Consider the following 72,089-nt stretch of genomic DNA (forward strand, 5'->3'; position numbering starts at 1 on the left):
GGATAGAATTGTATAAATAGACTACCACGACAACTCAGTAAATAGACTTCAGATTTGCCATCTCACAAACAATTCTTTGGCCAACGCTGGTGTCTTGTATTATGTGTGCATGCTCTGTTCTCCCTTCTTCTTCTAACTCCAGCCATAGTGTGTGGGACGGACAACACTTGTTCGTGGTCGGCACGGCTAGTGGGTGCTCGGCAACACTAGCGGGTGCTCGGCAAGACTGGTGAGTGATTCACTCACCTGAGCCGGTGATCCTGTGGGCCAACACTAGTGTTGGAAAACTGTCAGATACAGATATGGTCAAAACCACCATCCGGAGCATTCAAGATCAACTCGGACGAGGTCTTTGACAGCAAAAATGACCAGGGCGGATGGGGTTACATTATCTGGGATGGTGTGATGGTGAAAGCGGGTGCGGCGGATAAGAAGTTTCTTCTGAACCCTTTTCATGCGGAGTTGCTTGCTTGCTTGGAGGGCGTAAGAATGGCTGTATCGATGGGATTGTCTCGAGTGGTCCTAGAAACTGATGCTACTCTTGTCAAGACGGTGCTAGAAGGAGAGGAATATCTGCTCTCAGCCTGTGGCGGAATTATCACGGAGATCCGGTTCTTGCTTATGTCGGAGTTCAGTTCTTTCAGTATTCGTGTGTCCTAGAATGTGTAATAAGGTTGCTGACGCTCTTGCAGCTTATGGGTGTCGTGTTCTCAGTGACGAGCAAGTCACTTGGGATGATGTACCCCTGATTGTAGAGGGTCTGGTGACCAGCGATTGCGCTGCGGCCAATGAGTAATAAAGCTTTGCTCTTCAAAAAAAACTTCTTTATAGCAGACAAATATCATAATTCAGGACCCAGACATCAACCCCTATGTAAAGCCAAGTGACAAGCTACCCAAGCCAAGCCTCATCTCCAGAAAATACTTTGTGGGCATTATGCTTATGCTTCTTCACCTTGCAATGAGTTTTCAGAGCGATGTAAGAGTAGAAACCCGGGATATGAGAAATTAAAGCCCGTGTGTTAAAGAATTCAAGGGTGTTTGTGGTGGACTACGTTTTCCCTTAGCATTCTACATATATGTCAAAAAAATGTTAAAGACGCAGTTTTGGGGATACCATAAAAATAACGAGCAATCACAACATGTCAACATTAAAGGTCAGCATGAATAATGTTGCACCTTTGGAGAGTCGTCATGATCACCATCTGAATTTGCATTATCTGAATTTGCACTATCATTCTCATCACTGAAATCCTGAACGTCATGTCACACACACAAAAAAAATGATCAAAAGAAAGATAACATCCAGTGTCAGGAAAATATAATCACTGCATACGGAATGGGCTTAGATCCATGGACTCATCACTCGGTGCCAATTTTAATCATGAACAAGGTATAGTTTCCAAGATCAGCCGTTAGACATGCACTTCAATAATACTATAAACTGGCTGGCACTCGGTTGTTCGTTGAGTACTTTTACCGATGTCAACAGGTATTCTAGAAGAACAAGAGAAAGAACTAAAATATTCAGAAAATAGCAGTTGTATCACAGTTCAACACTTCTACAAACCTCATTATCACTAGATTCACCATCTTCTGAATCAACGTAGTCTTCACCACTGTCATTGTCATCAGAGACACCAACATCAGTTTGAAGTTTCCTTGGATCCGTTGTCTCCTCCATGGTAGAAGGCTGAGTAGCAGCAAGCTTCTCTGCACCACTTTCAGTCTCTTTGCTCTTATCATCTGAATTGTCAACAATGTTAATTAAGTGTCTGGTTGGAGAGTTCATTGGTGGCTCAGATAGTATTTTAGTAGTTTCACAAAGAATGATCACAGCGTAAACCAGGAACATATCTATGAATCATGGAAATTTAATATGTCATCATATATGGAAATATCGAGACTTCTTTAAAAATTTAGTGAAAGTTAAGATAGTTTAACTTACTAGTCCTTTCTTGTATAGGAAAAGCCTAATCTAGACTTCCCAAAGTAGACCTTGACTTAATGGGCCGTAGAACGGAAGTCCTTTTCACTTTTTCAGCCCAGTATATGCAGGCATATGTTTTTTTCCCAAGCAAACCGAGTTGTTCCCTTCAAAAAAAAAACCGAGTTGTTTGCTGAATCTGTAACCTCTATATACGTTTCGAAAAAAATTGTTACATTACGTCTGTGGTGACAACGTACCGTGTTTAACATATGATGTGGATTACGCAGCTATGATCTTGTTTACATACAAGAAGATTTTTTCCCCCTGAATTCTTTGAAATTGGAACAAAAAGAAGCCTCGATCTTACAATGACCCAAAAAAAGAAAGAAAGAAAAACTGATTACATCAACGGAAGGTTTCTTCAGCTCCATACGTACGAACAACTAACGGAGAGCATGGCACACGCATGCATCTACACCACTCACACGTCACAGTTACACGAGGTTCAGTTCTTCATCTACATTTCTTTGTTTTGTTTCGATCGACGCTGTGCATGCCGTGCGATGGATGCATGCTACTTTGGGCTAGCCCCTAGCAGTCCGTTTCCAAGTGTCTGTGTGTATGCAGGCAGGCACGCAGGCCCGCATCATCATCAGAGGAACTGATCGTTGCTGGGGAAGAAGAGTTTCCAGTAGAGCAGCTCGTTCCACGTGTCCGGCACGCCGGGGAGGCACCAGTGCGTGCAGTCGGCGTAGCTCCTGGGATCGGCGCGCTGCTCGGCCGTCGGCTCCACCCACTGCTTCTTGTAGGTCTGCGTGTGCGCATCCCGGCGGTACTCCGACAGCCGCGTGATGTTGACCAGCCCGACGGGCACCCGCGACGTGGCCAGCACCTCCTCCGTCACCCGCATCATCTCCCGGCTCGTGCTGCCCCGGTACAAGGCGTCGCTGATCGGCGACGTCTGGCCGTAGCAGTTGGCGCCCTCCGCCTTGTCGCCCCACGCCTTGCCCTCTGTGTGCGTTGGCGACGCGGTGACGAAGAACACCCGCGACTTCTTGGCGTCCACGTTGCGCTCCAGCCACCGGACCACCTGGTACAGCACCAGCCGGTAGGCCTCCTCCGATTTCATCTCCACGATGTCCTTGCTCGGGTCATTGACGGCGCCCCTCCTGCACGACTCATCGATCGTCCAGACCAGCTCATCAGTTCATCACATAAACAAATGGATTACAAGCAGCAGCAGCAGCGAGCAGCGACAGGTTCAGGCGTTCGATCAGGCATGCAGCATGTACTCACAGGATCTGGATCTTGTCCCCGGCGACCCACCAGAGGTAGGAGTTGAAGACGAGGACGTCGGCGCCCTTCCAGAAGCTGTAGTGCCTGTCCATGGGCGCGCCGCGGATGAGGCGGTCGTCGGCGGAGTGCACCACGGCGTCGTCGGAGTTGGACTCGGCCAGCATGGGCGCCCAGTAGAACTCGATGGTGGCGTCGTAGTCCCTGGCCCTGAAGATGCTCAGCGAGTCCACCGTCTCGAACGACTTGGCGCCGTCGGGGATGGCACGGTGCAGGAGGCACAGCAGGGAGACGTACTGGCCCCGGTTCAGCGAATCGCCCACGAACAGCATCCGCTTCCCCCGCAGCATCTCCAGCATCAGCGTCGCGTTGAAGCTGCTTAGTTGATCAATTAATTCCAAGGTTCAAACAGTTTCCCCGGACGGATGGAATTTAAATCATACATAATTAACCCCAGTTATTCACGGCCCAAGTCAAACGGATTCAGAACACGGTTAGTGATCGCTGTCAGGCATCATGCAATCCGGCCACGGCCAGCACCAAAGAATGTTAAAGCTTGTCGGTGCAGCCAGCACCAAAGAAGGCAACGACGACCCGAGTCCACTACACGATTCGTGACGTCGCACCCGATCGGTCATTGCCGCTTAGAGGAGTCGTCGGGACTCAGGACCATGGCGAGACGCCTTGCCCTGCCCTGTGCTCTGCTCTCTGCACTTACACGTCCACTAGCATCCTGGGGAGTGAATGGAGTGGAGTGGACAGTTGACCAAATCAGGCACCGGATCTTGGGCCCCCAGCCGAGTCGTAGGTTAGTGGCCTCGCCGGTTCGGTCTGCGTCGCCGCATGCCGTTGCCCTGTGTTGCTGGTGGTGGTCAGGCAGGCCAGAGGTTACGTTACGTCGCCGGAATGCGACGGCTCGCAAGGGCACAAAACGTGCATGGGCCTCGCTGTCTGCTGACCAAGATCGCGTTACGACGTGTCCCGAGCGCCGATGGATGGACCACGTTTAGTCTGTTGCGGTTGGGAATTTGAACCGGAAACCAAATTAGGCCCGTTCTGCTGAAATCAAGCGTAACTATAAGTAACTGATGAACACTACAGGTTGTTCATGTCATATCTGTGGTTGGTGTGTGTCGCTATAAAATAGCACTCCTATATAGGATCAGTTAGTTATATATCAGAATCTTTGCTGATCCTAATGATATGGATTTTCTTTTGTCTCGCAAACAAACCTAGCGCCCTGTTTGTATGATGAACACTACAGGTTGTTCATGTCATATCTGTGGTTGGTGTGTGTCGCTATAAAATAGCACTCCTATATAGGATCAGTTAGTTATATATCAGAATCTTTGCTGATCCTAATGATATGGATTTTCTTTTGTCTCGCAAACAAACCTAGCGCCCTGTTTGTGTTTGTTTGGGCTTGGTTGACTGATAAGCCATGACTGAAAGTACGGTTGACTGATTTGGTGTGAGAAAAAATATTATTCGTTGACTGAAAAAGTACGGCTTATAAGTCAAGCCTAGTTCGATCGCTAAGCTCTGACGAGGAGTTCATGGTTCAAGAAGCTAATTTTACTAGCCCTCTTAGTTTCGTTGAAATTTGGCTTATATTGATACTTATGCTAATCTGTTGTGAATTAAAAATATTATTTATTTGCTGAAAAATACGGTGGGCGGTTCTTTCTTTGAAACTTGCCATTGATGGTTGTACTACCTCTAGACATGAACATGGTTCACCAACTGCAAACTGCTGCCCTGCGCACTGTAGCCCTGTGTGCTATCGGACGTACCACGGCCCCGGCCCTGCCGCGCATTATTGGCGTCCTACACAAGTCACAGGTGAGCGCAGCTCTCGAGGATCGAGATGCTCCAAGATGACGCGTAACAATAACCTCTTTGTTACCGTGTGGTGTGTGTCCTTTTAACCTTTGTAAAAAAGAAAAGACAGAAAGCAAGCAGTAGCAGTAACTCCTCGCTAGCTTTCTTCACGGTTTCTTGCAAGTTCCTACTGCAGGCAGAGCACAGCGGGGGCACGGTTCCTGCGTTTCTCTCGCCAAAAAGGAGCAGGAGCATTGGATTCTTGCAACCGGCGCACGCAATGTTCACCGTGCTACTGCTGGCCACACGACGCAGAAAAGAGCGAGACGGATGCCGGCAGGCGGCCGGTGCCGGCGACGGCGAGGAGAGGAGGGAGGACGGAGGGTTGCGACTGCGAACCGTCGTACCTGGGCAGGGAGCAGCCGCGCGGCTGCCAGCGCCAGCTCTGGTACGCCTTGTCGGGGCGGCCGTGCGCCTGGCACGTCAGCTGCGGCTGGATGTAGGGGCACTCCCACTCCTGGTACAACGGGCGGGCGTCGTCGTCGCGCACCCACTCGCCCTGGGCGACGTCGCAGCCCGCCGGCGCCGCGCCCACCGCGAACGGCAGCGGCCCTGCCCCCTCCTCGCCCTGCACGCACGGTCATAAACACAGGCAATGCATGGCATAGCGCCCGTCAGAGCAGAGACCAAGAGGACACACGCCTCTGGCGCACGCAGATAGCCACGCGCGCGCGCGGACGTACCTGGCCGGCGGCGCGGAGGAACGGCGCGGCGGCGGCGACGAGCGCCAGCACGGCGAGGACCTTCATGGCTGATGATGGCTGCACGGCGCACCCGTACGTCCGCGCGCGACGGCAACCACGACCGTCCCCGGCGTGTCACGCAGCTAACTTCCGCGGCCTAGAGCGACGCGGCGGGGCGCATTGGGATCTGGGGCGCGCGGCGGCTGGCGAGGCGAGCTATCCGCTACTGACCGGCCGAGCTGGACTCGACTCTCTCTCTGTGGTCTGTGCAGCGCAGCAGATATAACGCGGGGCAGGGGTAGCCCGGGTAGGGGTCCAGCTCGTCCCTCGACCGACCGGGGTCCGCTCCCGCTCTCGCTGTAACAACCGCGCGCGTCGTGGGCAGGACGACACCGGCAAGCTTTCGTCAATGGAGTTTTTATTGGCGAAATCCGAGCGGCGGCTGGTACCGCACGGCCGGTGAGATTTGCCTTTACCACCGGGCGGGTTAGGTGAGGTGGAGGGGGGCGGGGGCCGCTGCTCCCTGCTCCTCAGATTCTTGCGGTTGGGTTAGGAGGATCTCCCCCATCCGACGGAATTCCGGCAGATGAACTCGATCGCGCGGAAATTTGTGTGCTTCGGTTTGGGGTTGGTTGCCGAAATTATATTTTATTCGGACGGACTGTTTCGCGGTGCAGGAGGACATATCTGGGTCAAATCAAATAAATTTAAATCCCGACGAACTTTTGTGTGCTCTCGTTGTTCTGATATGCAGCCTGTTCGCTCGTTGGTTTCAGCCAGCCCAAACCAGTCAGCCAACAGTATTTTCCTCTCACAACAAACCAGCACCAGCCAGCCCAAACCAGTCCAGAAACCAACCAGCGAACAGGCCGATGGAATTCGTTGAGGTTCGAACAAGTTGACATTTGTTTGCACTTTACAGTTGCTGTCACGTAGGGGTGCTCCTTCAAAATTTTAACACCCCAAGCTCCTTCAATTCAAACCTCGCCATCAATATTCAGTACTGTTCCTTAGTTAATTGACGACACGCTATGAATCGTGCTTTCTGATAAATAAAGGAAAACAAAAAAGGGCGCATGTTTTAATTTAGGACTAAAAATTGCGCCACCACACAACCAGCACGCAAATTAGGTTCATTTTGTGAAAAGGAAATGGTGAAGGAGTTGTATATGTAGTAAAAACACCTTTTAACAGTTCTCCTAAATTAATCACTTCCTATAAGTGAATACGAGCATCTCCAAAAGCCTATCTATAACTCACTCTCCAAATCATCATTATGAGAGTCATTTGCATAAAAATCGTTTTCTATATTTTTTCATTATCCAACAATTTTTCTATATCTTGTTGGCATTTTAAAGAGTCGGTATCATTTTCTATCTTTAGATAGCGAAAAATTAGAAATAAAATATGAATATATTTAGATAACCAATTAAAAATGTTGTTTGGAGGATTTTTTTTCCACCAAAATCTCTATTCTGGCCATTATATACAACTAGCCACTGCTGCCCGCGCTTTGCTACGGATGATGTGCTTGGTATAGGAAAAATCTTAGGAAATATAGCTCATATGTCTAATATATTTTTTCATCGCTGGTACGAAAGGTTGGTCTATTTGGTATATTAAATGATAAAATATGGGAAGGAAAGATAACATGGCTTTTTCATTACAATGTTGTAAATGAACATAGAGGTTGATTGTCATTACATGGTGCCTATTCTAGGCCAGCAAATCAATGACATGTTAGTGGAAAAAAGTATTTAATGGAGTTGGCTCAAGCAACTAACACACTTAGATTCAAAGCACAATATTGGCTAGAATTATATTATAGGTGAAAAGAGCAAAAACTACAACACAAATACTTCTCCTAACGTGACTGTTTACAAAAGAGTGAATTAGGATCCACTCCCCTTAGACAAAACTACAACGCATTTCGTAAATCTGAAATTACACGAAAGATTACACGGCGTCGAACACTAAATTACACTGAGATTTAAAGTTATATGGTTAAGAGCAACCTAGTACAACCAAGGCTTACTCTAGAAGTCGGGATAGACGAGGACAATAAAGAAACAATAAGATAATGATTATCCAAAACATGACGTATGACCAACAGATCAAGAAACAGAAGACTGAGAAGTCAAACATCGTGAGCCCTAAGACCAAACTAACCAACGGTAGACTTGAACTTCTTCGAAAACCAGATCCCTTATTCTCAGATTACACCATCACCTCTGTCAGACGAACCTAGTTCCACAATGACAACTGGATCTCGTAGCTCTGCTTCGGATTCGAGAGGGATGGGGATGAAGAAGAAGAGCAAGGACCAAGGGCATCTTATAGTGGCGAACAGAGATGGGGCGTAGCGCACCGGAAGTAGAGACGACATGGATGAGATACACTATCGGTTCACGCTGTGGGGATACAGCCGACCATGGCGCGCTCCCTGCTCAAGCGAGCGGAGGGGGGAATAAAGGAGAGGAGAGAGGGTTCGCTCGACGAGGGAGACGTGCGAGTGGTCGTGCCCCCAAAAGAAGAAAGAAGGGAGGGGGTCCGGTATGGGGACGATGGCGAGGATCAAGAGTGGACCGGAGGCCGAGAAAAGGAGAAGCGCACAGTGCACGCGGACAGCGAGTGTGGCATGATGTCACGGCCATGCGAGGATAGGGTGCTAATGGGTCCGACACTGACGGCGTCCGTGGGGCACGCGGTGACAGCGACTCGGCGTGCGTAGCATGGTCGAGCTGGGCACAGTGCTTGGAACTTGACATCCGCTCAAGCTTTTCTAAGCACTCCCTACTACACAAGGCTAACTTTTCTCAGGTGTTCTTCTTTCCTTCCCTTCCTTGTCCATAATATACGCCAACCTTTGTATGAAGTGAGATCACAACATACATGCTTCCTCTGAAACCACCTCCTCTTATTTACTTTGAGAGAACACTATTTCATCAACCCGTTGTGGATTTCTCGTTCAAACACACGAATATTTGTATCAAAAGTGGTATGGCAGTGTAACTTGGTAAATGTACTTGGTTAACAACCTCGATACCAGCGCGTGCCGAGTAGCGTCACCATGTGGCAGCTGTTCCACAGGGGCCCTCGGTTTCGTTGCGGCACCATAAGCTATTAACCAGGCAACTACTACCAACTTACACGTAATGAAGACGGTGGGGTCATAGACCACAGAATCAGAGGAGTATTGCAAGGAAAGATTCAAACAACAAGGGTTCCTTTCGCAACAAGGGACAAGGACTTCAAATCCAACAACGGATCTGATTTAAAGAGATTCAAGTGTTCTACCGGGACATCCACAATTAGCTGATACAGTATCCTATGTTATCCAATCACGGCTGGTTTGCTCGCATCCGAATGGTAATTTCTCTTGTAACCCACTTAATATCACCCTCAAAAACCCTAAGCATGTCTAACGAGACTTAAGGTCGATGGCCACAATAACACAGCGAACTAAATAAACTGCATATTCCGAGCGTCCTTATACTGGTACAACATACAGGCACTTACTCTCCATTCTCGACACATCGTTCACCTTTCCTATGATCGGACTACCTCAACAACTACGGACAAAATACAACGGAAAGATTACAATATCGGTGGACAGCGACGAAAGACACTACTAACTATGGGTACATCATCCAAAGATAACTAATCTACTTTGGAGCACGCATCTTCATTCCCGGGCTCGACAGATTCTTCTACCGCCCTGGCTATGGATCTGCCTCCTCTCTTAGCAATGGCTAAGTGAGAGGAATCAAGGGTTCTACTTCTGACACTTCCGAGGGTGGAGGTGCTGGCGGTACTTCAACACCGGTTCTCCTTCTTTCTAGCGGGTGGATAGAGATTCCCTCCACGATCAAGGGATCTTGCCGTTCAGCAGCCAGTGTCCTTCGCTTGGCCCTAGTGACAAGGTAGGCCTCTCCCAACTGATGGGCATGTCGATCTGCAGACTCCTTCAGAGCTTCCGACATGGTAGTCTCCCGACTCTCAGCAGCTGCCGCACTGGCATGCACTTCAGCAAGCTGCACCTGGAGCATCCTGGAGAAGATCTCGGCTTCCTTGGCTCACCGAAGGCACTTCCTCAGCTCCAAGGCTTGCCGGTCATATTGCTCATCCAGAGCAAGCAGGTACATGGTCAAGTGCACTGCGGTAGGACTATTTTCTTATCCATCCCGCCCTTATAAAGCCTCTATGCGAGCCCTCCATGCCCATTGATTCTTTTGGAAAGGTGGAAAGAACCTCATGGGGGTATGATCAATTGGCTCTTCATAGATCTAGCAAAGGTACCACAAGGATTTGATAACCATAACCTAGTAGGTGTCGATGAAGCAAAACCCAGTTGTGGTCATATTCCAGGCTTTAGTGATGTCGGGGAACTCTTCACTCTTCCTAATATAGACGGTAACTTCACACCGCTCAGTGGCATGCTTTTCAAACTCACGGCCCTCATACTGGGGACAATCTTTGACTCTGAACTTTTATAGGGTAGCATACAGGATCTTAGGAAAACCCTCAATGTTTAGGCAGTAACTACTAACCCCGGCTCCTACCATCGCTGGCGGTGGTTGCAAGAAAGGACTGAGCGAAAAGCTAGCTGCAAAGGAAAAGCTAGGCAAGCTAAAGTGCACCAAGTGGTGGTACCAACGGCTAAGCTAGACCCTGCTTATAAAGGAAGAGCGGTCAGTGGTTGTGGCGCGGTCCACCAAGGTTCCAGCACGAGATCACTATAAATGAATCGACCGAATTTTTCGCACATTCGAGATGAGCGATGTCCGAGGCCATTAATGACTAATATGGCTACAAGACAAGGTTTCGACAAGAGCCTAGAAAAGAGTACGGAGAGACGCGGGTCACGGCAGGCGTGAACCATAGGCGACACGAAGCACAAAGGCATAAGGAATGGACGCCTCTGCATGCATGGGTGCAGATGCAAGTATGGTAGCCATAGTAATGGCAACCAACCCCAACCATTGACCACCTCGGGTGCAATGTGCACACAACCCAAGCCATGTCTTAGATGCATAGATGCATGTGTAAGTACAAATATTCCTGCATGGTCGGTGAATCGTTCTTACCTAATGGTAAGGAGGAGAGGCATTAAATGTGTCCACCTGCCCGGCTTGTTTTTATCTGATGGTAGCATGGAGGGGAGGCATTAAATGTGTCCACCTGCTTTCGACCCACCCTACGTAGGTGAAGATGTCCAGTGCTTTCAAATTTACTTAGTGAATTTTTGGATAGCTTAGGGAATGGCCTCAAACACTGCTCGTCTCGTGCGCGTAAAAATCTTGCCGCTTTCCTTTTATTGGTCTCCGCGCCAGACTAAATGGTGGCCTACACCAGGACAAATGACTGCTCCGCCATTACAAAAGGCCTAGCCTAGCCACTTGGTACCATCGCTCGGTAAGTCTCAGCTCACATAGCCTTTCTCCCGAGCAAGCTTCTCGCTTGATCCTTCCTTGTAATCATCATCCACCAAGGATGGCAGGAGCCTAGGTTAGCAGCTATTGCCTAAACACTGAGGATTTTCCCAAAATCCTATATGCCACCTTGCAAAAACTCAGAGTCAAGGATCACCCCGAGTACGAGGGTCATGAGTATGAGAAACATGGCATTGAGCGATGTGAGGTCACCATCTACATTGGGAAGAGTGAGGAGTTCCTCGATATCACTGAAGCCTGGAATGTGACCGCAACCGGGTTTTGCTTCATCAACACCTACCAAGTTGTGGCCCGCAAAGCCTTGTGGCATCTTTGTCAGATCTATGAAGACCTAATTGCTCATACCCCCATGAAGTTCTTTCCACCTTTGGAAAAGAATCAACGGGTATGGAGGGCTTGCATGGAGGCTTTGCAAGGGCAGGATGCGCAAGAAGACAGCCCAACTGTGGTACATCTGGCCACGTATTTGATTGCTCTAGATGAGCAGTATGACCGGCAGGCCTCAGAGCTAAAGAAGTGCCTCCGCCGAGCCGAAGAAGCCAAGATCTTCTCTAGGATGCTCGAAGTGCAACTCGCTTAGGCGCACGCCAATGTGGCAGCCACAGAAAGTCATGAGACTGCCATGGCGGAAGCCCTGAAGGAGGCTAAAGGTCGGCACACCCAGCAGCTGGAGGATGCTTATCTGGTCACAAGGGCCAAGCATAGGACGCTTGACACAGAAAGGCAGGAACCCTTGGTCTTGGAGGGAATCCCTGTCCACCCACCGAAAAGGAGAACCGGTGTTGCAGTAGCACTAGCACCTCCACTCTCGGAGGTATCAGAAGTAGAGTCCTTGCTTCCCCTCACTTAGCCACCACCACGAGAGGAGGCAGATCCTTAGCCAGTGCAGAAGAAGAACCAACCGAGGCTGAGAATGAAGCCGTTTGGTCTGATGAAGTAGATGAGTTGTCCTAGGGACATGTACCTATAGTTAGCAGTGCTTTTCATCGCCATCCTCTAGTGTTGTAATCTTTCCATTGTATTTCATTCGTAGATGTTAAGAATCGTCGGGTCGTAGGAGGCAAACGATGTGTCGAGAATGGGAGAGTGAGTGCCTATATGTTGTACCTGTATAAGGGTGTTTGGGACGTGCACTTTGCTTTATCTGTTGTGTTTGTTATGTCGATTTACCCTTAGACCTTGTTAGACTTACTTAGGGTTCTTGAGGCAAAAATCAAACGGGTTATAAGAAAAGCAACCATTCAGATGCAAGTAGACCATCTATGATTGGATGACAGAGAACACTATATCAGCTAATTGTGGGTGTCCCAACAGAACCCTTGAATTTCCTTAAAAATTAAATCCATTGTGGGATTTGATTTCCTGGCCCCTTGCTGTGAAAGGAACCCTTGTCTGAATCTTCCCTTACAATCCATTGTTGGTTCCATGGTCAGTGACCCTACTGCTTTCATTGCATGTAAGTTGGTAAAGTTTCCTGGTTAAATACTTATGGTGTCGTGACGAAACCGAGGGCCCCTGTGGAACATCTACCACACGGCGACGCTGCTCGGCACGCGCTGGTATAGAGGTGGTTAACCAAGCACCTTTGCCAATTTACACCACCGTATCGCTCTCGCTAGTATAAAGGTGGTTAACCAAGCACCTTTGCCAAGTTACACCACCGAATCGTTCTCGCAACAAAATATTCTCCTTTAGAAAATATCCATGTGTTCTAACAGGAAATCCACAACGGGTTGACGAAGCAGTGCTTTTTTGAAGTAACTGAGTTAATACGGTTTCTGAAGAGAGAGAAGAGCAACAAGGAAAAGTTAGTATATGAGTAGTCTGGAGTGATTGAAATGCTTAAATTGACGCCATGTCCTAATCCCAGTGTCCGGTTTGACCGCGCTACGCACGCATTGACACCTGCGGACGCTGTCAAGACCAGGACCCACTTCATTTAGCTCTCGTTTAGCTATGCCGCACTCGCCTTGTTCACTCGCATAGTTCGCTTCTCTCCTTTTCCCATACCTTGTCGGCTCTTGACTCTCGCTCTCGCCCCTGTACCAGACCCCTCCTTTTTCTTCTTTTTGGGCACGGCCGCTCGCACGCCTCCTCGTCGAGCGAACCCCTCTCCCCTCCTTTTTCCTCCCTCCACTCAAGCTCGCGCAGGGAGCGCACCATGGCTGACACTCTCCCCACCTCATGACCCGCCAATGTTTCCCTTCCACGTCGCCTCCACTTCCTAGTTGCTTGGGTGCGCCAGAGTTAGCTACCTTTACTCTACACCCATGCAACCAGCAAAGCGCATAGCAGACCACGTGCAAATTAAAGCCACGTGCACCACCAGTGGCCACTCACCCGTGCTCCCTTTCCCGCACACTGGTGTCGTCCTCTCAGTGTCACGCCGTTGTCTCTTCTGCATCGCCACCCACCATAGGTCACACCACCGCCCCACGACACCATTCGTGATGTCACCTCCATTGGCCCGATGCTGCCGCTGCTATCCCCACAAACCTAATTCCCTCAGCCCCCGATCCTGCTCAGTGCCGCAAATAATGGCACGCACCCACCCTCTAAACCCACTGGCAATCGCCTATAACCCCCCCCCCGGTTCCCCCTTCATAACAAGACACTCCACAATCAACACTAATCACCCGCATAAGCCCCCTATTCAAATGCCAACCTATTTCAACATTTTAAGAAAAAACCAGAGATAAGTGCTGCAAGCTAGAGACTATCAAAGAAAACATCAAGCAGGAGCCGGAGTACATTGGTAGAAGCAAGAAGCTGATAGTCTCAAAATGTGCTTAGATGAAGATGAGCTCACCATGAACAAGAATAATTTACTATAGTATCTGAGCCAAAAAAATAGTAATAATTTGAGCAGAATTATCTGAACCACGAGGATGCTAGTGACCTTTGTTCAGACATGGCTCCCTTTGCTTTGCTCTGTTGTCTATCTATACCACACCCTGATACCCACATCTTTTTCTACCTTTTTTCTCCTTTAAGCAGTTAAGTTTAGTTTATCTATGGATCCTTTTCCATGGCACTAAGCACTACTATGGTAGCATCATGAAGAAGCAAAAGCAGCAAGGCTTAAACAATAAGCACCTTGTAAAGTTACTGGACATTGCTAGCTAGCTAGCCTTCAAGGACAATTGAATGCATACTTGGTGGTGGACAGTCGGGCCAGGGAACACACCGCAGTGGTGGCGCGGGTCCTCATGATGCTGCGAACATGGGCATGGATTTCCTCTTGGCGGTCTTGTCGACGAGGACATTGCCGCCGCCCCTGACGTCGACCTTGTAGTACTGTATGAACTAGCCAACGAAATGGCGGAGGCCAACCTCGAGCGAGGTGGCAGGGCGGTAGCCGAAGTCGCGCGCGGCGTGGCTAACATTGGCGTGCATGAATGACATGTCTCCGTTGGTCGACATTGTGACGACGCGCTTGTGCGCCTTCTTACCGAGGAGCTTCTTGAGGATGGCGACCATGAGGGTGACGGCCACCGCGCGAGGTGTTGCCGAGGTTGTACACGCGGAGCGGCGCGGACCCACGCTTCTTGCCAGACTTGGAGCCCATGCTCTTGCCGTCCGTGTCGAGTGCGCTGAGAAAGTATGACTTGAGTCAGTGGACTAAGTACAAAACTTTTTTTTGGAAAAAAGGCAGGAGCCCTGCCATTGAATTAAGAAAGTAAAAGAGCGTTCAAAACATATATTAAATGTTGATTCCTAAGACCAGAGGATACAGTAACTAACCCCCCAAGAAAACCATCTGGGGACCAAAACCATCCAGTGCAAAGTTGTGTTGTTGGATAATCCCTAGTCTGATCAGTATTTTAGGTTGTGCTGGGGATGGCCATGAATTCATATACTATATTGTTGAACCAATAAAAAGATTAAGCAACCACTGTGAAGCCAGGTTGTTAAATTTTCTGGTCCCCAGTGTATTATCAGGTTCGTCCAGAGCACTAACAGCAGCAGCATCAATCAGTGTGTTTATATTATATAAGTTGTAGGGCCCTCTTACTAGGTGCCTAAATTCTTGCCACCTGGTTGTAATCATCCTGATTTAGGCCATATCTCTAAATGTAGGTATGACACAGCCTGCGATTATGTAGCATAAGGTAACGACTCACAGGAATGGCACAAAAGTAGAGAGTTTGATTATTAATCCATGCCACAATGCGAAATATTCACATGTTACATGTAGAATACAACAACAACAACAACAAACCCTTTAAGTCCCAAACAAATTAGGGTAGGCTAGAGTTGGAACCCAGGAGAAGCAATCAAGGTTCAGGCATGTGAATAGCTATTTTTTAAGCACTCCTATCTAAGGCTAAGTCTTTGGGTATATTCCATAGGCTTTGTTGTTGTTACATGTAGAATATTTGCTAAAATTGATAGAAGTTGTAGAATTTCATGTAAGGAGGGGTAGATCATGTAAGAACAACATGAAAATTGAAAATAATATTTAGAAAGAATGCAGCACACATGTCATAGCTGTACCATTATTATAGCATGGCAACAATGAACACATTGGCATCAGTGTCCCACCTGGAGACGACAACAGAAAAAATCGAATTCAATCAAATCAGGCTTTGTACCACAAAAATCACTGACCATGCAAAAAAACAAAGAATTAGATGAATCCCGCACCAAAACAGTCCCATGGATACCACACCAGAACTATCAAGTAAACCAATCCGAATTATAAGGATCCACACACTGAGGTGAAGTGCATCACATATATATCCAATTTAAATTTTGAGAGAAAATATACAGACACAAAAAAATCAGCAGACATCAGCACATGTAGCACCAACCCTCAAGATGGATATTCACAGACTTAATTCTATAAGGAAATATACAATCACTGCAAAACAGCAAACCACATGAGCCTATGGCAATGATCCTCACCACGGATCTATGGTGGCCCAAACATATATGTTTTGTTGCATGTAATGTTTCGCAGCTAGATTAGGACTACAAAGAAGCACATAATGTTAGCCTCATCTACATATGCAGTAGAGATAAAATCTGTAGACCTAATCTAGGATTCTCTGCCTAGCAGGAAGCAGCAAACCAAATATTCAGGGATCTCTGGTGTGAAGGAAACAAAAAAAAATGGAGCCTGTAGACATAACAACCCTATCCATAGGCAGAAGTAGAAAACTACCATCCTTTGCAAGAATCCAAGCTACCAACAGGCAGCGAAACATATATATTATCTTTTCTCTCGTAGCATAGCGAATCCATCTTCATCACAAGCTATGGAGCAAAAAATATTTCCATCACTAGAACTGACCATTAGGGGGGGAAATAGTAGTTTGGATAGGCAGGAAGTACTCAAATCTGCAAGGGTTCTAAAGAATAAAGCAGTGTGTGGGAATGAAATTTGTAAAATAAATGCATGCATCACACTGTATGCAGTTGTGTCCCAAATTAGCATGGGGAAACAATTCAGTAAGACTGGAGTGATTTAAATCCTTGAATACACAGTAATTGTGCTTCACTGCATTAACAGGAAGGAAGTCCTGGAGATACAACAGACAACAAACTCTCAAAGGTACAGACATGGTACTGAAAGAGAACACAACGATAAGTTGAACCTGCAATCCACTACAATGAATCCACCACAATACGAAAATAGAGAGAATGTAGTGAATAAGAGTAGCCTCAGGGACGAACAAAATGGCATCATTTGATCTATTGTAGGTAGGCACAACGACATGCACCGAGAAATAGCATCCTTTGCTAGTGGAGTAATTAACCATGTAAGGTTTAGTTGGATTACTAAAAGATGATCATCATTTTAGGACATCTTAACTCAAACCCCGCAAGTCTAGGTCCACCTCATGTTCCTAAAAATCAAGTGTCCACCATTCTGCTTTCCATAAGTTTTTTTACGGGGAAGAGTTGAATCGCACAGAACCATAGAGAGCACAACACCACCTTATGAATCCATGTTTGGATAGAGGATGAGGGAGCGAATGTACTGATGTAGCACAGTAGGATCAATAGTGGGTGCACCAGTGCGGGCAGCAGGCGCAGGGGAGGAGGTGACATCGAAGCCAACAATAGCACATACAAGAATAGAAAAATAAGTATCAGCTGTGGAGGCTGCCGAGATCACAACTTGAATAGGCATTTAATCGAACACTTAAACTATAGGCAACAGAAAGCTAGCATATAGAGCAACAAACCATAACACGGGTTTCTTACCCAAAGGTGAGGAAGGCAGATGGAGTTGTCCCCCCAGATCAACAAGAATCCCCAGCAAAGCAATCTTGCTTATCCTCTGTGTCCCCTTTCTGAAACCAACACAATTTGACATTCCAATTTCGTACGTCTGCTGGAGAGGGGATGGGCTACAACGCCTAATGAGGAGCAAGAGAAGAGGAGGATGTGGGAACTCACCTGGGCTTCAGAGCCAAGGAGCATCAGCACCGGCATAGCTACCGTTGCGAGTATAGCATGGAGGAGAGACAAAACCATAAGCTGAGGAAGCCCAAGTACTGTGCAAATCCTAGGCATGTCCATTTATGAAACCATGAACAATGACACAGGTAAGGCACAAGCCGGATGAAGAAAGGAGAAGGAAGGAAAACACAGGATGCAGGCCCACAGACGCGAATCTAGGTCAAGCGTACTACCGGCGATGGCCCTATCGCATGGGTGGCGCACGCCTACCTAGGTGTGGCATAGGGGGCAACCGTGCTGGGGGCCGTCGCTCCAGGGGCCACCCACGGCGGTGCGCCGCCTGCATAGGGGCTTGACGTGGCCGACTCGCCCGTCACCGCTCCGGAGCCACCAGCGTCGGGGGAGGAGAAGAAGAGGACGCCCGCCGCCACTTCAGGGGTGACCCGCATCAGGGTAGGAGAAGAAGAGGGTGAGGTATTGCCAAATCCAGGCATCGAGTTTCGTTGCCACCACCATCGATGGCGAGGAAGAGGTAGCTAGGGTTTCGTCGAGCACACGCAGACCGGCGGGACGAGGTAGCGCCGGGGGAGAGCAGGGGCTCAGACGCGGCCACGGCCACCGATGTTGGACGGCGCACCATGGTGTCGTGCCGGGGGATGCCGCTGCACCGCGCATAGTGTGCGGGGAGCCTCGGCGGTCTCAACGAGGAGCGAGGGAGAGAGCGAGAGCGTGGAAAGGAGAGAGAGGAGGGGAGGAGCGGTGCTGCTGCCGCCTGCCATTTACACGAGAGAGAGAAGGAGGAAGGAGCACCATTTTACATGAGAGGACCATGGTGGAGCCTAGCTCTGCAAAGCAAGCAAGGACCCAGCAGCATGCATGCACGTGTACTTGCATGCGTGCCGACCATCATGCTAATTAGGCACCGGCCATGCATGCTGAGAATCCACCGTCCCCGCTACACGCCACCATCCATTTACGTGCCGCGTACAATCACCAGAGAAGCCCTACTTCATTGAATGCATCCACTTGCTTCATCTACCCACTGCCGAATGCACGGAGGAAGGCTAGCTGTGACGCGCTTCATCTGAGCCATGGAATTTCTATCTAACGCACCAACTAAATAGATAGTACATAGACACTCTGGGAGGCCGCCGATTCGGCGCGCCATATATCTTTAACTAGCCATTATTGCCCGTGCTTCGCTGCGGGTGATGGGCTTGGTGTAGGAAAAATCTTGGAAAATATGGCTCATATTTCTAATATGTTTTCTCATCGCGTTGCTACGAAAGGTTGGTCTATTTGGTACATTAAATGGGAATAATATGGGAAGAAAAGGTAACATGGCTTTTTTCATTACAATGTTGTAAACCAACATAGAGGTTGGTTGTCATTACATGGTGCCTATTCTAGGCTAGTAAATCAATGACATATTAGTGGAAAGAACTATTTGATGGAGTTGGGCTCAGGCAACTAACACACTTAGATTCAAAGTACAACATTGGCTAGGATTATATTATAGGTGGAAAGAGCAAAAACTATAATACAAGTACGTCTCCTAACGCGAGGGTTTACAAAAGAGTACATTAGGATCCACTCCCCTTAGGCAAAACTACAACACATTTCATAAATCTAGAATTACACCAAAGATTACACGATGTCGAACACTAAATTACAACAGGATTTAAAGTTACATAGTTAAGAGCAACCTAGTACAACCAAGGCTTACTCCAGAAGTCAGAATAGATGAGGGCAATGGAGAAACAACAAGATAATGATTATCCAAAACATGGCGTATGACCAACAGATCTAGAAATAGGAGACTAAGAAGTCAAACATTATGAACCCTAAGACCAAACTAATCAATGGTAGAGTTGAACTTCTTCGAAAACCAGATCCCTTCTTCTCAGATTACACCATCACCTCTGTGAGACGAACATAGTTTCACAATGATGACTGGATCTCGTAGCTCTTCTTAGGATTTGAGAGAGATGGGGATGAAGAAGAAGAGCAAGGACCAAGGGCATCTTATAGTGGCGAACGGAGATGGGGCGCAGCGCACCAGAAGTGGAGACGGCATGGATGGGATACACTATTGGTTCACGCTGTGGGGATAAAGTTGGCCATGGTGCTCTCCCTACATAAGCGAGCGGAGGAGGGGAATAAAAGAGAGGAGAGAGGGTTCGCTTGACGAGGAAGGCGTGTGGGCGACCGTGTCCCCAAAAGAAGAAAGAAGGGAGGGGGTCTGGTACAGGGACAAGGGCAAGGATCAAGAGCAGACCAGAGGCCGAGAAAAGGAGAAGCGCACAGTGCACGAGGACGATGAGTGCGGCATGATGTCATGGCCATGCGAGGATAGGGTGCTAATGGGCCCGACACTGACGGCGTCTGTGGGGCACGCGGTGATAGCGACCCGACAAGCGTAGCGTGGTCGAGCTAGCCATAGTGCTTGGGACTTAACATCCACTCAGGCTTTTCTAAGCACTCCCTACTACCCAAGGCTAACTTTTCCCAGGTGTTCTTCTTTCGTTCCCTTCCTTGTCCACAATATGTGCCAACCTTTGTATGAAGTGAGATCGCAACATACATGCTTTCTCTGAAACCACCTCCTCTTGTTTACTTTGAGAGACACTATTTCATCAACCCGTCGCGGATTTCCCGTTCAAACACCCGAATATTTGTATCAAAAGTGGTATGGCGGTATAATTTGGTAAAGGTACTTGGTCAACAACCTCGATACCAGTGTGTGCCGAGTAGCGTCACCATGTGGCAGCTATTCCACAGGGGCCCTCGGTTTTGTCGTGGCTCCATAAGCTATTAACTAGGCAACTACTACCAACTTACACGCAATGAAGATGGTGGGGTCATAGACCATAGAATCAAAGGAGTATTGCAAGGGAATATTGAAACAACAAGGGTTCCTTTCGCAACAAGGGACACGGACTTCAAATCCAACAATGGATCTGATTAAAGAGATTCAAGTGTTCTGCTGAGACAATCACAATTAGTCGATATAGTGTCCTATGTTATCCAATCATGTCTGGTCTGCTGGCATCTGAATGATAATTTCTCTTGTAACCCAGTTAACATCGGCCTCGAAAAACGTAAGCACCTCTAACAAGACTTAAGGTAGATGGACACAATAACACAGTGAAATAAATAAAATGCATATTCTGAATGTCCTTGTGCTGGTACAACATACGGGCACTTACTCTCCCATTCTCGACACATCGTTCACTTTTCCTAAGATTGGACTACCTCAACAACTATGGATGAAATACAACGGAAAGATTACAATATCGGTGGACAGCGACGAAAGACACTACTAACTATGGGTACATCATTCCAAGGCAACTAATCTACTTTGGACCACACATCTTCATTCCCGGGCTCGGTGGATTCTTCTACCGCCCTGGCTATGGATCTGCCTCCTCTCTTGATAATGGCTGAGTGAGAGGAATCAAGGGTTCTACTTCTGACACTTCCGAGGGTGGAGGTGCTGGCGGTACTGCAACACCGGTTCTTCTTCTTTCTGGTGGGTGGATAGGGATCCCCTCCACGATCAAGGGATCCTACTGTTCAGTAGCTAGCGTCCTTCGCTTGGCCCTGGTGACAAGGTAGGCCTCTCCCAACTGATAGGTATGTCGATCTTCAGCCTCCTTCAGAGCTTTTGACATGGCAGTCTCCCGACTCTCAGTGGCTACCACACTGGCATGCGCTTCGGCAAGCCGCACCTGGGCATCCTGGAGAAGATCTCGGCTTCCTCGGCTCGCTAAAGGCACTTCCTCAGCTCCAAGGCTTGCCGGTCATACTGCTCATCTAGAGCAAGCAGGTATGTGGTCAAGTGCACCGTGGTAGGACTATCTTCTTGCGCATCCTGCCCTTGCAAAGCCTCCATGCGTGCCCTCCATTTCCATCGATTCTTTTCCAAAGGTGGAAAGAACCTCATGGGGGTATAGACAATGGGCTCTTCATAGATCTAGCAAATGTAACATAAGGCTTTGCGGGCCACAACCTGGTAGGTGTCGACGAAGCAAAACCCGGTTGCGGCCACATTCCAGGCTTCAGTGATGTCAGAGAACTCTTCACTCTTCCCAATGTAGATGGTAACTTCATAACGCTCAGTGCCATGCTTTTCATACTCATGGCCCTCATACTCGGGACGATCTTTGACTTTGAGCTTTTGTAGGGTGGCATACAGGATCTTAGGAAAACCCTCAGTGTTCAGGTAGTAACTACTAACCCAGGCTCCTACCATAACTGGCGATGGTTGTAAGGAAGGACTAAGCGAAAAGCTAGCTCAAAAGGAAAAGCTAGGTGAGCTAAAGTGCACCGAGTGGTGGTACCAACAGCTAAGCCAGACCCTGCTTATAAAGGCAGAGCGGTCAGTGGTCCTAGCACGGTCCACCAAGGTTCCAGCATGAGATCACTATAAAAGAATCGACCGATTTTTTTGTGCGTTCGAGGCGAGTGATGTCTGAGGCCATTAATGACTAATACGGCTACAGGACAAGGTTCCGACAAGAGCGTAGAAAAGAGTACGGGGAGACGCGGGTCATGGCAGGCATGAACCACAGGCGACGCGAAGCACAAAGCCACAGTTTAGCATTAACTCTAGAATAGGAACGAGTCAGTCATGCACCATACGACACACGTGACACGTATGGATGGAGTATCCGCAAGCAATACATGCAATACAATGCACAAACATGATCTATCAAAATACTATCGAACGACTTTTATTTACCAAAACAAAAGTTGCTTTTTCATCTATTAAACTTGTGCTCCAAATTTTATTCAAGTACTAAGTACAAGTTATATTTTATTTTGTTTATAAAAATTGCTTCCGTGCCAATGTTTAGAACTACTTATTCTACTCTTCACGTTAGGATTTTTTTTCATTAACACATATAGGCATTTACATAACTAACTCACTATATTAATAGATCTATCTCTTAGGTCATAATCTCAGTGCTTAGTGAGCTCGTAACACCAGAGGTGTTACACCTTCACTCCTGACGCAAGGGTACTTCTATTATTTATTTGACATATTACATTAGCTTTGTTATATGTCAAATATTATGATCCTTTACCATCACTAAATATTTTTTTGTTTCACAATTTATGAATTATATATTATGAAATCATTTCTCATAGTGAATTTAAAAATATATTGCCTCCGCTGTATAATAATAAAATTAATTTCTAGAGTCACCAAATAAATAGCGGCATGAATCTATATAATTTTGATGGAGATCAATGGTTTAAAATATACAAATGTTTGACTAACAAAGCTAGGGGTGCATATACATACAGCTACGATTGGGTACTCTCGACCATATCCAATATCTTTAGAAAAAAATTAGCACGTATACACATATATGGTATTTTAGAGCAAAATTCTTTTTTTTTATCTAAAAAGACTCTAGACGTAAGATTCTACACGGGTGCCATCGTACTCATCAAAATAGCCCAAAACCACCTGAATTGTAACTGCTCCCGTAGATTGCTTCTTAAATCTGAACTCCTTTCATGCTGCCATTGCTCGCAATGCAATTTGCACTACAAGAACAGAAGCATAGTGGAGCTTGTAGGATCTTCTTGCCTGATGCCTATGTTGGTTTTTCTGAACTTTGATGGCAGCTGCTTCCCTTCTCTGGGTTGTCCTCTGGAGCATCAGTAGTAACATCCGAATTGTTGTTGTAGATCTCGTATAACCCACAAAGCCAAGCTGGGAACCGAAGCCTCTCTGATATGGGAATAAATATACTCATTAATGCATGTCTTACATCTTTTCTGGTCCTGTGCTCAGCTTTGCTTAGGGTATCATGGGACTGTCAGAGGCCACCAAGGTGCAGATGTAAGTATGGTAGCCGTATTAATGACGACCAACCTCAACCACCGACCACCTCGGTAGCAACGTGCACACAATCCAAGCCGTCTTTTAGATGCATGGATGCATGTGTAAGTACAAATTGTCCTGCATGACCGGTGAATTGTTTTTATCTGATGGTAAGGATGGGAGGCATTAAATGTGCCCACCTGTCCAACTTATTTTTTAACTGATGGTAGCATGGATGTGAGGCATTAAATGTGTTCACCTGCTTTCAACGCACCCTGTGTAGGTGAAGATATCCAGTGCTTTCAAATTTATTGAGTGAATTTCTGGATAGCTTAGGAAGGCACCTGTGCAAGCATGGAAATTTACTGCCTAGTATCTATTGATAGTAAATTCATTAATGTAAAGGGAGAAGGCACATGTGATGTAAATTCCTCCTGTCAAAGTAACTTTTTTATGTAAAGGACATGTGAAAGCACAGTGATGTAAAGCCCTCTACTATACTAACTTTTTGTATGCAAAGTACACCTACAATTTATATTGTCCTTGCATGTATGGTCATTCAATTTTTTATCTACTTCATTGAACGCGTCCACTTACTTCATCTATCCACTGCCGAATGCATGGAGGTTGCTGGTTGTGACGCGCTTCATCTGAGTCGTAAAATTTCTATCTAACGCACCAACTAAATAGAACATACGTGGACACCTTGGGAGGTCGCCTAGACAGCATGCCTTCGTATCTCTAATTTTCTACTCTAATAACCTTCCTCCTATTTAATTTTGCGTATCATGTGAGTTCATTATTTTAATTTTTTGTGGGTGGGTCCATCATTTTGACTTTTTGTGGTGCCACTCTGGTTGTCCTCTCTTTGAGCTACGATTCATTCGTATTCATAACTGCAACTGCATACACTTCCTAGATTAAACTGGTTTCCAGCCAGTAGCGGCAAGAATAATTTAGCGCTAAATGTGGATTACCTTAGCATCAGGTTTTTCAGAGGCAAAATCTAGCTATAGCGGTGCCTGTATCCGGCTATTTCAAACATCAGACGGGGACTCTGTCTTTTGTGTGGTGTGATGACTTCTATGCAGTCTTTTTCCAAACAATTCACGTGTCAAGGAAGAACAACTAGCATCACTAGCCTGTCATGACTCAGGACTATTCTTCTCGCCTCCTGAGCCGTACCAACAGCCCTCCTTTCATCTTCATCATCGTCGTCATCTCGTACGCCAGCGGTGCCTCCATGCTAGCCATCGGCGCCACCACGTCAACCCTAAACCTCTGGAGTACGACCGCGGTGACCATCTTCATCTGCACATACGCCATCTTCTTGTCGAGGCACAACAGCGGCCCAGCATGGAACATCGGGTACCGCGCGACGTCGACCGGCATGAACTCGCCGCGCTCGCTGAGCCACCGCTCCGGCATGAACTCCAAACAGTCCTCACCCCATAGCTTCTACATCCGCCCCATCGCGTACATCGAGTAGTTGGCGTACCAGTCCGCTCGCAGCGCCGCGCCGCTCGGCAGCACGTCATCGCGCACTACGACCCGACCGTTGAATAGCACAGGCGCGTACAGCGCATCGCCTCGGTGATGGCAGCGTGCAGGTAGTGCATCCCCTTCACCTCGCCATCGTCATCGCACGATAATGACGCGGCCTCCTCTTGCGCACGCCGCTCGCACCACGGGTTCGCGACGAGCAACCAGAAGAACCAGGTCAGCGCCGACGACGTCGTATCCTTCCCGACGAGCACGAAGGTGACGGCCACGTCCCGCAAGAACCGAAGCTTGGCCGCTAGCGTGGGGAACATGGCGCCGAGCTCGCTACAGCCGCCGCCGCCATCGTCGTCCATGGCCGCCATGAACCACGACAGCAGGTCCACGCTCCCGTCGTCGACGCCGTTCCTATGACACGCCGCCGCCTTCGATTCAACGACGGACATGGCGTAGGCGTCGATGACATGGACGGCCTCCCGGAGCCGGTGCGACTTGCCAACGTCGAGGAGCTTGGTGAGCCGTCGCACGAACGTGGCCGGCGTGAGCGCGCGCCGGAAGGAGATCGCGACGGCCGTGTCAAATGTCGCGAAGAGCGCCTCCTACGTCGCGGGGTCATCGTCGCCGTCGTCCACGCTCTCTACACCGAACGTGATGTGGCAGATGGCGCGGAACCCGAACCAGCGCAGCACATCCTGTAGGTCGACGACCCTGCCGTCCCTCACGGCGGCGTCGTCCAGGAGCGACAGGAAGAGGCGGCGTAGGTGCACGTCGAGGACGCCGTCAGTTAACTGGTGGAGCGAGCGGGACAAGAAGGCGTGCGACACTAGCTTCCGCTGGGGGGTACGGGCAGTGGGCCGTCGTTGTTGCTGGCCGCTTGGTTGGAGGAGGCCCGCGGCGCCGGAGACGGAGGAGGAAGACGACGGGCAAGAGGAAGACGAGCACATAGGCAAGGTGGATGGCTTCCATTGTTCTTGCACGGAGGTCGCATTCGTCTAGAACAGCTGCTCGTCGCGCGCCGCAGCAGCAACGCTGCCTCCGCCTCCGCGTGGGAGCCCGCCACTGCTGAGGCCATGATGCCGGGACGCCGGGACGCCACGCCGCGCGCTCAGGCTATGCCACTGCGCCACCACACCCGCTGCGCGCTCCCCCCGCGCCGCCACGCCACCTTTGCGTGGGGCCCGCCCTAGGTGAGTACGCACGCCGGCAGCGTGAGCGAGGCCTCGCCCGCGCTGGGGGCCTCCTGTGCCGATGGCCGCTGCGCCGGACCCGCCTGCCGGCGCCAGAGCTCCTGTGCCGCTGCTGAGAGTGAGGGAGGGAGTAGAGGAGCAAGCAGCTGCTGCCGCCTGCCATTTACACGAGAGAGAGAAAGAGGATAAGTGTGATGTCCGCTAAATAGTGCGCATGCTCCCAGTTCATTGAATGCATGCCGAGAAGTCATTGAATGGACGGTGCCGACCACCCACGCTTTCCTGGGCCCCAGCACGCCCGCATGCGTGCCGACCACCATACTAATTAGGCACCGGCCATGCATGCTGAGAATCCATCGTCCCCTGCTACGCGCCACCGTCCATTTGCGTGCCAGGTACGATCACCAGGGAAGCCATACTTCATTGAATGCGTACGGAGGAAGGCCGGTTGTGACGCGCTTCATCCGAGTCATGGAATTTCAATCTAACACACCAAATAAATAGAATGTACGTGGACATCCTAGGAGGCCATCGATTCGGCGTGCCTTCATATCTTTAATGCCCTCTCGCACAAGATGTGTTGTAGCCACACATCCCTCCGATGTTAATGCCAAGTGTCGCCTGGACCCACGCCTAGACACGAGCATTTGTGAGCCAAGTCCACTAGGCTTTGTTTTCCTTTTATCTACCCACAGTTCGTCTTATATCGTGTACAATAAGAGTAAAACTATCCCATCAAAAGGGTCGATGGATGATTAGAAAGAAGACCATTACTTACATGCCATGTTTAAAATTTAGATATTAAGATATTGGGGAGTTGCTTGTGGAGAGAAAGATTTAGGAGGATATATGTTCGCAGTGGCACTTGTATACATCTATATCTATATATCTAATATTAAAGAACAAAAAATCTTACTCTAAATTTTGGTCCATTATACTCTTATTCTTTTTCATGTGTTCCTCCGCACTCTGGAAAGTAAGAGCTTCTTCATCGAACTAAGAAAACTCAATCCCTTTTCTAATCCTCTTTCCATGAATGTTATTTTCAATTGAGAAAAAAGTTTTTTTTTAATTTTTTTCTAAAACAAATTCCAAATATAACACCGTTGCTTTTTTATTTTTAAATCTAACACTTTTGGCCGCACCAAAATCCGTGGCGCGACCAAAATACGCTGCCGCATCGCATGCATCGGCGCGGCACGATCTGCCACGTCGGACAGTGATTTCCACGTGGAAATCCTTGCTGCGCCAGTGCCGGTTGGCGTGGCAGCACTGTAGCGCCGCGCCATCTAGACTGACGCGGCATGGCACGAAAAAATGTATCTTTTCATACGATTTTGGATGAAGATGATCTTTATATGAAAATTATAGCTCTCGACGAGATCTACAACTTTATAGTTTTGAGTTTTTTCATTTAAGGTCGTTAAGATGCTCAAAAAAATTAAACAAAGTTTCAGCAGTATATTAATCGCGTACAAGCGCTATCGTCTTGAAAAAATCATATCATTCTTACATGGTGTCAGATGGAGATACTTTCTATATGAAAGTTGTAGCCCTAGATGAGATCTACAAATTTGTAGTTTTGAGTTTTTGCATTTAAGATCATTAAGATGCTCAAGAAAAATAATATAAAGTTCCAACATCATATTAATCGCGTACACGCACTTGTCGTTTTGGAAGAATCATATCTTTCTTATATGGTGTCAAATGAAGATATCTTCTATACGAAAGTTATAGCTCTCGGTGGGATCTATAAATTTATAGTTTTAGATTTTTGCATTTGAGATCATTAAGATGCTTAAAAAATAATAATATAAAGTTTCAGTATCATATTAATCCCGTACAAGCCCTTGCCGTTTTGAAAAAATCATATCTTTCTTATATGACATCAAATTGAGATACTTCTTGCCGTTTTGAAAAAATCATATCTTTCTTATATGACATCAAATTGAGATACTTTTTATATAAAAATTATAGCTCACAGGAACTTCACCTTTGTCTTCTTCCATGGTGGATGTCTATTTGGTAGGTGCGGTGCAGTGAGAGGCCACAATGGTGGAGAGGGGGTGGGGTGGGGGGTGTGAGTGTGAGTGTGGGTGTGGTGGCTTACAGTTGGAAATGGTCGGAAACGGTCGAAAAACTCCTAAATTGTTTTCTACTTTTACATTTGAAATACGAAAACGAAAGCGAAAACGGTAAAGCCGGACACGAAAACGAACGCGAACTTACGAATTATCGAGAATTTCGAAAATGAACCAATTCGAGCGGATTTATGTCGAACACGGTCGATATACGAAAACTCAATACGGAATACCAACCCGTAGACCAAGTGCATGACTAAGAGCATACATGATCAAGTTCAAGTGCATATAATAATTAACAAGTGCATATTATAGAAACATGAACTCGAACTGAGTCAAAATAATTTTATTAATCTTTTTAGAATAGATGTAGTATTTTATTTTAAAGATTTATTCATATTTTTCTTTTGAGTAACAAAGATTTATTCGGTTGATGCAAAAACTATCAAATGATTGACTTTGCAGGTTGGGGTTAAACCGATGAGCTTGATGGGCTATGGACTAGGTGGGCTTTCGTGTAGATGTTGCTGGTTTCCTGACATTTAGCACCATCTCGTGAGGTGAAGAGAGATGAGGTTGGGCGCCGCCTATAAGAGAGGACAGCTGGCCACCAGTAGAAAGAACGCAGCTGCGTGGTGACCACCTGTAATTGGGCGGATGACCTGTGCAGTTTGCCAAATTCGGTTTAAACCGAATTTTCAATTCGGAATATTTCAAATTAAAAGTAGAAAAGTAGAAAACGGTCGAAAAATGTCTAAACCGTTTTCTACTTTTACATTTGAAATACGAAACATCTGAAATGCGAAAGCGAAAACGGTAAAGTCGGACAAGAAAATGCGGATTCGATCGGATTAAATATAGAAAACGATGCGGTTTGGTTCAGGATATTTTCGTTCCGTTTTCATCCTTACTTACATTAGTGGAAACAACATCGACAACATCTATAGGAGAAAAGAGAGAAGGATAAGAGCCAAGTGTTAGGAGAGATTAAAGCCTAAAGAGAGGTGATTTTCTCAATCTTCTGCAGCACATCTCTCTTAAAACCTCAAAACTTGTTTTCTCAATCGTCTATAGCAATTTTTAAAGAAAAGGGGACACAGAGGGTTTGGTGGAGACAGTGCATGATGAATTAGGTATTAGACATTAGAGTTCTAATTAGTTTATTGTCCCGGCCGTGATCTAAACTCATAAGTTATGCTCATATGAGTTATAATATTGCACATCCAACCATAATACATGGTCTAATTCCAGATATATATATTTGAAGAGGTTACGCAAGATGTGTAATTCTATCGTAACCTACGGCCATATTAGCTAGTATACATATGAAAATAATAACAATTTGGGCCTCGTGGACATGCTACCAAATCTGGAGTATTCAATCCGTTTCAAAATATTTTCTCCCCGATGAAACACTAGGACACACGTACAGGAGTCGTGGTATGGAGACCTAACTCAGCGGTACAGTTGAAGGTAATGCAGCACGTTGCTTCGTTTAAACGAAAACTTTTAGGTGAGCGTCTCCTGGTCGTCAACTTCAGGCTTTTGGCTTGCTCACACACCATACCATTTGGTGTACCTAAATTTCTGCGTTATCCGGTGAGACACAACCGTGGATGGACGTTGCTAGAGTGACAAACCAACACTACGAGCACGGGACGGAATGCTTACTGAATATTCCTGCCCAGACGAGCAACACGAATGAAAAGCTGAAAGCAACACGATCGACCGAGTAAAGCAAGAACTTGTACGAGAAAAAAGGCACGATTTTTTCCGTGTGTCTTGCAAGCAAAGTTTATATATATATATATATATATATATATATATATATATATAGCACAACAAGAGGCCAATTGCAGAATAAGTTATTTTATAGCCAGTTGCAGAACAGTAGTTATATATATATATATATATATATATATATATATATATATATATATATATATATATATATATATATATATATATATATATATATATATATATATAGTTATGTGTGTGTATATATATATATATTATATATACACATAACTATATATATATATTTGGCACAAAAAGAGGGTTTAAAAGGTACGGCACCGGGGCAGTTGGCCAATGAATAGCGTTATTATGTTTTGCGTTTGGTGAGGGTTTTTGTGAAGCCTGACAGCACAACAGACCCTAAACAAGGCCTTGTTTAGATGCCATCTAAATTTCAAGTTTTTTCACTCTCTCTCCATCACATCAATTTTTAGCCGCTTGCATGGAGTATTAAATGTAGGTAAAAAAAATAACTAATTACATAGTTTAGTTGGAAATCATGAGATGAATCTTTTGAGCCTAGTTGGTCCATGATAGGATAATATTTGCCAAATAAGACGAAAGTGGTACTATTTATCAGGTTCAAAAAAAAAAAAAATTGCAAAGTGAACAAGGCCCAAGCAAGCGGCGAGCGGCCGAGAAAAGCAACGAGCAACGAGCAACGTGCGCTGCTGCGTTCAGTGCTTTAGTTGTTGCCCGCTCCATAGTGATTAGCACAAACGATTAAGCCAAGCTTCACTAAGCATCACATGCTTCGTTAGAAAATATAATAAAAGATAGAAAAGGAACGGAACCGACGATTTCATGAAATCGCCGTCGCATTACGCGAAAGAAGCCTCATGTAGTCATGTTTGAGTCCTTCCATTACGCGAAATCTTTATCGCTGTTGCATTACTGAATAACTCTGAACGTTTGTTGTCTGCAGGCCAGATCGCGGCCACACGAGCATCGCATTGGCGATCCGGCTCGTCGCTCTCGCGTTTCCCGTGGCGGCTGCGTGCAGGCGTGCGTCGACGCCGATGCGCATAGCGACCGTGCCTCCTAACCGACCCGGCCACTCCACTCTGCGCAGTTCAAGAGGCCAGGCGGCCCGTTAATTAAACAACACAGCTGCGCGCCCGCCCGCCGCGCGGTCTCCGGTGAGTGCCGGCCGTTGCGGTGTCGCCGAGACGCCGACGGGCGACGGCCGGCGGGTCCGGCTCCGATCGGCCCCAGAAGCTCCCTTTTGACGATCGTGCGCACGCACTGCGTCTAGTACTACTGCCTAGAGCAGCGGTAGGTCTTGAAGGGAGGACGCCTGCGCGTGGGCCCGAGGCATCGCGGGATTTAACTGGTCTGGGCACGACAATGCTGTCGCTGGGCCCGCGCCAGCTCGGCCTTTGCCTCCAGCCGGCAGCCGCAGCGTGAAATGAACGGTGGGTAGTGGGCAACTGGGCAAGTACTAGCAGATGAGATCGACCGACCACCCCCGGAAGGCTAGAACCGCCCTCTTGGTGGCCAGCCCTTTCCATTTTTTTTACTCCCTCTCCCTCCCTCTTGGTGGCCAGCATGAAAATGTCAAATCTCGGTTGTTTAGGGCACGTTTAGTTGCCCGCAAAGTTGGCGCCGCCGGAAATCCTATGGCACTGTAGCATTTCGTTTGTATTTGTTAATAATTGTCCAATCGTTGACTAATTAGGCTTAAAACGTTCGTCTCGCAAAGTACAACCAAACTGTGTAATTAGTTTTTGATTTCGTCAACATTTAGTACTCCATGTATATACCGCAAGTTTGATGTGACGGGAAATCTTTTTTTTGCATAGTGTCAAAGTTTAGATTTTAGGGTAACTAAACAAGGGCTTAGACTAGACCGGAAGGCACTGTGTGAGGGTGAGAGAAAGAGGGGGTAGGCGCACGCACCAAATAAAGGTGGCGAGCCCGCGCTAATGCTTCCGATGCAATCAATCGGCAATCATGCGAGCACCTGCAGGTTAAGCTACCAGACCAGCTGCTCCTAGCATTGCCCTGCGTGCGCTAGCGATCTGCGTGCGACTCCTCGATGCTGCAGGCAACGGACGGCCGGACGACGAGGCGAGCACGCACACGGCTTGGTGGCCAGCGCCCCGCGCCCGGCAGGCCAGGCCGTCATGCAGCACGCACGCACGCGTGCGCGTCCGGCAACAGCGTCTGCTGGCGTTATAAAAGCTGCCCGCAGACGACGGGGGTCGGAGGGGCCTCGCGGTCACGCGGTGTATGGGTCTCTGCTGAGAATGCCGACGATCGGGATCAAGCTGCGTCCGTCATGGATCAACGCCTTGCCCTTCAGAACATGACATCAGCTAGTTTTTTTTTTAAGAAATAGTTAAACCTTTGGATGTTTCGTCGCTCCTTCAACCCCCCCCCCCCCCCCCCCCCACCCAACCCCACAGGACGTCTGCTCGTGCCCAGCACTACTAGGACGACCGAGTACTGTAGCGCAGGGCCACCGTTGCTGTGCTGGTTGGAAATGTGTCGTGAAGGACGGGAGGGGTTGGTGCCGTGTACGCGTCACGGGGAAAAAAAAGGCTAGGACTGAGGTCGTAACCCTGACAACGAAACAGAGGTTAGGGATGCTGTCTATTACTGTACTACTACTAGCTACCTCCGTCCAATTTTATCTTTTGCCAATATTGCCAATTTTAACGAAACAGAGGGTGGCAGCGTGTAATGTTGTCATTTGCAGTGTGGCGCCAAATTATTCTGTCATCCTCTGATGGTCTCAACTCAATGCCCTGTAGTCTTTCCCATAAGGCCACAAATTCTATTATTATGTTCACAGTCATGCTATGATCCACATCTCGAACCCATTTGTGGTCAGTAATGGCATCCTTCACCGACCTATTCTTTCTTTTGCTGTGTTTGAATAAGGCAGGGAAGAGTGTTGCAGGCGCCTCTCCTTGAAACCAGCGAGAGGTCCAGAAGATAGCCTTCTCACCGTTTCCAATTGTCACACTAGTTGCCGCATTGAAGAGAGCTATATCCTGCTTGTCCACTGGCAGCTCCAACCACGATCTGCCTCTTTCATCCCAAGAAAACCAAAGCCAGCGCAATCTTAAAGCTCTACTGAATTTTTTCCAGTTCGATGATACCTGCACCACCGTCTGGAGTTGGCATACAGACCTTGGTCCACGCTATCTTGCAATTTTCCCCAGTCAACTCTTTGTCACCTGCCCAGAGGAACCTTCTTCGCAGCTTGTCAAGCTCCTTCATAAATTTTTTTGGGGCTTTGACCACCGTCAGTAAATATACAGTGAGGGAGCTGACGACTAAGCGGATCAGCTCCCTCCGTCCAGCCACATTCAGCAGGCGCCCTTGCCACCCTTCCACTTTGGCCTTAGCTCTGTCTTGGATGTATTGGATGTGAACCATCTTCAGCCTGCCAAGTGTGAGTGGACAGATTCAGGAAACATTGTTTGTGGAGAGGGGCAGATGAAAATAACAGAATTAATGCTAAAGCAGTATGGCCTCTTGTTACAAGATCAAAGGATGAAGGTGGCCTAGGTGTTCTAGATCTCAAAAGTCAAAATGAAGCACTCTTGTTGAAAAATCTTCACAAGTTCTTCAACAGGTCTGATATTCCATGGGTTCATCTTGTTTGAGAGAAGCATTATAAAAATGGAAGACTTCCAAATCACATTAAACGAGGCTCTTTTTGGTGGAGGGATATACTGAAGTTATTGGATAAATTCAAGGGTATGGCTTCAGTTGCAGATGGCTCCACCTGTCTACTTTGGGAGGACTGTTGACAGGGGCAGCCTTTAAAGTTAGCCTTTCCTGAGCTCCATTCCTTAGTCAAGAAGCCTGCTATCTCCCTCAAGACTGCAATTTCAGTTGATCCAACTTCAGACCTTTTCCATCTTCCCCTGTCTGAGGAAGCCTTTGGGTAGTTTCAGCAGCTGGAAGACCTCTTCCAAAATCTTCATTTGACCATGACAAATGCTGGTGATGTGTGGAGATACATCTTGGGGAACTCTCTATTTTCAACAAAGAAAGCTTATTGCCGGTTGAGGGGATCAAGCTGGTCACATCCAGTATTCAAATGGTTGTGGAAATCTTCATGCCAACATAAGCATAAAGCTTTCTTCTGGTTGCTCTGTCAGGATAGGCTCAACACTAGAAACATTATAAGAAGGAAAAATTTTCATCTGCCTTCTTATAATTGTGTGCTGTGTTCTCATAATCTGGACGAGACAGTAGAGCACCTTTTTATTTACTGTGATCTAGCTAGAGAATGCTGGGGCCTGATTGGTTTGACAGTTGGTGTCTACCCCAACCCATATCAGATCTTTGAAGACTTCAGAGTTCAGTTAAATGTGCCCTTCTTCATGGAAATTGTCATAATCATGTGCTGTAGTATCTGGGCTGTGAGGAATGATGTGATCTTCAGAGGAATTCCTGCGAGTAGCCAGAGATGTTTGACAATTTTCAAGCTTAATTTTGGCCTGCTTCTGTGGAGAGCCAAAAAGAAATACTTCCCCCTGATTGAATCATGGCTAGAGCAAACTGTGTAATCAGCCTGATTTTCTTTGTTACATTTTTTTGTCTCCTGAACCTCCTCCTCCCTTTCTTTGCTCCTGTTGTAGTCTGCTACTTTTTGTTTTGTTTTCTTTTTGTTTGGCTGTATTCCTCTTGGTTATTTTAATAAAATTTCAGTAGAGGCTCCTGAGCCTCTCCTGTTCTCCTCAAAAAAAAAAAAAAAAAACTCTAGGACCAGGGAAATCTTGGAGCACAGAGTCCATGTCAATACCAGCACATCTAATCATTGCCACGGTGCTCTTTTGCGTACTGATTCTCATACCTGTAGCTTCACCAAAGGCACTCATGATCTCCATGATGCATGAAACGTCCTCCTTTCTTGGGTTAGTGAAAATCACCGCATCGTCCGCATACATGGAGATCCGTAGGCTTGCGTGTCTACCTTTCAGCTTTGACAGAGATCTTGCTGTGTTGCAACCTCGAAGATGTTGTTGAGTATATCAATGGCCAAGATGAAAAGGTATGGTGACAGTGGGTCACCCTGTCGGAGTCCTCTCAAATGCTTGATTCTATCACCCGGGCATCCATTCAGCATGATGGAGGAGGAGGACGTTCTGAAGATTGTTGCTAACCAGTCTAGCCATCTTGTCGGGAAACCTCTTCTGCCGAGTAACTCAAGAAGGTATTCCCATGGTACTGAGTCGAAGGCTTTTGTTATGTCGAGTTTGATGAGGCAAGCAGGCGTCTTTGTCCTGTGGTAGTGTCTTGCTAGTCCCTGGATGTACATGTAATTCTCTTGGATGCATCTCTTCTTGATAAATGCGCTCTGCACATTGGAAATCAGCTTATCGATATACACGGACAGCCTTATTGCCAGCACCTTCGTTAAAAGCTTCGCAAATGAGTGGATCAGGCTAATTGGTCTGAAGTCCTTCGGCTCAGTTGCCACCTCAATCTTGGGGAGCAGCACTACCTGAGCACGGTTTAGGTGTTCCAATGCCCCATTGTGATGCATATGGAAGGCATTGAAGGCCATGAGGATGTCAATTTTGATTATGTCCCAACATTGCTTGTAGAAATCGTTGGTGAAGCCATCGGGGCCAGGGGCCTTCTCATTTGGTAGACCTTTCACAACATGCTCGATTTCACTCTCTGTGAACGGTCTGTCCAATTCCAGACCCGGCAGCTGCTGCAATGGGTTCAGTTGAACGCCTGGCCAGTTGAAGGTTCTTTGCCTTCGTTCCTTCTTCCCGATCAGGTTTTCGAAATATTCCTGTAGGACCTTCTGTTTGTCATCGTGGTTCCAGATCAAGGTGCCATCCTGTTTTTTGAGCGATGGAATGTATTGTCTTCGTTTCCTGGCGGACATCCTCAAGTGGAAAAATCTAGTGCATGCATCCCCAGACTTTATGTAGTTGATTCTAGATGCCTGCCTTCTTCTGCTTCTCTCTAGTGCCGCTAAGCCCAGTATTCTGATCTTGAGGTCCTGTCTCAAGGAAATTTCCTCGCTTGAGAGGCTACGGTCTTCCTGAGCTATGTCCAGTCGAAATATAACCTCATTTGCAATATGTAGCTGTAGTCGTGCATCGCTGAACAGGGGCTTACTCCATGCGCGTAGAGCCCGTGCAGTCTCGGCTAACTTCTTACTCAGAATGGTATGCGATGATCCCGTCTGCGGCTTATCCCATGCTGCCTGCACCACTTCTCTGAAGCCTTCGACTTTCAACCAATGATTCTCGAACTTGAAGCAGCCCTTTCTTGACATCCGGTCTTGACGGTTTAGTATGAGCGGGCAGTGATATGAGGCGCCGGTCGCCAACGCACTTAGCGCGAAGTTTGGGAAAGACACTTCCCACTGTGCGGTGCAGAAGCGTTGGGGTTATAATCCCGAGGTGTCTCAAGGCATCGATTAGTTAATAGACCACGCGGCTCGCAACATATCATCTAGCAAATGCCTGAACGACCGAGGCCCAGCTAAGCTAAGCAAACCAGGCCGAACGATAAAGCCGGGGTCAGCCATGCCCCCTTCCTCCTGCCTTAGCCGCACGACGTTCGAAGGGCGCACGACCTCTCCCCCGTCACGACCCCTGGAAGGAACGGGGAGAGATCGAGCCCAGCCAAGCGTGCATGCTCTGACAGGAACAAGCACGCCGCACTGACCCCGCAAGGACTGAGGGGACAGCGGTCACCTCGATCCGGTCAGACGTCATCCCTGTGCCACACTGCATAGACAAGACAACACTGCGCGGCGGTGACGGCCGGTACGGAGCCCACTGTCCAAATATGGTCCGACAAGGCGCAGGTACGATTCCACCCACTACGGAACGGGATCCACGATGAGGGCCTTGACTTAGAGGCCATCCAGACTGATGGGAGCCACGACCCCAACGATCGGGATCGAGGCCCCCAGCTATTCAAGCCAACAAGATGATCGACGACCTGGGGCGGCTACTAACTCCCGTACGACACCCCAGAAAACCAGGAGACGATGACGAAGACCACGGCGGATACCATGTCGCACAGGACGCCTGGCGCACCACCACGGTGCCTACAGTACCGCCACGGCCTGTACAATAGCACCACGCCACACCCTGCCGCGACATGGCCACAAGAACATGACGACAATCACGTCCGGACGTGTACCTCAAGACGGCGTAGCATGCAAGCCAAGTTAGCTAGGCCATCTCTCAGGCTCATGACCCTTCGGTTGGGGGAACCTACTGCTTTATATATGCCCTAGCCCGAATTGTATATAAGGGCTGCCAGGGCACCCTCTCTAGGGACATGATTCACATCATCTACCATTTCATTCATTCTCCATAGTATTAGGGCTCCTGGAGCTTCTTTTCAGGCAGTCCATTTCCTAGCTCTAACTCTCCATCCTCTTCCACCATTCTTGCACCCCAATTATAAAGAACTTCAGAGCATTTAAGCGAGAAACACGCACTCGATCATCTCTGAGACTGGACGTAGGGCCCCGACCTGAACCAGTATAAATTCTCGTATCTTTTGGATGCTACCATCGTCTTCCTAGAGCAGCGTGGCAATCGTAAAAATTTACTAGTCCGGTTTACGAAACACCGACAAGAAGGCTCTGTCTAACCGCACCATGGCTTCTGCGGCTAATAAGCCAGCTAATGCTGATTTATTATGAGAAAAACATTATACCATGGCTGATAAGTTCAAGCGAACAGGGCGTAAGTCGGTAACAGAACAAGAGAGCTAGGAACAAAGCAGAGAGAAGAGATGGGTGAGAGGTGACTGGTGAGGCTAAGGTTCCTAATTTTTCCTATGTTCTTCGTTACTTGACTTCCTATGTTCTTCGTCACTTGGACTATGCTGGGCCTTGCCCGATGTTTTTTGTCTTCCAGCCCACTCCGCAAGGCCTGTCACTTGGGCTGGCCAGCTCTCCAACATTCAGCCTATCAGACAATCTGATGCTGTTGCTCAAAAAAAAAATGACAAATCTGATTCTAGCGCGCTGAAATTACAGAGAAAACAGAGAAAAGGATTCATAGAATTACAGAGAAAAAAGGAATCAGAGAATTACACTACATCATCAGGCACATATAAAAGATCACCTGGTGCAATTCCAACACTCATGTTCAAGTTCAATAAATGAATCGTACATCAACAATACCATGCCACGTGGAAGCTTTGCCAACAAAGTATAGACAGCCGGCCTCATATATATCAAATCAACTACTACAGCAGAGCTTCCATCTCCCGTGTACCGTGTGCCTTCTTCAGAATGTTGGACCTATATGATGTGTCAAGCTAACTATTCTCCAGCGTACCAATACCAGAGAGCCTCCCAGATGATCTGCTAATATGCTATGCTCCCAGTCCCAACTTCACAGTGCAACTTGCACTCTGTAAAAAGGGAATACGGGACTGGGTGACCGATCGGCGTTATCGAATCCTCCAGATGATGCCCCAACCTTAAGCTCAGGGGAAAAAGAGCTTGGAGTAGAGCAGCTCGTTCCATGTGTCCTGGAGCCCTGGCAGGCACCAATGCGTGCAGTCCGCATAGCTCTTTGGGTTCGCGATCTGCTCCGGGGTTAGCGGGTTCCACTGCTTCTTGTAAATCTGAGTGTGCGCGTCCTTCCTGTATTCAGAGAGCTGGGTGATGTTCACAACCCCCACGGGGATCTTGGACGCGCCGAACACTTCCCCAATGACTCGCATCAGGCCCTTGCTTGTGCCTGGTCCCCAGTAAGACAAAGCCTTGATAGGAGTTGTCTGGTTGTAGCAGTTCCCGTCAGTATCATCACCCCAATCTTTGCTCCTATATTAACAAGAGAACAAACCCGTATTAATCGTAGCCATGCCATATATGTGCGGTTCTTCTGAAACTAGAATCATAGAAAGAGGTTGCTGCATTCAGGCTAGCGGCTTACCTTGTATGAGTGGGTGACATTGTGACAAAAAATACTCTTGAAGTTTTGGGGTTCATGTTGCTCTCAACCCATTTCAGCACAGCATTCAGTACCATTCCATAGGCATCCTCAGTTTCCATTTCTATGATATCCTTGTTTTTATCTTCAAAAGAGTTTTGCCTGAAACCAAACGGTGCTTGGATAAGAAATATGGGACTTCATGCTGACTACAGAAAATAGACATTATTTCTTCAAACTGTCAATTCCACGGCCTATTTTTCAACTATGAGGAAATTTCAGCTAGAAACAGATGGTGAAAAAACTTGGCATAGTAAAGGAAGACACTTACAAAATTTTCATCTTTTGTCCGGTCATCCACCAAAGGTAGGTATTGAATACTAATATGTCAGCCCCCTTCCAAAATTTGGCATGTTTCTCAATGGATGTTCCTCTTACAATTCGATCCGCAACACGGTGCACAACAGCATCGTCAGAATTTGACTCAGCCAGAAAGGGAGCCCAGTAGAACTCAATGGTGGCATTATAATCCTAGCAAACGTGAAACATTAATTTTTTCAGCATGGATGAAACTAAAGAAGGATGTACCTCAAAAGCTAGAAAAACAGATACTAAAGGCAAAGATGCAAATCAAATAGATTTTATTTCCTTCTACCAGTATATATATAAAACATTTATGAATCGGAGTCTTTTCTGAGGCAAAATTTGCAAGGGAAGATACTACTGGACAAATGTATTGATGCATCAAGAATAAAAAGTTACTGTACAAGGAAAAAAAAAGGGAAAAGAATGTACAAATGCCTGGGTAGAAAGTTTAGCAAAGATATATTTGGTGATCACAGCTGGTCCGTTGAACAGCGAAAAAAATGATGCACCAGATTCTGAGCAATGTGCCCATGCTTCACTCTGTTTCTAAGCTTTTCATTTGTCACACTAAAAGATACAAATGGAATACCTTTGCTTTGAAAACTGTAAGGGAATCAAATGTCTCCATTGACTTGGAGCTCTCAGGGATGCTTCGATGCAGGAGGCAAACCAATGATACATATTGCCCACGGTTCAGAGAATCTCCAACAAACAGCATTCGTTTACCCCGCAACATCTCTAGCATTAGAGTTGCATTGAAGCTGCAACAGAAGATATTTTCCAGTAAGATACCGTGCATCACAAGATGATTAATTACTACAAAAACTGCACAGGACAGTTAAGAAGCAGATTGTAGCCCATTGCAGCACTGATATAAGACATTGCTATGCACAGTTCCAAAAAGAAAATAAATACCACTATGATAAAAGAATGCCTTAAATTGTTCTACAAATATTTACTCGTGACTCCTAATAACTAATCGCTGGCAACAATGACCTCTATCTGCATCTAAGTCGAATGGGGTTTTCTTTTTCATAAATGTGACTTATATCTTCGCATCTAAAAATACCACTGTTAGTACTTAGAAGTATAGATATCTCAGTTAAAAATACCTTCATAAACAAAATGCATCACCTACAAATGTAATAGATTTAGACCTAGTATTGTAATCCAAGTAGACTTAGGGGTGTGTAAATTCAGGAGCTAAAGTTTAGGGCGTCGGATGTCACGTAAGGGTGTCACATCGAGTGTTCGGATAGTAATAATAAAACAAATTACACAAGTCCTCAGTAATCCGCGAGACGAATTTATTAAACCTAATTAACCCGTAATTAGCACATGTTACTGCAGCACCACATTGTCAAATCATAAACTAATTAGGCTTAAAAAATTCGTCTCGCAAATTAGTCTCAATCTGTGCATTTAGTTTCGTAATTAGTCTATATTTAATAGTCTATGCATGTGTCAAACATCCGATATGACAGGGGCTAAAGTTAAGGAGGGGAAATAAACACAGCTAAATGTCATACTAGATATGTAGGAGTATCAATTATGCTGACTATATTATGAACAAAATGTATCCATATAATAAGCTACAACAGTCCCCTAAACTCCATGGCACATACTGTACCAACCTCAGGATCCCCAAGCGTCACATCAATCGGTCAATAACATAATAAGAGTTTTGAAAGCTGAGAAAATGAGGTTGGGTAGAAACAAAGCACCAAACCGCACAGGAAAGCACCAAAACTGGCACAGGTACAGTACTGTCGCACAATCTTTAGACCGGATCCACGGGAAAGGAGCGTGAAACCAAGCCCTTGCAATCGGCTGTACGCATGTCCGCACGGGCACGGCCCCACCGTGCCAGACGGACCACACCATTCGGCTAATCTGCCGGCCGGCCGGCCGCTGTGGCTTGCTTGCTCGAACCTCGTGCTCCCACGTGACAGCCTGCAATCTTGCTCGCCCGGCAGCATGCAGGGTGCAGGGCTAGGAGCCATCAATCAATAACCAAGAAACCCGTACCGGGCGTCCGGGCCAGGGCAGCACCAACTGGAGCCACCATGCGAGGCTGCACCAGCGAGTGGGCCGTGCCCACGGCACATGACATTTCGCGCTCGCGCCTCCCATGGTGGCGGTGCACCACCGGAGCTGAGGCCTGAGGGCCTCCGAACTGGCGAACTGCCCACATCAACATTCAATTTGCATCTAGCTGGCATCTCATTGCCGACGTTGCCGTCCAGCGGCAGCCCGAGCCGCACGCGGCGTCGCATGGACCCCCGTGTCCCGCCGTATGGCCTGCCGCGTCCCACCGCCCATCATTCATAGTTATTGGGACAGGATCGGACCAACGGTTCGACCGATAAAAGACCAGACTATAGAGGTCCGGTACACTTAAAAGACCGTAATCAAACTGGTACAAACAGGTTGAACCGACCGTTTTTTTACAGAACCGGTGAACCGGCCGGTTCCGTGTGAACCGTCCCGGTCGGAGCTCGCTGATAAGCTGTAGCGCGCGTGCTCCTGCTGGTGCCTGGTGGCGTGCGCTTGCCGCAGGTGGGCCATGCTGGGCTCCTGTTGCGGTTTTGCCTCCGCATCAGGCAGGTCCTGCTAGTGCTGGCTCCGCGTTTTGTGTTTCACGCTTGGAAGTTGCATGCAGCAGGCTTGTTGACTTTTGGCAGATGTCAATTGATGTCAGCGCTGTATTTTTAATTTCGAAATTTATTAACCTTTTCATATGAGCTCTCAATTAGACAAATAATATATCCGTTTTAATTATCTCAACAAGGTCTTCGCAATGGTTTACTTTATTTTAACATTTGAGAATTTTTTAATCATGATGAATATTTCAATCACTATTCAGGTCCTTTTTGCGCCAATTCGTAAATCGCAAGTGCCCCATATGTTATTTTTTCAAGCGTATTTTTTTTATATATCCTGTAAAATAACTTGAGCACCAAAATTTGTGAAACTTATTAAATTATAAGACATATCTTGCTATGACGCATTATGATTGTATTTATTTTTGTATATGTGATAAAAAAAATATATGTAGCTAATTATGTGTTATATGTCATTATATTGCACCGGTTCGAAATATTTTGGAGCGATTCAATTCATCCGGTCGAAAGTAATCGAACCAGCGGTTCAACCGGTTCTAAACGGTTGGACCAATGAACCATTAAACCAACGCCCTCGCCGGTTCGGTATCCGGTCCGGTCCTGATGACTATATGCCACCATACATGGCAGAGTGGGTACGGGAGAACAATAGAGATGGTCACCATACATGGCGTTAAGGCTGGCTACCTGCTCACCTACGACTGCGAGATTACGGTCTCGGCGACGGGGCCACCAGGCTCACCCGCGCCGCCTGGCGCGTGGCGCCTGCGCCGCGGCCCGCGTGCCGCGCGCTCGCTACCGGCCGCGCGCTTGGATCGTCCAAAACGAAGCGTATGCCAACAAGCGACAAGGCAGCCTCGAAACCTCGCCGTTTTCCGTCGGCTCCGTTCGCACGCGTCTCGATCCCATGTCGTGGTCGACTCTTTTTTGCCATTCTTTTTTTAATTAGATTAGAATAACGATGATCCTTTTGAGGAAGAACTAGCATCATCATCACCAATCAAAGGGAAGAAATTTGAAACGAGAGCGCTCGATCCGGTCTGGATCAAGAGCCTAACGCTAATTCAGCACCGGTCCGCCGGATCAGAATTACCGCCACTTGTTCAGACGGAATCACGGCGAGGGAGGGGAGGGGGGTTCAGGGGAAAGCGTACCTGGGCAGCGAGCAGCCGCGCGGCTGCCACCGCCAGTGCTGGTACGCCCGGTCGGGGCGTCCGTGGGCCTGGCACGTGAGCTGCGGCTGGATGTAGGGGCACTCCTCCTCCTGGTACCACGGCCGCGCCGCCTCGTCGTACACCCACTCCCCTTGCCCGACGTCGCACCCCGCCGGCGCCGCGCCCACCGCGAACGGCAGCTGCTCTACCGCCGCGCGGCGCCTGGCCTGGCTTGCTACGTCTGAGTCGGAGGCGTGGTGGCGGGGGCGGAGCGGGCGGCGGTGTGGGTGCGGCGGCGGGCGGTTGAGGAAGGGGCGGTGCAGCGTGGAGGAGAAGTCCTTGAAGTAGAGCACGGAGACGAAGGTGATGAAGGCGAGCGTGAGCGCGTAGGACGTCAGGAAGGGGCTCCTGCTCCCGCGCCCGTTGCCGTGCTGCGCCTTCATCGTCGGCCTCATCCGCCGGGGGGACGGACGTCTGCTCCGGCCGGTGTTCCTTCCTTCCTCCCCCCGCCCCGCCTTCTCTACCCGCGCGCTCCCTCGCTCCTCCCTCTCGGCCCAGCTCGCATCGCAGGATCCGCGGGCAATGGAGACCACCGGCGCGCCCTGATCTCTGATCTGGCGCTGGGTGCGCGGGATCTGGGTGCAGAGGAGCTTGGAGCGAGGAGGAGCAGCTCTCCACCTGCTGCTGGAGGTGAAGCTTGCTTTGCTCTGGCTTTTGTTTGGCCTTTTGGTTTTGGGGCCCTTCACTTTTGGTGGAGTAGGCCGTCCCGAGCTTGAGTGGTGGGGACTCCACACGGCAGAGTGGGTACGGGAGAACAAAAGCTCGATCGCTGGGGCTGGCTGGGCTGGCCAGCGCCCTCACATATACACTATTTACGCGAACCAGCCAGCAGTACTTCTCTCTTATATAAACGAACCAGCAACGATACGAACCAGCCAACCGAACAGGCAAGATGGCGCCTCTAGCTTGAGTGCAAACTGCAAACAGCTGAAGTTGGGGCGGATTCGTTAGGCCCATACACCCTGTTCGCTTATTCATGTACTTATAGATTTGATACAGTGTTTTCTTTCGTAACACAAAAATATCCGACTTATAAGCCACAGAAACGATCAAGCGAACAGGTGTGACACAAGCAAAGGCCAGCTACTTGCATTGACTGTTTCTGTTTCACTTGCCTTGACCTCTAATCAGTGTAGATAAACGGATCTACTATTGTCTTAGTGTTTGCCAGTAAAACATATGATCACCTTCACCAAGATGCCTTGAAATTACGAGAGTAATAAAAAATAATAAAAGAACATAGACCGGTTCAATTCAGATTGAACCAAATAGTCTACACCTTATAAAAGCCGCAACGCTAGCTAAGAGGACCTAAAAAAACTTTGAGAGAATTCCTTATTTGACACTAAAAAATGAGCCGTTTCTTTTTTGGTTCTAAAATTTTCTTCATTCCTTACTTGACATTTACTTGAACTTTCATCCCTAATATGACACCGCATTCAAATCCATCAGCTGACGGTGTTAAGTGGCTGTTAAAAAGACCTTTTTGCCCCTGGGTCAAAAACATGTTGACAAAAAAAAGAGCAGCCAGCGGCTAGATACGCTGCATGCATGCGCCAGCACCCAGGGGTAAAAAGGTCTTTTTAACAGCCACTTAACACCGTTAGCTGATGGATTTGACTGCGGTGTCATATTAGGGATGAAAGTTCAAATGAGTGTCAAATAAGGAACGAAGAAAATTTCAGGGCCAAAAAAGGAACGGCTCATTTTTCCAGTATCAAATAAGGAATTCTCTCAAAAACTTTATGATGATATAACAACTTAATCAAACAAAATAGTTTGTGCCAAATACAACTATGGCATTATAATCCAAAGAAAGGAAGAAACCATATGGCATTGGATTTTATGATGATCTTATGGCTTAGATGAAATTAAAGAAAAAAAATCAATGCCTAATAATATTGAGATCATTAATAAAAAAATATAAAAGAACATGCACTGTTTGATTTTATGATGATCTAGCAACTTACAGCACCGAGTCCATTTCTAATACAATCGTGAGAATAGTCAGAACAAATAAAATAACATACACCATTACATTTTATGGTGATGCAACAATTTAAATTACATCAACAAGTCCATGAAACAAATTTATTTGCAAAAATAAAATATTAAATTAAAAAAACTAAAATGATTGAGAAAAGGCTATCTATCTAAGTTGTTTGAATCATGTAATTGTGCTACGGTGATAAAACCGGAGCTAGTGAAAACTCCAACTTAATTAACTAAAGGTCTGTTTGATCCTAGTCTAAAGTTTAGTTTGAGTGACTAAATTTTATATCACTTTAGCTTGTGTGGTCTCATGAATTACACTATGTAAAAAAAGCACATCACAGACGCGTGTTCAGAAACATCATAGACGCGCCTGCCATAACGCGTCTGTAATAAGCACATACTACATACGCGTGTACCAATACGCGACTGTGACAAAAACAAACACGCGTATGTGATAAGCCCTTAACAGAGACTGGTGAGTATCTACACACGTCTGCAGTAGGCTCTTATTGGAGACGTGTGTTGCCAACACGCGTCCGCGACAAGATTAAGACGCGTCTGTGTGAAGAACCATATCTCATACGCGTGTCTGTTATACGCGTATGTAGTAAGAATCCTACCACAGACAATATTTGTAAACGCGTCTGTGTGAAGAAACATAGTGCTGACACGTGTACAATACACGCGTCTGTAGTAACTACAGACGATGTTTGTAAACGCGTATGTAGTAAGTACCATACTACAGACTCGTATTCTCTACACGTGTCTATAGTATTTTCCTTACCACAGACGGGTCTAGGCTACAGACGCGTATGTAGTAAGGAAAATGCTACAGACGCGTCTATAGCCTATACTCGTCTGTAGCCCACAGCACAGCCCGAACAACACAGATCTCACAGAAATGATATATATATATATACACAACTGTTCATCTCAAAACTTAATTTGTTCATAGTATACACATTGTTCATCACACACAGTTCACATATCGATTGTTCATCACCAGGTTATTCTCACATGTATATATCTCACAGCTCCAATTATATCTCACAGGCTCTAAACATAGTTCATAGATCAAATGAACATATATACCAGGCACTTTATCATAGTTGTGTATGTGAACAATAAAACTCGCATGTTTCGTCAGGATCTACAACACAATAAACGAGGCGAGCTTCTCTCTAATGTCTGCAAAGTTGATTGGAGTGGACTGCACTTCAAAATCCTAAGACAAAGGTAGTCATAAGATGAAGTTGCACACGTGTAGAGCCATCATCCATAAAATGAAGTTGCACAACAAAAGATGGCAATATATATATATATATATATATATATATATATATATATATATATATATATATATATATATATATATATATATATGACAACAGCAGTACCAAAAAATACAAGTAAATATATATAAGCCAGTCATAGTCTAAAAAAGGTCATAGCAGCAGATCACAACAGCAGCTTCATTTTGTTCTAGATCATAGCAGCAGTTCCAAAAAATGACAGCAACAGTATATATGACAACATGAGGGGATCAAGACATTCCAAGTAGAACACAGCAGCTGAGCAGCAATAAATACATATATATTTACAGTTGTACCTGAGGATCAGTCAGATTGGCATGTGCCATCGCCAGCATCAAGTGGTGGCCCACAAAGAACCCACATGTGTGGTCCAGACCTTGCTGCTGGCACTGCGAACATAGAAAACACATGGTTAATAATTAAATTGACAAAACGACTTCACAACTGGAAGTGAAGCACTACTTACTGGAATTTTGAATGCGTGGCCAACTTCAATTTTCTCTTCCCTTTCTTCGGCTTTGGTTGGCAATTGCCAAAAGCCCTACACATACATGAGTTGTTATCAAAATTTTTTGACTTCCACTAACATAATTAAGAAAGAAATATATGGGTCAATAGTAGGTTAGACAATACTCACTCATCTATCATAGATTTGATAGGAGTCAAATCTAACTTCTTGCCTCTATTGGAGTCGAGGTATATCACCTTCTGCCATATTCGAGCGATGAGGACAGCAATCCAGTGCCCACCACAGTTATGTGCAAACATCACAAACTTTTTTTTGGCATATTTCCTTAGGCAATATTCCATATAATCCACGCTATAGCCTCTATCAGTGTTCATAGTCTTTATTGACACTGGATCTAGATCAATAATGCCAACAGACATATCTTTGGCCCTAGCTTCTACAATCAGGCATCTAGGAATAAAGAAGGATACAAAGCAATTTAGCAAGCAAATATATGAAGAGCAACCCTAGCTAAAAATGAACAAGCCTAGAAAATAGATGAAATTGTACTTACAATGACAACACACGAAGAAGTCCTACATCCAATCCATCAAGTTTGAAGAGGTCAAACAAGTCTTCTAATCCCACAGCGAAAAACTCAGTGTCTGCCAGACGCCAAAAATGTTGTTTCTTGAACACGGCAACCATCCCGGTTGTCCTCTTCTCTTCACATTCTTTCATGTACCAAGCATGAAGGTCCTACCTTCTCAAGCTCTATTTCTGATAGGAATCGCTCTCCAAATTTGAACTTGGCATTGGCCCTGTTCCATACAGAACCCCCCAGGGTCACTCTTAGACGATTTGGTGGGTTTCTCTACCTTCTGTTGCTGCTCTAGTTTGTTGTGACTCTTGACTGCCGCAGGCTGTTTCGGTGGGTTAGCTGGAGCAGTTGTGGACTTAGCCTTCTTCGGCTTTGTCGGTGGGTCAGCTAGAGCAGTTGTGGACTTAGGCTACTCTGGTGCTGCATCAGTCTCCTTTGTAGCACTCTTTTCTACAGTAGTGCCACTGTTCGGCTTGTCAACAGTTGCACTCTTAGAGGCACTACTCTTCGCCTTCTCATCGCCTATCACAAAATCCTTTAGATTGCTTTTGGAGCTCACAGGTAGTGGATGTCTTGATAACTTTGGAGAAGAGAGCACCTTTGGTGATACCACAATCTGCCCTCTCCTCCACTGGACCCTCTTGAATAGAGTCTGTCCAAGAGTTCTTACCTCATGACTTGGGGGTGAACTCAGCGGCCTATCCTCATGTTCCGGATGTACATAGTCAATATGTACAACGACATAATGTTCCATTACTGGTTGTGAACATAGGTCAGTTTGCGCTGGGAAGACCCGACCCCTTGTTACCTCCATCTGATAACCTCCAGGGTTGATTACTAGGCTACACGGTGTTAGCTCTGTCAGAAGGTCCATAGTATCTGGATCTATAGTTACCTCAAGTCCATCGAAGTAGTCTCTTCTGACTACATCTGAGGTTGAGGCATAGCTACTCTTCTGACCACCTATGGGGCAAGGAGTGTTGGAAGGTGACCTCAAATGCACTCCTTGGTCATGCAGCATGGCCATGATATCATTTGTGACCTTCTTGGTAATTTCTTCTATCACTTGGGCTTTTAACTTCTTCTTTGATGGCTTCCACATCCACCTCACTTGTTGATTGCTTCCTCTTTCTATACATGCCGATGCAGTCCGGCCAATGCTTCCAACCACTATAACTAAACACACCACGCACGCGGCCTGTCTGCCCAAGACCTCTGTGAGCACATCCTTTTCCCTAACCAAAGAGACCCCTGAAGACTCAAGGGCTCCTTACTTCTCTAAAATTAGCTTAGATACACTTTCAGCTGAATCTTTCAACCAATGAATCTCAACACTTCCTTCTGACCTAACCAAAGTACTCCGTGCATGTAGAAAATTCCTTGGGCAGCCACCTAGAAACTGGTCCCAAGGATTACTGATGCCTTGGGTGGATAACTCCCTATCCTCCTGCTCCCACTTTGCCACTTTCCCTTCATACCCTCCTATCCCCAGGCAGTGGTCATGCTTGTTCCTCTCCTGAAGCTTCTTGTGCTTCTCACTTCCTGCCTTTGCTTCTTTGCTGTCCTTTAGTTTCACAAACGCTGCCCAATCTTCTTTTGGAATGTATGTGTGCTTCACCATGGCATCCAACCCTTTGTTGATAAAATTGCGTGTAAGGTCGCTTTTGTGGGTTCTCCAACTCTTGGCTACCATCTGCATTATTTTCTTACACGCTGTAGCCTTCAATTCTTCTAGAAACTCCAACCAAGGCTGGATACACTCATCAAATATAGTGATCTTGTCTTGTTCACTTAGTGAATTGAATAAAGGCAGGACCAAGGAGATCCTTTGTATACTAATTAGACCAACCAGCCTCCTCATTCTTATCTGGGCCCTCTTATCTATGGGAAACCCAGTCGGAGTGAGCCCTGTGACGGTTAGCTTGTCATCTAGCCACCGGGTGACTGTCCTCTTTCTTGTCTAGGGTTTACGAGGAGGATTAGATTGATGTGCCTCTGCATTAGCATCTCTCTCTTCATCCTCTATAGTACCATCTCCCTCTTGGTCCCTTGCATTCGCATCTCTCTCTTCCTCCTCTTCATTAGCATCTCTGCTGTGTCCCTCCTCTCTACTGTTACTTGGTTCTTTGTCTTCTCCTGCTGATGATGCCATAGATGCGTGACCAGACGCCTATCAAACAAAGATGAGCAAGGTTGTTAGTGAACATGATAGAGCGCTAACATCTAATAGTAACTAGTGTTAGTATATCACAAAGCTGCATCTTACCATTCTGATAGGGACTATAACAGCGGTCAATAGCTAGCAGTGCAGACACCTTTCATAGCACCATAGAACCATGTTTGACACATATGCAGTGAAAACAACAGCAAAAATGTCATGAGATGATATACAATTTGGAATAGAAAATTCAGAGTAGACTAAAATACATCCACAAGTTCAGGCTATAAAACATCTCAATCACACTCAACTAGATCATCAACAACCAGATCAATAGTTTAGGAAGTGTTGACATAAAAATATGGCGATGTGATCAACACACAGCAAGCCAGAGGATCTGAGTGGACCAAGACCAGAGATCTGCTTGGCTTCAACATAGAACCATCCGATTCTGAAAACCCAACGACATGCCAGTCAATTTGACCTACAATTGACAAGGAGAGAAAATCTAATCGGTAATTTAAGGTGGAACATGTCGGTGTTGCACCAGGCAGTCCTAAATGTATAGCTAGATAGCCGATTCAATAAGGCTATCAACTAAATAGTCGATATTCGACGTATCCATGAAATGAAGATCTTTAAATCAAGGATTATTGGCTAATATTAAATGATAATGATATAAATCAAAATAACCGATGCTCATGGATCATAGCAGATTTATGATGACTGATTAATCTGGACAAAAACAAGTACAATACACCCAAATACAAAATCAAAAGATCTTTCCTTTAAATTCTAATATATATGACCAAATGGTCAATTGATGTCATTGATTGATTTGAGAAGTGATAATTAGCAAAGAAGCGATATAAGAAAGCATCATCGGCTAAATGGAACATGCACTACACCACAACACCAAGTTTAACGATGGACGGTCTGACGCTAAAAGCGGCTATAGCGACAGATAGTCTGTCGCTAAAAAGTTATAGCGACAGACTTCTGTAGACGCTGTAAGTCCTGTCGCTAAACATCTTTAGCGTCAGATAGTCTGTTGCCCTGAATTTTTTTAGCAACAGATAGTCTGTTGCTACTCTTTAGCGACAGATTGCCTCCTAGTACTCTATAGTGACAGACAATTTGAAGTTACAAATGTTTTTAGCGACAGATGGTTTGACGAGATCATTTAAATGCATTTAAAAAAATAAAAGGCCATTTGGTTGCAAATTAATACAAAAGTAACATCGTTGTGCACGTTTCTCATACAAATAGATTTATTCATGACCAAGTCCAAATAGGCACTAAGACATACATATATGGTCAGCCATTACAAATATGAATCAATGATTCATCAATGATCCACTACAACTACTGTCCACTACAAACCTCATTGGCTCTAGTAGTATCATCAACATGAAGCTCTAAGAGAACATATGTTTTTCCTTGCATCTAGGTTTGTGCAACATCTGCTAGGGATACTTCAAATGCTTGCTTTGAACCAACCATAAAGGTTAGCATGTTTCCTACAGAGGCAAGGGTAACAAATATTAAAATCAAACTGAACATATGTTAAAAGGGGTCCCATGTACTAGTGAAGTACTTGAACTGAAACAGTCGAGTACACTCAAGGTTCAAGCAAACAAATGAAGATATTAGCAGCCAAGAAATGAGCAGAAAATAGAAGATAATAACAATCTTCAGTTTTAGTTCAGGCAAATCATTCTGGGAACTGGTGACCAAACAGATAGTGATCATATTGCAAGCAACAACCAGTACTCAGCATTATGTAATAGCATTAAGTAATAACCAAACAGAGAGTGATCAGCATATTAATTTCCAGTTCAGTCCTACCACATAATAATAGTAGCTTGAGTAATAGCAGTACTAGTCCTTAAAATTACAGCAACTGCTTCTTACTGAAACCTGAAATTCCTTGAGGCAAGTGATCAACATATTAATTTCCTACTTAAACCTAAAATGAAGGGCATTGTGTTGGGTTCAAGAGGCAACACTCACAAATCTACATCATCAGTATGGCAAAGGAGGCACCATAAATGAAAAAACAGTACAGTAATGCTCATTCAACTTTTGCCTTGATTTAGGTTTGGATCATAAATTGTATCGAACCTCTATTGAAAATGAGCAAAACATGAAATGGGAGGTACATAGAGAAGAAAAAAAGCAATTTACATGCAGATGTAATCCTACCATAACTAACAATCTCTAGGAACTATCTAGAGAGAATTCTTACAAGTGAAGATTAAGGCACTACACCTAAAGCACATATCGAACTGCTCAAGGTTTAATCAACACATGAAAAACATATACTAATTATGTGGATAGCTATGGCCACCTATTCCTTGTTGCTAAAACTGGGAGTGGGTGACAAGGACAATGGCAGTTGAGATAGGAATGCCTTTACCAAGGCAGGTAACATACTAACAGCAGGCTGACAGTTCACTCTGTTGCGAGAAGAGCGTGGCATTGGTAGCCATCCTGATAGTGACAGAAGCCACATGGCTGGTGGCTGAGGTGGAAGGTAGAGATCACTGAGGGTGCTAAAGAATTAGTTATGAGGAATATATTGCGGTAAGCTTAATTCAATTCTTGCTTTTTTGAGGAATTTACTAGGAGGAAAGTTTCTATATGAAGGTTTGAACTGTACATTCATTAATTCAAGTGAGCATTTAAGACATATAATAGAAACTGTGTAATAACTGACATCATGAGTAATCACTAGGGATAAAACGGTACGGATATTTTCCGACCGTATTCGAAATCGAATCTGTTTAGAGGGGTTGAGATCTGTCCGTATCCGAGTCCGGATATCCAACATCCAATACCGTATCCGTATCCGAATACTCAAATCGCATATTTATGATGTCGATATCCAATCGTATCCTATCCGACATAGTTGACACTATCCGTATTAGAATCCGAATCCGGACAGAAATATGAAAACAAATGTAATATCGGTGATATCCGTCCGTATCCAATCCGTTTTCATCCCTAGTAATCACAAAGAAACCATCCGTAAGTATTTTATTATAGAGTTGTTATTCCATCTCTTTCCTGCTCTGCGGGAGAAGAAGATACTGAATAATTTACTTTTCTGTGCAAGTTAGTTTTCTAGGTTAACGCTCGCAACCAGTGGCTGGCGTTTTAAGAGAACTTTATTTATAGCACTGTTTTGTTTGGTCTTGGCTGAAGCTACTCTTTTGCCTCTTCTCCACAATCTAGCATTGAGAGTTTAGAACCCTTCTTGCCTCTTCTCCACAATCTAGTAGGAGAGTTTACAACCCTTCTTCTGTGGGTTTGGTGGATATTTGTCAAGAAGTCAAAGTCTCATGTGTGGTAGGAAATTTTTCTTTCCTGAGCTTGTTTATTTAGAGATTTCAACTTTCTGAGGTTGTATTCCATTTTTCTTCCAATTTTAATTCTCTTATTTCTAGAAAAATGTTTAAAGGCATAATGCTCATACCCTGCTGTTTGTACTTCTCAAGTGTTGGGTGGGTTTATGTTGCCCTCTTAGGTAGCGTGATCATTTGACTTTATGTGTTTTTCCATTGCTCCTATCCAGAACAATAATATTTATTTAAACTACATAAAAATAAAGTGTGCTATTGTTGACAAAACAAAAATAACCAACACCAAATAAGAAAATATTTACTTATTGCTTTAGCTTATAGTAATCGGCCTGGTTATTAACAAAATTACTATAGGCATATGAAATGTGGACCAGATTATTGTGCAAGCCATAAAGACCGGTGAATGTACCATCAAACTCAAAGAACTAAGTAGGTAAACAAAAAAATGAGTAAAGCATGGGTCGAATTGCGGCTTAAAGGACCTTCAAGAGAGGCAGATCGATTGTTTGCCTCATTTCATATAAAAACTTCAGCCCTATCAAACTTCATATTCATAACTACCAAAACAGCCACCAACAAAGCAGATCAAAACAATCGATCCCTAACTGATAGTTACAAGTGAAATATAACAAATATCCATATTTTGTCATTCATCATATAATACATGTGAAATTAATAGAAATTAAAATAATTAGGCACAAACCTGGCAAGCTACTAGGGGCAGGAGCAGTTAGTTTTCCAAAAGCCAATCTTTTCATTGTGACGGTCATAGGTCACAAGTGTATTACGAACAACGGTGCCTGCCATTAAGGTCATTACTTTAGCTACTCAAAATGGCTAAGTTTCTAAATGCATAAAATAATAAACTGTTGTCATGATCTTGTAATAGAAACAAACTATTTTTACTACAGCCTTTGAATGAATCAAGAAAATCAAGAACCTTTCATTCAGACAATTGTTATAGCCAAGGAAACATATTTAAATAAACAGACCTCATAGCAACAAAAGGAACAAGTAAAAGAATCTGTAGACCTCATAGCACATAGTAACAACTAACAACAGACTCGTGTTTTTCTTCACCATTTTGGAGGGAGGGAGGGAGGGAGATTTCTATATCCTAAATCATTTTAGTTCACAATTTCTCCTACCCGGAATAAATAATTTTCAGGTGTAAGTGAGAGCTTCTGTCCATTTCCAAATACCAACAACAACAAAGCCTTTTAGTCCCTAGCAAATTATGACTTGGGGTAGGCAAGAGTTGAAACCCACCAAGAGCCACCAATGAAAAGGGAAAAGAAAGTATATATATATATATATATATATATATATATATATATATATATATATATATATATAGTACAGGGCATCAATATTAGATATATTAATAGGGGATATGACATGCAAAACCAAACAAAACAAAAAGGAATTGTAGGTGCACCAGTCAACAGTGTCCTTGTAATCCAGAAGTTCGTTTGTAGAGCAACAACCAAGAGAATAAGAGAAAAAGGAGGGATACAGTTATTAGCTAATGGACATGAAAAGGCATCAAGGAGAAAAAGCAGGTTGTGCTAAAGTAGAAGTTTGATTCTATCTAGGGAAGTGTAAATTTATCTATGTGTCATTAAGATATTTAACTTCTTTTATGCAAGGCGGAAAAGTTAAAAAAATGGCACTAGTGCGGTTTTAGCCATAAATACTATTGATAGCTTCTGAAGCTAGACTGCCTTTTTTACATGGTACATTGCAAAAATTGAACTCCAAGCAAATTGATGTCACATGAAGGAAAAATAACTATAATAGAACAAAGATCCAACAGAAAAGGTATGGATGTGTAAATAGCTTACAACATCTCTAAAAGCCACGAAAGCTTACTCTGGCAAATAAGCATATGTGGTCCCACTATCCAAAATAGTCCCATGCTTGCTATCGAAGATCCTTGAATCTACCCGCAGTGCCTTTCCAGCAACATGTATTTCCTTTAACTCAATGTTGTAATATGGACTGTTGTCAATTTAAGATTAGCTAATAAAAATATGTACCACAAAAAGAATAAGGATCGGTTATCATATAGGAAACCATACATTACCTGCGGAGAGGGTCTGAATGTGAAAAAACCATGTCAGAAGGAGCAGGCACTCCACCAAGCACCATAGCACCACCACCAATATCCATACTGCCATAGCACAATGAGAATGAACCGCTTATGACACCCTTTTCAACAAGTTGATCCATTATGCTAAGTTGACCATGACCAAGGCCCATTATACCATCAACACTAAAAAGGTCTAGACATGTGCCTATACATGTGTTGTTTCCTAGAAACGGGTGCGCCATTAGAACAAGTTGATGAAGGATTAGTAGGCCTCCTGGTTCCTAAAAATTCATGAGCATCAGCCATCAGCCAAGGTGCCTGCAGCCTACTGATATACAAAAGGCTTTCCCAATAAGAACTCATTTTATAATAAGAACTACTAGAAGCTCCTAGCAACAATAGTACTAACTTTTCAAGGTACTATCATTAAACATTATTGACACTATTCAGAACCTAACCTAACTGCTTGAGTTTGCTGGCAATAAGAAGCAGAAAGAGTAGTCTACGGATTTTAAGTTGCATCATTGTTAGACATCAATACTCAGATTAGCTATTGGAAAACAATGTCTAATTCCAAAAGACACTTAAGAAAGCACATATCGTCTAAGTACAAGAGAGAAAAACATAAAGCAGAAGGCAAAAGTAACCATTGACAATTACAATATAGGATCTTGTGCATCTAAAAAACAATGGATTGTAAGTCAAGAAGTGGTTTGCAAATGACAAGAAGACAACCATATGACTGCATGCGACCTCTGAACTGTGAGAAAGAACAGAGAAGAATCTTGGAATGCAATTACTTAGATAACAAAGGTTTTGGGACAATTACTTTGAACATTAATTCGCTATTTTTTCATTTAAATTCAGCAATATTGTTCAGTCTAACAGGTCTGACATGGTCTGCTGTTCTGAAAACATCTAAGCTGTTGATTTGAAACATATTGTATTGCCAATTTACTAATTCTAGAGAATGACAGTGTGACTATTATAAATTATCACACTATATTGCCAAATAACATAGAATCTTCAGCGTAGATCAGAACATACACACACACACACACACACACATAACTCTAACCCTAGATCTTCTAAACATAGCACCTAAACACCCATACATACACAATACTCATCCATAGGAACATATGTACACACATCTGAGGCAAAAATGGCTCATCGTGGACATGCATATCAGATCTACAGACCGCACGGGATGGAGGAGCAACTAGAATGACTAGACGACATAGATCGGACAGAGGACATGGATCGAGCCCGTATCTAGGCCCATCCTGGCCCGAGACGAGTGTGGTGTTGAGCCGCTGCTACAGTCGACCCGCGCGGCGGTGCTCGGCCTTCAGCCAGCTTGCCCAGCCTGGGGACGACGATGCTGGCTAGCGGGCCATGGCGTGGTGGTGGCGGCATGCCAGGCATGGCTCTCGGTCGCCCCATACCGGAGCGCGCTGCCCTACCGCAAGGAGCCGAGGGGGGGTTGAGCAGGGCCCTGCGTAGGTGAGGAGGATGCGGAGGGAGCCGGCGTTGGCGCTTCTAGAGGAGGCGCGAGAAGAGAGCACGTGCTGGGGAGAAGAAGACCGAGGGAGAGAGCGAGAGCCGCGTCAGGCTTCTGGGGAGAGATGCCGAGCGCCCGAGCTACCGAAGGGATTAGGAGCGTGGCTTCCTGGTGGATGTGTGCGTTTTGTTTTTATTTTTTTTCTTGTTTGGGTTGGTGTGCATTATATTTTTCTTTTCTTAGCCAGTGGTGTGGTGGGGCCCACTTATTTTTGGCGTAAGACAGAGTGCCGGTATACTTATTTTTAGCGACAGACAGTTCAATGTTAAATATCAATATCTATAGCGACAGACAACAAATCGCTAAATGAGGATTTAGCGTCAGATAGTCTCTGAGTTATCTTTAGCGTCAGATCATCTATCGCCAAATATAATTTTTAGCGTCAGATGTCTGACGGTGAAGCGGTGTTGTGGTGTAGTGATGATCGATATAAAGCGTCGAGCCGATAAGTTTGATGAAAAGAGTATAACATGCGAACAAATCGACTGTCTAATATAAATGAATCTACAAACAGTTTGAATCTAATCTATTATCATCAACATTGAGGTTCGATCGGATCGATGCAGCTATAATAATGATAACAAACTAAAGCCAAAGAATCTATAAAACCATCTATATGTTGACAGATTCACGAAAACATGCTATATGCGTGAGAGTATAGGCAAATCGGCTAAAATAGCCGATGCAGTCATAGCGAACAAACAGAGTGCATATCTTGATCATGAACAAGCACTAATCGATAATTTCTAATCTAAAGTCTTACCTGAGTGGTTCGACCGGATCGATGTAGCTATGGTAGTGTCATTAGATTAGATCTCATTAACTAGTGAGTTTATTCAAGATTGAAACATGTCTTTGGATGCATACTATGTTTGATTGGAATAGAGATAAAACAACCGATCTAGCGGAATTAAGCCATCAATTATAAGATTTAAAGTTTGACCAGATCAAAAGACGACCAATTAAGATGATATGATGTCGATCTATCTCTATCTCAATCGGGTGATTTTGTTATAATTAATAAAACATTAATTATAACAAGATCGATAATTGGTGAATCAACCAAAAAACAGCAAGGAAAATCTTACTAATCTTAGCAGATTTGATAACTAGTGATATTGTATTAAACAACAAGTTATTTAACACAAGATCGATAACTTTAATCTATATTATGATTCGTAAGAGATCAATTAACTGATGTAGCCTTACAAACAATGATATGGATCGATAACTAACTTATATTATAGCTCATAAAAGATCAATCAGTTGATGTAGCTTTATAAGCACAATACAAGTCGTGACGGTACTCACAAGCAAGCTGGAGGTCGATCAGTCGATGCAGCCCTGTTTGCTGAAGAACCCGCCGAGATCTATAGTACTCCTACTCCTAATGTGATGGCGAAAGCCGAAAAGATTGTATTGATTAAGTGTTCGTTTCCTTGTATAATAACTAGGGTCTAATATTTATACCCGAAACCTAAATATGAATCCTACTCAAATACGACTCATTATAATTCTTGGAATAAAAGAAAACTTCCTAACTTAATAATAACTTGGACCCTAATTTTCCTTATTTGTAGAGCCCGACACATCTTCCTGACCCCATTCAAGCATAGCCCATTGACGCCGTCTGCTGATGTTATCTATAAAATAGCCGATTCTAACATCGCATATAAATCAGCTGATACCGATTCACATCTAATCAATTCCTTGATGACACAATCCTGGAAGCTTCGAGTCCCCGCGTTCTTCTTTTCAAATTTTGGTGCTTCGAGTTACCGCGTTCTTCTTCCCAAATTTTGGTATAAACAGGAATCAACAGAAAATACAACAGATTATGTAATACTAACTAAAATTCTCAACTAAGAATGACCCACAAGAGTTTATACTGATCAACAAGCATAAGTAGAGTATGAGCAAGTGTTCAATAATATAGCAAAGCTAATAGTCCAGATCAATATTTACAACCTATTATACAACATCTACATGATAAGACTAAAATTAATGTACAAGTTCAGGCTCTAGAAACCAATGCTAATAGTCTAGTATTTCATTCATGTCATAGGCACAAGAACATCTCAATCCACTTAACCAGAACAAAACTATCAGGTTCCATCATACAAGCATAACCAGACATTCTAATTTTCAAAAATCCATCTGCTGCTCCTTATCTATCTACTATACCTGACAAATATCCATCAAAAATCCCTCAACCAGAAACAAACATAGACTTGATAATAACATTTCCTACTACAAATCCTTGGCTATTGCAAAATCTCTAAGCTGCTACATCTAACTGAAGAAAATCCATGTTAGAACTCACCAGGTGGGGTCGAAGGAGGAGGCTAGCACTATCAGAGAGGATGAAGGGGTTGTGGAACCAGAAGATGCCACCGACCTGCGGCCTCTACTCCGCTCATAGTGCCTCTGGAACTACCACCGCCATGCCCAGCCGCTTTGGAGACGGTGCGTTGTGCCCTGCTGGACGGAGTTGGAGACAATGGCGGAGGACAGCCTTAGAGACGGTGGCTGTCAGACCTTGGCACACGGCGTCAAAGATGAAGGTGGGCGGATGCTGGTGTGCGGATGCGGATGGCGAGCTGATGCGGCAGCAGTGGAACCCTAGAATGCGGGGAGCGGATGGGGGCAAAGATGGCGGAGGTGCATAGATGCGGCGGGGAGCGGACAACGGAACCCTAGAATGCAGGAAGTTAGATGTGAATGGACTTGGGGAATGTGGGAAGGCTAAGAAATTTGGAAAAAAGGGTGGGCAGAAGGAAATTTCTTACTACTGATGCGTGTGGCCAAGACGCGTCTGTAGTAATAAAAAAGCAGGTCAAAAAATTGTGTCGCACCCAGGATCGAACCTGAGACCTGCAGGCCCAGAAGCAAGTGTCTTTCCATTGCGCTATGTAACAAACATAAAGTGGTTTGAATAATTTAAATAGGATACGCGATAATTTCCTTTGGTTCAAAGATTGATGAACAAGTGTGATTTTTCTTTTTAATCTCTGTCTAAAACTTGTAACTAGTCTTTCTCCCTTATACTAACTTCAAATTTGATGATTTTCCCCAATTTTTTGTAAAATCATGCTCTATCCATTTATTGTGTTGTTACAGCTATTATTTTTGTCATTTTTTTCATGTGACTGTTCTATCAATTCAAAATTTGAATTTTAAGAAATGACAACTTCAAACAATATTTTGAAGCAGTAAATGGTTTTAGCTGAAAAAGTCGTCAACAACAAAGTTGTAGAACTAATCAAGATCTACAACTTTTATTTTGATCATTTCTTCATCCGAGAAAGTGCTAAAAACATTATTCACAAAATCTACATATCTCTCTTATAGTATATGAAACCATACGAGAGATATATAAAATTTATGAACAACGTTACTATCATGTTCTCAAATAAAGAAATAACCAAAATAAAAGTTGTACATCTTGATGAGTTGTACAACTTTCGTGTTCATGACTTTTCATATGAAATCATTTAGTGTTTCAAAATATTGTTTGAATTTGCCTTTTTTTGAAATTCCAAATTGGAATGGTTCAAACAGAGTCGCATGAAAAGTTGTCCAAAATAAAAGTAGTAGATCTTGTTGAGATCTATTGCTAGATCTACTACTTTTATGTTCATGACATTTTCATCTTACATCATTTGTTATTTGAAAATCTTGTTTGAAGTTTCCATTTTTTGAAATTCAAATTTTGAATTGTACAAACAAAGTCACATGAAAAGTTTTCCAAAATAAAAGTTGTAGATCTTGATGAGTTCTACAACTTTTATATTTGCAACATTTCCATTTTAGATCATTTACTGCACTAAAATTGTATTCGAAGATTTGAAATTGAAATTATCAATTTAACTACTGCCGACACGTGTTGGGAACACGCGTCGATAGTAATTAATTACTACAGACGCGTGTAGTAAAGACGCATCTAGAGTAGTTGTTACTTCCAACGTGTGTAGTAAAGGCACGTCTATACTTCTACGTCCCTTCAGATTCAGATCTGAACTGGCCCGTCCCTTCCATATTAATAACTATTGCCACCCCGTCCCTTCACATTCACATCGCCTCGCTCACTTCGCCACCCTCACACTCCACGTGCTGCGCCTCTGTTCACCTCCCACGTCACTGCCGCCCTCCACCCCTCTCGCCTCCTCTCTGATGCCATAGCCGCCGCCACCCTTGGAGATGACGAAGCCCATGAGGCACCACAAGTGAAGGGACCTAGGGACTGGGTGCTTCACCCGTTCTTCCACGGCCACGCCCTCATCGTCAGTGGCCGTCCCGGTGGTGGACGTGAAAGTGGAGATGGAGGACATCCCGATGCGTCCGCCGGGGTTCAAGAAGTAGAAGGTTGTGCCCGCCTCATCGGTGGAGGTAAGGGCACGCACTCTTCCTCGACGGCCGAGCCCTCTTCTTCCTCGCCGGCGGTGAGGCCGGCGGCGAAGCTGGAGGAGGTGAGGAGGAGGAGGAGGGCGGAGAAGGAGCCGGCGTCGGTCGTGCTAGAGGTGGACATGTCATTAGATAGCGAACCTAGAGTGAGGAAGTGCAGGCACTGCTTCGACGCCTATGGGAAGACGTGCCTTGGTTGGATGCGCACTGGCTTCAAGTGTGGCTCCAAGCCTTGTGAGGTAAGCTCCAACCACAGTCTGCTTAGTTAGGGTTTCATGATCAGTGCTTGGCATGATATGCTATGCTTGTCACTACCTAGGCTGCTATGCTTGTGCACTCTGTTGTGTTTGCTCTACTGCTTATATATATATTGTGCTATATAAATTATAGTTTCAGTAATTGTGATCTAGCTTATTTAGGGTTTCAGTGCTATTTAAATTCTCTGTTATTGATGTGTGATGAGAAGACAAGCACTTATGTGAACTACCTGATGTTGTGATGAGAAAGTTAGTATTTAGAGTTATTTGAAAGTTAGTATTTGGCATGATATGTTTCCTGCATTTTCTATGATGAGAAGACTACCTGATGCTGTGATGAGAAGACTAGCTTATTTAGAGTTATCTGAAAGTTAGTATTTGGCATGATATGTTTCCTGCATTTTCTATTTCAGCATTGCAGTTTTAGTTAACTGAATGTTAGTTTAGGCTTCAGTTATCTTATTATGAATGTTAGTTAGTTGTAAGTTAGTGTTTGGCATATGTTCAGGCTTCAGTTACCTTAGTTTAGAAAATAGCATTGTCAAGAATTTATTGGCTTCAGTTTTAGTTTCAGCATTGTCAAGAATTTAACTGAACCGTTTCTATGCATATATGTAGGCTCCTGATTTTAGGGTCCCTCCCGGTACCATGCATGAGGCCCTGCTGGCAGTGGTTATGAAACCACTACAGGAAAAGCTCTTGGCTATTCACTAGATGCTTGACGACATCAAGGAGTTGCTGAACAATCAAGCTATGGAAATACAAGAGTTGAAGAAGATGCATACTAAGAAGAAGGAGAAGGGACCTACTATGGAGATGGTGGACACCATGGGTGCACAGCTGGCGGCCGTGACTCAGAAGTTTGAGGGCCTAACCAAGGAGGTGGACGACGTCCTGGCTAAGAAGCCGAAGTGATCATGCCACTAAAACAGTAATGACCTTAAGTTACCTTAATTAATATATGTACTGTGTGGTGATATGTTGTATGGACACCGACTCATCTATGTGTGGTGATATGTTGTATGGACACCTTAAGTTAATTAGCTATCTATGTGCTAGATGCTCATGTATGGACACCTTAAATTAATTAGCTATCTATGTATATATATATGTTATATGTGGTGCATATTTGTGTTGCTGTGATGACCATAGTAGCCACTTGATGCTGTTGGTTTTATGTATGTGTTGTGTGCTCAAATACTAGATGCTCATGTACTGGATTCTCATGAGTTCAAGAAGATGCTGGTTGAGAAGGAGGAGAAGAGAGGTATCTATGTATATATATGTTATGTGTGTTGCTGTTATGACCATAGCAGTGACAGGATGCTACTAGGATATGTATGGATACCTACATGTTAATTAGCTATATATGTGTGTGTTGCTCATAAGTGTGTGTTGCTCCTGTGATATGAATGGATGATTATGTGTGCTGCTCATATGTGTGCTGATATGACACATCAAATTCTAGGATATGAATGGATGATTATGTGTGCTGCTCATATGTGTGCTGATATGACATCAAATTCTAGCAGCATATATACCCTATGCATGTCAAGAGAGAAATGAAATGAAGTAGTCTTGATAAGCAAATTTTAGCATACATCCACAAGGTACCATACACATTACAAGGAGTTGTGGGCTTAACATCCTAGACTAGATGACATGAACTTATCTAGTACAATTTACATATCTCATTCTACAATTTACATCCTTGATAACATGAACTTCTCTTATTAGCCAGAATCCCTTCCTAAAAGTTCCTGAAAGTAACATCACATTGTAAGTAAGAGCGACGACAAATATATATTGTTAACTAAAAAATGAGATTGCACATTGTTCAAAAACTCACATGAGCATCTTTTTTGCGTACTTGTTGTTTTTGGCGTCTTTTTGCCATGGGGGCAACCTCTTTACGACCATCTCTTAGGTATGGAGTTAGCTCTCTCGCCAAAATCATAGGGAGGATGGAGGTATCCAAAGGAGGCACTTCATTGGATTGATTGAACTCTTCCTCGTCCACTGGATTTTCAAGTCTGACAACCGTCTTTTCCTAGGGAGAACCACTTGCCATTTCTTGTTTCTAGTGTCACGCACATAGAAGACTTGGGAAACCTGACTTACGACTATAAATGGCTCATCCCTATACCCAACTTGATTGAGGTCAATAGTAGTGAAGGCATACCTGTCTTTCATGACACCCTGACGTCCCTTAACCCATTGACACCGAAAACGGGCACCTTGAAGCCTACATACAAGAGTTCCCATATCTCTTCAATCTGCCATAGTACGTTGTCTTCTGCATCTTGCTGTCAAATGCATCTACACAAACAACTCTATTCTGGTACACGCTCTTCTTTGTCTTGATCAATGGTGTAAAAGGTGTATCTATTTATGTCATAGCCTTGATAGGTTGTGACTGTGAAGAAAGGCCCCTTTGTGAGCTTTCAAAGCCTTTCATCTATGCAAGAGGTTGAACTGGCAAGTCGATCTCTGAACCAGATGTTGAACCCACTCATATGTGCCCTCGCTAACCAAGCTTCGCCCCAGTGTGGGTTTTGTTGCCTCAACATCTCCATATTCTCTTTGATGTAAGGTTCCACCTCTGTTGTGTGCTGCAACACTAGAAAGTGGGCTTGTTCATAGGCATCTCTCTCTAGAGTAATGCGCTTCTCCCCAACACACCCTTTGCTCGCTAGCCTTCCCTCATGGCAAGACTTGGAGATGCCAATTGGATTGGTGGGGTCCCTATAATCGAGGCACTAGTCGACCACCTCCTCAATAGAATAGCACTGCACCATGCTTCCCTCAAGATGGACCTAACTCTTCGCATACCTATTCAAAGTGCTCATAAATCTCTCATACGGATACATGTGGTGGAGGAACATCAGTCCAAGATACCTGATCTCCTTAACCAAATGTACAATAAGATGGACGGATATGTCAAAGAAAGTCAGCGGGAAGTAAGCCTCAAGGAGACACATCACCTCAATCATGTTCTTTTCAAGATCTTCCAGTGATTGTTCATCAATGACCTTCTAAGAGATTGCATTAAAGAAGGAGCATAGGCTCATAATTGCCATTTGGGGTTTTTTGGCAATATGTTCTGGATACCAACTGCAAGCATCGTTGTGAGCATGACATCACAATCATGAGCCTTCGTGGGAAGCATATTGTTTTCTCTTGTAGGCATAAGCTTTTGGATGTTGGCTGCGTATCTAGAGGGAAGGTTGACACTACAAAAGAAGTCACACAATTCCTGCTTCTCTTCTCGGGTCAGGCTTATGGCAGATAGAGGTGGTTGGGCACTGGTACTATCAGGATGGAGCTCGGGCCTTATGTCCAATTCCTCTAGGTTAGCTCTTGCTTTTGCATGGTCCTTGGTTTTCCATTTGTGATTCACGAGTGTCCCAAGCAAACTCCCACATACATTCTTTTTCACGTGCATGAGATCGATGCTGTGGCGGACCGCTATGTCTTTCAAGTAAGGCAGTTCCTACAAGATTGACATTTTCTTCCACCTCTTCTTATCGGCACTCTTTGCTTTTGCACTGCGCTTTTGCTTTCCAAGGACAGTGCTCTCTGGGTCAACTTTAGGCGTGGTGTCCTCTACCACCTGGTCATATACCTGTTGCCCGCTGAAATGCCTTAGTGTAGATCCTGTCTCCCTAGTACCATTAAACTGACGTTTCATCTCCCAGTATGGATGAGACTTAGGAAGGAAATGTCGGTGCCTTACATAGACCCTCTTCTTTGAGTTATTCAGCCAAACAGTCTCCGTGTTATCTAAGCAATGAAAGCAATCTTTTTCTCCTTTGCTCTGCCCATGCATGCTACGATGTCCTGGAATATCAGTGATAGCAGTGAAGAGCATGGCACGTAGGTTGAAATGTTCTTTCCTGAACCCATCGTACACCCTGATACCCTCTTCTTTCTAGAGTTCCTTAAAATCATCAATAAGCGGCCTTAGATACACGTCGATGTTAACACCTGGTTGACACGGACCAAATATCAGAACTGACATCATCATGTATCGCCTCTTGTTACATAGCTATGGGGGAAGGTTGTACATAGTTAACAGCACTAGCCAGACACTATGTGAGCTACTCATGTTACCAAATGGGTTCATGCCATCCTTGCTGAGTGCAAACCAAAGATTCCTTGGCTCATCAGCAAAAGTTAGATTCTTGAAATCAATGACCCACCACTGAATACCATTTGTTGGGTTCTGTATATAATCATCAACCGTCCGCCCATCCAAGTGCCAGCTCAATAGTCATGCATCCATGGAGGTTGCAAACAAACATTTCAGGCAAGGAATTATAGGGAAGTACCAAGCAACCTTCCTAGAAACTCTACGGCGCGTCTCCTTGCCGTCATCACCCTCGTTAATTCTTCGCTTGTAACGAGAGGTCCCGCACTTGGGGCATTCAGTGAGGGCTGCATTGTCACCATGGAATAGAATGCAGTCATTCTTACAAGCATGAATTTTCTTAGAACTTTAATCCCATCAGACAAACAATCTTCTTGGCCTAATATGTAGTCCTAGGTATTTGATTCCCCTTGGGAAACATATCTCTAAGCACTTCTAGCAATTCTCTAAAGCCCTTGTCAGTCCAGTGATGTGCCGCCTTTAGTTGGAGAAGCTTTAGTAAAGCGGACAACTTTGTATACCTCTCATTGCAACTCGGATAGAGTGGTGTATTCATATCTTCCAACAGTTGCTTCAGCTTCTTGAACTCCAAACCAGTGTACTCATCAAAGCCAAAGCCATCACGCACCATCTCCTCTAGATTCTCAACCATAGGGATAGGGCTGGCAGCAATCTCTGCTGCATCATCATCACATAGTTCCTCATTGCCAAAGGGTGCTTCCTCATTGCCAAAGGGTGCTTCCATATTGCCACTGGCATAAGTTTCATGAAGTCCTTCCTCACCATCTCGCTCATTGACACCTTCTTCTCCAGGTTTGTTCCAACATCTATAGTCATCCATGAATCCTTAAAGAATTAGGTGGGCATGGACTGACAACTGATTCAAGTACTGCTTCTCATTCTTATAGTCAACACATGGGCACAACATAGATGACTTATGTCCATCGCTCATGTCCGCCTCTGCAACAGCTAGGAAATATTTCAGTCCTTCCAAGTACTCATTACAAGTACGGTTCTGAAGATACATCCAGTGGCCTCGATCCTCTATAGTCTACAAAAGAAGAATGAAAATAGAAGAATATAAGCAAATTCATCAATGCTTTAGTAATAAAAATCATATTTTTCTAGTAAACTTAGTTCACATTGCAAGTTTCACACAAGCAAATTCATCATAGTTTCACACAAGCTCATAAAAGTTCTTGTTGAGCTCACACTGTTCATAGAGAAGCACATGCCAAAGAATAGGAGGCCAAAGAGCAAAGCACGCCAGGGACCAGGGAGGAGACCTGAGCACGCCGACGATCCCCTACAGCTTGAGATGGCAAAGCATGACCAGAGCATGCCTGATCAAGTACACTGTAGAGATGAACGAGTTAGAGTCAGAGTCAAGCTCGACCACAGCCATGGCAGTGCAGCGGACATAGAATGGCGACGCAGCGGTGCTCCGGTTGATATAGCATGATAGAGGTTAGTCAAAGGGCTCAGGCAGCATCAACAGCTCACTGTGATGTCGATGCGCTACTTGGTTGAACCGAGGACAAGGCAGAGCTAGATGGCCAGTGGTGATGGCGCGGGTGGTGGCATGAACAGGTGGCGAGGTCATCGTTCCAGCGTGACCTGCATGTTAGAGGTAAAAGAATGGAGCCTATGAGCATCACGGAGTTGTAGGAGAGCTAAAATAATAAACGGGATCACCAAAGGAGCACTGGAATGAGCTGGCCATAGCGAGCTGCCCATGGTGGCCATGGTAGCACAGCCACGGAGGCAACCGATGCCGAAGGTGATTACGGCGGTAAGAGGTGGCTACAGCGATTTGAGGAGGACCACAAGAACTAGGCGGAGCTGGGAGCATGGGAAATAAAGAGAAGATGGAACAACAGCGATGAATTTCACCATTGAGCAGCACGGCGGTGCTCCAGCAGAGAAGAGGGAAAGAGAGGAGCGCCGACAGCTCGAGTTTACCTACAGTTCGAGAAGGCGGTGCGGCCCTACGACCACCTATGCAGCGTGGCCCTATGGCCGCCCACCATCGCCCATTGCAACAGCGCGCCCCTTAGCCTGTCGCTCACCACAGCAGCATGCCCCTCTGGCCACCTACACGCTGCGCCTCCACCCGTGGGAGCACCGCGGAACTCCAGCCACCGCCCACGCGCCTCAAAGCAGCAAGCTTGCGCCGTGCGCGACAACGGCCGACGCCGCCCGCATGAGAGGCACGCGACAACGGCCACTGCCCGCTATGTTCCATACGCCCCAAGTACGCAGGCCACTCCCTCTGCCTGTTAGCACATGCCAACGGCTAAGTACGCAGGCAAAGTACTACAGACGCGCATTATTAACACGCGTCTATAGCAAGGTTGGACCAAATTAAATATATATCCGCCTCCGTCTCCCTCTATCTCTGCCTCACTCTGTCTGCCTCACTTCTTCTCGCTACCATCCTCCACTGTCGCCACCACCAAGCTCTCTGTCCCTTCCCCCACCTCAAGACACGATATCTCATTTCGTAGAGTCGTCTGGAGGTGGACAGGCGAGGAGTAGGCTTCAAGGTGCCCGCAGCACCCGCATTGGCTTCGAGCACGGCGTCGTTCTAGATCCAGTTGGTGAGCCCAGCGGGTTCCCGCTGATCCCTTGCCAGAATTGCGGTCTTGCTCGGGTGGTGGAGGGCCAGACCAAGAAGGATGGTGACAACCACGGCCGACTCTACTTCAAGTGTGCTAGGAATAGGGTGAGTTCTTTGTAGTGTTATCCCCCCAAATCTGCACAGTTAGGGTTCTAATTTGTTGTTGTTTTTTAGTTTTTCTAAGCTATGTGGTTACTATCGATTCAAAAAGGAGTACTTCCAGCAGTTGAAGGATCATGGCATCATAATTGTTCGCCCTTTGAATTAGGCAGAGCTGCTGGATGAAGAAGAAGGTTCAGTGGACAGTCCAAATGGTGACACCAAGAAGAAAACTTGGAGCAGAAGCTAGAGAATTTGAAGTGACAGATGAACATGTTTATTGTGTGTGTTGTCCTTGGATGTGTTCTGATGTATGTTGTAATGAAGTAATCCCCAATGCATTGATTGAATGAATGAAACTAGATGTTCAATGCAACTAGATGAATGAATGAATGGATGGATGGAATTTGGTGTCCAAATTTGTTATGTGTAGATGTTGAATGCAACTAAAATGATGAGTGAACATAGTGACAATGCAACTGAAACTTGTCCAAATTTGTTGTCACTTATGAATGTGAAGGCTGGAATGTTTTATTCCTTAATTAACTGATTGAATCAGATTGCAATAGGAATTAATGAGCCAGCAGTTATGCTACAGACACGTGTTTGGAAAATGCGTCTGTAGTAAATATAAGAACAAAACAGGGGGTAGCCTAGGGAACTATAGACGCGTTTACATGGTTTACGTGGTTCACACCGCTACGACGTTCGCCATTCCCGCGGCCACGCAAAAACTTCAAGAACTGAGCGCGCTCATAAAATCCCACCTCTCCACCTTGCATTGCTGCCCACCTTCATTCAAGAAACATGGGAACTCACCTTTTGCATTGCTCCCCAACGATCCTCCTCTCCCCAGCGTGCTCAGCTCTCCACCTTCACATCGCTCCCCCTGACCACCACCGCCACCGCTGCCATGGAGAAGCTTCCACCAGAGTTGGTTGTTGAGGTTGCAAGCCATGTCACCAAGGCCGCAGTGGATCCCATGGAGAATCTCGGCTGCCTGCAGGCATCATGTTCGCAGATGCGAAGGGCATGTGGCGATGCCTACGTGGGATGGAGCATACCACTAGAGCTGGTGCTGCAGCGTGCGGGCTGAGAGCCCTTCTATTCGCTTGACTATCGCGTGAACCTCATCACTAGGCTCGCCAGCGTCGGCCACCCAGAGGCCTGCTTCAAAGCTAGGATGTCTACATCTTTGTGGAAGACTGTGGCACCATCACGTCATCGCTCGACATGCTGGAGTGCGCCACCGAGTCAGGGCATGAACTGGCTATGTATGTTCTCTCTTGTGCTCCATAGGTCCAACAGCGGTGCCGCCAACGACGCCACTGCCCGGCGGTTGTTGCGGAAGGTCGAATGTGATGAAGCGGGCCTGGCAGTGAAGAATGCGATGTAGAAGAACAAGAACAGTGCACGGCGCTGCTAATAGGCAAGGTGGTGTTGTAGGACGACTTGGTGGTGCCACGTGCAGCGAGGCCTGATCTGCCTCCTCTAGCCCATCCGGTGCCTCACCAGGACGGGCATCAGTGCCGAGGCAGAGGCTGCGACAACATCACCGGATGGGTAGCATGGGAATAGTGGGCCCTGTTCTGCAGCAAGGAGTGTAGGATCCGCAATGAGTGTCATAGGTTCTTCCTTGATTGCCAGTGGGCATGAGTGTTGATATGTATATATATCTGGATGACATGATCGAAACTTTTGCTTTTGGTGATGGTTGATGTTCGATCCTGAGTAGTAGTGATGAAAACTGAGATGTTTTAGTTGTAATTCATGTTATATTGCTGTTTGTGATGGTGTTTGTGATGTTCCACACTGCTCTATTGAGCCACCTCTACAAATAGACACCGAATTTTAAAAATTAACTACTAAAATTTGAATTTTTCAAACGACCTTAGATGGAGAAAGAACCAAAATAAAAGTTGTAGATCTCAAAAAGCCATGAAACTTTATAGTTTACAACTTTTTCATTTGAAATCAACTTGTCATAGAAAACTGAGTTTAAATTTCCAAGAATTTGAAATTTCTAAATGACATCGGATGGAGAAACTACCAAAATAAAAGTTATAGATCTCAAAAAGTTATAAAACTTTGTAGCTGACAACTTTTTGATTTGAAATCATCTTGTCAACCAAACTAAGCATTCATCCATAAAAGATTTCCTGTTACAGACGCGTGTTGTAAAAATGCGTCTATAGTATTGAAATAAAAGGCAAAAAAATTGTCCCCCTACGGGGACCGATCCCAAGACCTTTGGGCCCACAACCTCGTGAGTTAACCATTGCGCTACGTTCATAAGTTCAAATGGGGAGCGGTGTTTATTTTTTAAAATGTTTCCAATACATTAAAATAGGGTGGCGGTGGGGCCGTCCTATCAGGGTCCAACTTCAGACCCATGTTATTAACAATCGTCTGTAGTAAGCCAATTAAGGAACCGGTGAAAGCCCTAGTTTGGTTTTGGTGAATTGATGAAACCCTAAGTGCTAACCTAGTTTATCAAGTGATCATGACATAGGTAGCACACTTCAAGTAGAAGAAGCTAATGAAGATCATAGCATGACAATGGTGATGGCATGGCGATGATCAAGGGCTTAAACTTGAAATGAAGAAAGAGAAAAACAAAAAGCTCAAGGCAAAGGTATAAACCATAGGAGCTATTTTGTTTTGGTGATCAAGACACTTAGAGAGTGTGATCACATTTAGGTTTGATAGCCGTACTATTAAGAGGGGTGAAACTCGTATCGGAATGCGGTTATCAAAGTGCCACTAGATGCTCTAACTCATTGCATATGCATTTAGGATCTAGTGGAGTGCTAACACCCTTGATAATATTTGTGAAAATATGCTAACACATGTGCACAAGGTGTGTGCAGGGTGGGATTCGGCGCTTTCGAGAAAATGAAATGCCTATTTTCTATTGCGCCGGATACAAATTCTTGGTGGTTGGTACATTGGAGCAAGGGTGGAGAAGATAGAAGTGAGAACAGAGCTGATGCCAGCGTCGGTCCAGTGACCGGACGCTGAATCCAGAAGCACCGGACGCTGACTGCCTGCGTCCGGTCGCGTTGACTGTCGGTACAGTGGCTAGGGTTTACCACCGGACGCTGGCTGTGTCCGGTCGAGGTGGACTGGACGCGTCCGGTCGAGGAAAACTAGGTTTCGACCCTTACTGTACTCGACCGGACGCTGAGGTTCCAGCGTCCGATCAGTTTTAACCGGACGCGTCCGGTCGAGGTCGGTACCTTACTAGAAATGACCGTACGCTGGGGGTTCAGCGTCCGGTCAGTTGAAGCTGCTGCGTTCGGTCAGCGTCATAACCATTGGAATCTGATGAACAGCGTTTGAAGGGGATGACACGTGGCGTCCATCGGGTGACCGGACGCTGAGGGCCAGCGTCCGGTCAGTATGACCGGAGCGTCTGGTTAGAGCGCGTTTTGCCCAGTGAAGGGGTATAACGGCTCTATTTGATTGGGGCTCTATTTATAGCCCCATGGCCAGCTCAAGGGAGGACTCTTGCACATTTTCATTGACATAGCAACCTTGTGAGCCTAGCCAAAAGACTCCCACTCATCTACATCATTGATTCATCATCATAGTGAGATTGGGAGTGATCCAAGTGCATTGCTTGAGTGATTGCATCTAGAGGCACTTAGTGATCGTGTTTCGCTGCGGATTTCACTTGTTACTCTTGGTGGTTGCCGCCACCTAGACGGCTTGGAGCAGCGAGGATCGTCGAGCGGAGGTGGTGATTGTCTCCGGCTCCAATCGTGGTGATTGTGAGGGGTTCTTGACTTTTCTCCGGCAGAGCGCCAAAAGGTACTCTAGTGGATTGCTCGTGGCTTGTGTGATCCTCATCTTGTGTTGGTTGTGCGGC

At 45.5% G+C, this 72,089-nt stretch overlaps 2 protein-coding genes and 1 pseudogene across 2 annotated transcripts; all 3 read right to left on the reverse strand.

Moving 5' to 3' along the window:
- Positions 1-2,217: 2,217 nt before the first annotated feature.
- LOC136489624 (probable xylan O-acetyltransferase 11) lies at positions 2,218-6,175 on the reverse strand. Its single transcript, XM_066486233.1, has 4 exons — positions 5,787-6,175; positions 5,451-5,671; positions 3,226-3,597; positions 2,218-3,098 (listed from the first exon to the last, which is right to left on the reverse strand). Exons 1-4 carry the CDS (start codon positions 5,850-5,852, stop codon positions 2,582-2,584), a joined length of 1,176 nt encoding a protein of 391 aa, XP_066342330.1. The 5' UTR covers positions 5,853-6,175; the 3' UTR covers positions 2,218-2,581.
- An 18,472-nt stretch (positions 6,176-24,647) lies between these two features.
- LOC136455095 (cytochrome P450 94A1-like) lies at positions 24,648-25,933 on the reverse strand (annotated as a pseudogene).
- A 12,115-nt stretch (positions 25,934-38,048) lies between these two features.
- Positions 38,049-43,870, reverse strand: LOC136489716 (probable xylan O-acetyltransferase 10). Its single transcript, XM_066486298.1, has 5 exons — positions 43,093-43,870; positions 39,904-40,075; positions 39,280-39,479; positions 38,952-39,110; positions 38,049-38,839 (listed from the first exon to the last, which is right to left on the reverse strand). Exons 1-5 carry the CDS (start codon positions 43,545-43,547, stop codon positions 38,500-38,502), a joined length of 1,326 nt encoding a protein of 441 aa, XP_066342395.1. The 5' UTR covers positions 43,548-43,870; the 3' UTR covers positions 38,049-38,499.
- Between the last annotated feature and the right edge of the window lie 28,219 nt (positions 43,871-72,089).

This window comes from Miscanthus floridulus, chromosome 1, assembly GCF_019320115.1.
Source record: "Miscanthus floridulus cultivar M001 chromosome 1, ASM1932011v1, whole genome shotgun sequence".
Taxonomy (NCBI): domain Eukaryota; kingdom Viridiplantae; phylum Streptophyta; class Magnoliopsida; order Poales; family Poaceae; genus Miscanthus; species Miscanthus floridulus.

What these genes read in the sequence shown, in the direction of transcription:
- LOC136489716 (XM_066486298.1), bottom strand. Translation starts at nt 43,547, where the DNA reads ATGAGGCCGACGATGAAGGCGCAGCACGGCAACGGGCGCGGGAGCAGG. An exon ending in GGACAAAAGATGAAAATTTT is followed by an intron (nt 39,111 to 39,279) that starts GTAAGTGTCTTC and finishes GTTTGGTTTCAG; the next exon opens with GCAAAACTCTTTTGAAGATA. An exon ending in ATGTCACCCACTCATACAAG is followed by an intron (nt 38,840 to 38,951) that starts GTAAGCCGCTAG and finishes TTGTTAATATAG; the next exon opens with GAGCAAAGATTGGGGTGATG.
- LOC136489624 (XM_066486233.1), bottom strand. Translation starts at nt 5,852, where the DNA reads ATGAAGGTCCTCGCCGTGCTGGCGCTCGTCGCCGCCGCCGCGCCGTTC. An exon ending in CGCGGCTGCTCCCTGCCCAG is followed by an intron (nt 3,598 to 5,450) that starts GTACGACGGTTC and finishes TCAACTAAGCAG; the next exon opens with CTTCAACGCGACGCTGATGC. An exon ending in GGGGACAAGATCCAGATCCT is followed by an intron (nt 3,099 to 3,225) that starts GTGAGTACATGC and finishes TGAGTCGTGCAG; the next exon opens with GAGGGGCGCCGTCAATGACC.